Source organism: Anolis carolinensis, chromosome 4 (assembly GCF_035594765.1).
Source record: "Anolis carolinensis isolate JA03-04 chromosome 4, rAnoCar3.1.pri, whole genome shotgun sequence".
Lineage (NCBI taxonomy): Eukaryota > Metazoa > Chordata > Lepidosauria > Squamata > Dactyloidae > Anolis > Anolis carolinensis.
The window spans coordinates 69,706,282-69,762,993 of NC_085844.1; the positions used below are offsets into that span (position 1 = coordinate 69,706,282).

Consider the following 56,712-nt stretch of genomic DNA (forward strand, 5'->3'; position numbering starts at 1 on the left):
GAATCGCTACCCACCCCCACCTCCTGGCATGTCATTTCAATGCACTAGGAGGTCTGAAGGAGAGGTGTCATGCCAGCCTTTTGGGAGGGTTTGGGTGGCCCCATGCCATCCCGGAAGTTAGCGGGATGGCATAGGGACACCCAACCGGGAAAGCTCAGCTTTTTAGAAAGGGCGTGGGGACTTAAACCTATGACAAAGCGGATTTCTTAAACCCACATCATCATGGGTTTAAGCCCTGTCTGGAAGTGCCCAGTGGGTATCCATGAGCAAGCAGGAATTGAAATGTTGGTCTCCAGATTTTTGTGCTGCTGTTTTAGTTCACTGTATTTTATATTTTATTACTTTATCTGACAGACACATGTGTGGAAGGCTTTGTCTTGGGAAGCAGCATACACACGTTTGGAAGTCTTTGTCTTGGGAAGCAGCATGTTTCAAATGAGCTCTCTTCAATGATATATTGCTTTGTGGCCCTTAAAACCTACAGGGGTCACGGGCATTTTGAGATCTTGAGGCTTTCTGTATTTTATATATCAAAGAAATGCAGTGGTGTAGCTTTTCCTCATAAAATGGAATGTCATGCATTTATGATTTCAAGGGAGGAAAACAGCCAGCAGATGAGGATAAAGCAGTTCATCCTTCTCCAAATACCATTATTTCTTCGCTTGGGGTAAGGCAGGCAACCTTAATTTCATGCCCCTTTTGAGGCCACATCTGGGTCCTGCCAAATTTTGGCAGCTATTAAAGGCTTCCTTTGCTCCTAGATATATGCTGTGCCAAATAAACTAAGCAGTTGCAAGAAACAATCCCTTGTCTGGTGGAAAGTGTGACAAACACTTGATGAGAGGCACCAGTCAAGTCTTCCCCACAGCTGCCTGAAGTTACTTGCTATATTTTCTAACAGATCTCAGATAGGTTTTCTGAGCCAGAAGTTGTAGGATTGTAAAGACCACTTCTTCAAAAATTGAAGTGTGCACGGCTTTAAAAAAATATCCATAAAATTTGAAAGCAGAAGGCTTCACCTGGGTTTTTTTTATGAAAGCTTTTCTTTTTTGATCCCAAAGACAGCCTTGCTGCTCAGATTTTAACTATAATGTAAGCCTAGAATCATACATTAAAAGCAGGCTGGGTCAATACATATGACTACCTTGGATGGATATGCCTTCAGTGGGCTGAAAAGCAAAGGGTAGGAAAGACATTCTCAGTTCTCTTAATGGCAGTCCTAATATATGGAAAATATCAGAACCCCCTACAAAAGGGAAGTATCAACAAGCTTGAGAGAACCAAGATTATTCACATGCATCTCTTCCCAAAAGAATGAAGAAAAAAACCTTAAAGTAGGATACCAAAAAGACATGGGAGGTGCTCAATAGGCACAGAACATATATGTTATAGCTTGGAAGAGAGACGGATTAAAACACCAAAACTCAGCTATAGTGAAAACCAGGAATGGGGGGGAGCCATGACTGAATGGAGCCATCCTGTGCTGCAACATTTGTCAGTTTTTACTCCAAGGACAAGGATTTTTCTCTTGTCCTTGTGTTCAGAGTGAAAATATTTCAATGCCTGGACCTCACTACTGCTTCTTAGCAGCGGCGATGGCACCCTTGTGCCGTCTGAACTGCTGACATGAAAGTTGGATAGCTGATCTGAAGGTTGCCGGTTCAAATCCGCAAGATGGGATGAGCTCCCATCTGTCAGCTCTAGCTTGCAGGGACATGAGATAAGCCTTCCAGCTAACACATCCGGGTGTCCCCTAGGCAACATCTCTGTAGACGGTGAATTCTCTCATACCAGAAGCAACTTGCAGTATGTTCTCAAGTCACTTCTGACACAATTTTTAAAAAAACTACTGCTTCTTAGCTGTGAGAAGTGAGAGAAGTGAGGAGTGCTAATTCAGACTAGGAAGATTTAGATTCTCTGAACATCCAAGAAAAATTCTCTCCATTTGAGAGTGAGAGTATTTTCAGCCTCAACGCTTGAGATCATTGCCTTCCGCATGGTGGGAATTACTTGTCCTGTTCTTTGACAACAATAGAGAATCTATGTGGAGGTAGAACTGTGTGTGCAGTGGTATGTGTAGGATCTCAGGCATATGTCATTTAAGTAATTGAGTAAAATCACATGATTTTACTTCTCGCTTTACTAAAGTAGCAGAATTTACAATGGGCTCACAATATGAAAATTTCCACATTGCCATCTCTTATTTATCGTGTCAGAAGCAAACCGAGGATACAAGTTGTAATGTATTTGAAAAGAGAAACAAAGTAAAAAAAAAACTTGGCATTATACTAGATGTCCTTCGACCAATAGCTGGCCACTTGGAGTGCCTCTGGTGTTACTGTAAGAAGGTCCTCCATTGTGCATGTGGCAGGGCTCAGACTGCATTGTAGTAGGTGGTCTGTGGACTCTTCTCCACACTTGCATGCTGTGGACTCCACTTTGTTGCCCCATTTCTTAAGGTTGGCTCTGCATCTCGTGGTGACAGAGCACAGTCTGTTCAGCACCTTCCAAGTTGCTCAGTCTTCTATGTGTCCAGGAGGGAATTTCTCATCTGGCGTCAGCCACTGATTGAGATTCCAGGTTTTAGCCTGCCACTTTTAGACTCCCGCTTGCTGGGGTGTTCCTGCGAGAATCTCTGTAGATCTTAGACAACTATATCTTGATTAGAGACGTTGGCATGCTGGCTGATACCTGAACAGGGGGTGGGCCGGAGATGTCAATGCCTTGGTCCTTTCATTGCTGACTGCAACTTCCCGGCAAATGTCAGGTGGTGCAATACTGGCACCAGTATAATTTCTCCAGATATAAATTAATAAATAAAATTAAAATGCATTTTAAAACACCCAATCTACCCCAGAATTCCACTCATAACCTCCCCAACAGCATTCCCCTTGTCCTTTTGGAAATGCCTGCTGACAGAGAAAGGTCTTTACCTGCTGGCAGAAGGCATCCTGGTCTCTCTTGGGAGCAGATTCCACTGTCTGGGAGCAGCCACTAAAAAGGCCCTCTCCCATGTTCCCAGAAACACTTGAATGAATAGTGGGACAGAGAAAAGGCCCTCCTCAGTTGACTGTAGATGTCTACCAGTCTCATAAAAAGTGATACGGTTCTTCAGATAACCTGGACAGGAGCTGTTTAGGGCTTTGAGGTCAAAGCCAGCACTTTGAATTGTGTCTGGAAACCAGTGGAGCTGTTGCAACAGAAGAGTTGTGTCCACCTTGTAGCCAGCCCTAGTTTGTTGCTCTTTGAACCAAATGAAGTTTCTGAGCTCTTTTCAAAGGCAGCCACACGTAAGGTGCATTAGAGTAGTCCAATTGGATGTAACTAAGCCATATACCACAGATCTAACTTCTTTAGGAATGAATAGATCACACAGTGCCCCAATCACCTTATTCCAGCTTGTGATTCATTCCCTCTTCAGAAACCTGCCCTCCACGTAAGGAGAAAAATGGCCACACAAGAGGAGAACTACATTGGGCTATTGTGACATAAGGTGTAATAAAAAAAATGTTGCAAAATACTGGTATTTTGTCTGCATTTGTGCATGCAAAACTATGGGTGGTCTGGAGTCTTAGGACATGTCTTGGGGAGTTCCAGGGGCAATAAAAAGGGGCTGGGGCTGCATGTGGCCCACACTTTGCAGACCGTGATCTATGCCACTGCCCTATTTTTTTTAAAAAAAAAACAGAAACCTGGCAGAATGGGGAAGTGGGCTCCGTTTCCCAATTTGATAGCTGTGATTTTGATTCTGACTAGAGTCGCACATGCGCATACACAATTGTGGTTTTAAAACAGCCTCGCAAAATGCTAAAATGCATTCAATTTAGCATGCAGTTTATACCTAATCTCAGCATGTTTCTTCTCTAACCAGATCTTATTGGCCTTGGAGCTATATATAGCTACAGAGCTTTCCTAGGGTCTCCTGTGTCTATCTGTCAACAAGGTGAAGCATATCCAAGTCCATTACCAGGGAATTCCAATCTGTTCTTTCAGATACATGCACATAATTAATTTGCTTTGTGGTTGCTGTGAATTTTCAAAGGAGTGAGGGCTATTTTTGACCAGAAGGCAAGGGCTTGGATAGAAGGAGCATATAACACACACCATCTCTTCTTGTAACTGAATAAAACGGTAGCCTTAAACAAATTGGTGCGTGAACTTTTTAGTCCACCATCTTGTGAAGAAGCAGTTCACTTACAACTTCAGGATACAGAACACCTTTGCCAGTTTTATTTATCAAGACTTGTCAAGACCAAGTGATCTCACAAGAAACTAAAGATTTACACCAAACCCTAAGGTCCTTTTATTTATTTATTTTAATGGCTCTATAACATCTTTTCAGACAATAACAAAAAACACGACAACAGTACCTTTTTAGGCTACAGTATATTGAAATGTAACTTTTTACACAATAATCCAGTGTCCATTTATATTTATATCCAATCACTAATAAAGATCAAAATTAACTTCAAATATGCTTAGAATTGTGCTTTTGTAGGTTTGGCAAGGGCAAATTTTAAACATGAAACACACTGATTTCACTCCTCTGCACACAAAGCTTACAAATGTTCTTTTTGAGGAACTACAACTCCCTAAAGCCTGTAGCCAACATGATGAGCAGTCAAATTGACCCGGGAACTTTGAGAGAATTAGCCCACATTTCCAAGTCTCTGAGAATTCCACATTCAGTTCAAACACAAGAGTTTCCTCTGCTCTCCATGTGGAATATTGTACAGATAACTCCAACTAAGGATCTATAGTAGGGATATTTTTTTTTTCGTGTCAGGAGCAACCGGAGTTGCTTCTGGAGTGAGAGAATTTGCCGTCTGCAAGGACGTTGCCCAGGGACGCCCGGATGTTTTGATGTTTTTACCATCCTTGTGGGAGGCTTCTCTCATGTCCCCGCATGGAGCTGGAGCTGATAGAGGGAGCTCATCCACGTTCTCCCCGGGTGGGATTCGAACCTGGCAGCCTTCAGGTCAGCAACCCAACCTTCAAGTCACAAGGCTTTTATCCCCTTGGCCATCGGAGGCTCCAGTAGGGATATGAAATCTTTGAAATGTGTTTTGTTGTTGTTATCTATTATCTTACTGTGATGGTGTTTGAAGGGCTAACTTTTTACTGAGAGAGAAGGTGTGTATGTGCCTTCAAGTCGCCTGCCTCTTTATGATGACTCCATACATTTAATACATTTTAAGGTAAGTTATATCCAGATATGGTTTTGCCAATTTCTTCCTCTGCAATATAGCTCACAGAACCTGGTAGTCATCAAGAGTCTCTCATCCAAGCAGTTCCAAGCTTAGGCAGGATCTGGTGCCTTCAAGAAAGTAGTCAGGAACAACAAAATATTTGTTTAGATTTTGTTTTTGTTTTAAAAAATGAGAACCAAAACAACAAATCACTCACTCTACCGACACCTTTCTCCCCACATCCCTTCCCCAGGATATGCCCTTTGTTTAGGTGATAAAACAAATGCAATCAGGACAAGACTTCAAGTCATGTCTAAGATACCTCTTGGTCCTGAATTCCAAGTCCTTCTACAAGAGTGGATTTTCTTAGTCTATACTGAGTTGCAGCATCATTAAAACACGATTTTTCAAGCTGTAACTTCCACAATGGCTACACTAGCTGGAAAAGTCCAAGAGCTGCCGTAAAAAAAAAATTAACTTTTCCATAATCTCTATGGAACTTTAAAAAAACAGATCCCATGACCTACTCAATGGTTTGTGTTCTTCTTCACTTCCACCACTGAAAGTAGTACTAAAAGAGGCTTAGCCTGAGCTTTTTGAGTTGTAGTTACAGAGAGCCAGCAAAGATACAACATGGACAAACTTCTTGGACAATTGTCCTTCATTCAAATATAAACTCAGGCCCCATCTACACTGACCATATAATCCACCTTCTGAATGCAGATTATCTGCATTAAACTGGATTATGTGACAGAGTAGATGGGGCTTAACTTTATTACTGTTCATTGGGAATTATGTAGAATAATTGACTAACACCCATTTAGTTGTTCACCTCATGCCCTTATTTCAAAGACAGAATTAATCCTCAAAGCAGTTTTTTCCCTCACCTCCAAAGCACATTTGAAATTTCAATGTTTTCCCGTCCTTGGGTCAAGTATTAACTTAAGCAGGTTCTGCTGATACTTGCTGGATGAACAATATAATGCAAAATATCAACAGAGGAAACAGCATGTGTTCGGGAGCAAAGCAAAAATGGAGTCCAAGGAAAACGATTTCACATTTCAGAGAGTATAAATAATAAACACACTGTATTTTCAATCATGATTTCCAAAGCCCAGTAAAAAGCCAATAAGTAGAAATTAATTGAATTTAAGGAGCACCCAGTGGCACAGTGGGTTAAACCCTTGTGCTGGCAGGACTGAGGACTTGAAGGCTGGGTCGCTGACCTGAAGGTTGCTGGTTCGAATCCAACCTGAGGAGAGTGCAAGTGAGCTCCCTCTATCAGCTCCAGCTCCATGCGGGGACATGAGAAAAGCCTTCCATAGGGATGGTAAAAACATCAAAAACATCCGGGCATCCCCTGGGCAATGTCCTTGTAGATGGCCAATTCTCTCACCCCAGAAGCAACTTGGAATTTCTGAAGTCGCTCCTGACACGAAAAAAAATTATTAAAAGGGAGCAAAAGTGAAAGTTATTTTTCACCAAATAACTGTAAGTCATGGGTGGATTTGATGAAGTGGCTGCCATCTTCCTCAAGTTCCTTTTGGCTGGCTTGAAGCAACTGGTATAACTGGGAAAGGGAATCTGGAGATCGGCTCTGGAGATACTCAATGTCCATAGTCCTTGATTTGGCACATTCGTGCACTGCTTTCTGTAACTGTAGCTGCAAAGGGAAGGAAAGGGCAGATCCCCCGAGGTTTAGTGAAAACCAGGGCCGAAATATTTTATCGCAGATAACCTGTAGAAATAAAGAGGTGGGGAGAAAAATATCATTAGGAAGCAATGATCTGCATATGAGCAGCTCCAACACTCTTTAAGGCTGGATCTACACTGCCCCATAATCCCATTTCAGAATGTGGATTGACTGTATTGATTTGGATTGAAGGGTAGTGTAGGCTGATATAATCCAATTCAATCCAGTTAATCCGCATTCTGAAATGGGATTATAGGGCAGTGCAAATGGGGCCTAAGGCAGGGGTGGAAACTGTGTGGTTCTCCAGATGTTGGATGCAATTTCCAGCATCACCAATGGTGAAGAAGGCAATAGTTGGAGGTCTACACAATTGCCAGAACTGCTTTCAAGGAAGATATAACCACAATAATTGTTATTATAACCGACTGCTCTACAAGATGCTTGATCAGATTTATTGTCCTCCAATAAGCATATTTTAGATGTGTAGGACTACAACTCTTATCTTTCTCAAGTTTGCTAGGGCAGGAGTGATGGAAGCTATAATCTTGCCAATTTGAAGACCTTCATGGGAGTCAGGCAAGGGCTGCACTTATCAGCTAAATTATTAGCAGAGTAGAACAGAAAACAGAGTCTTCCAAGAGAGCAAGAAGACACAATGGCAATATGCATTGTTTCTCTGTAATGTAACCAAAGGAAGGCTCCAGATGCATATGTAGTAGCAGATTATATACTAAACCTATTATAAGTTCCAATTGGAGTAGACCCAAGGAATCAAAAGCAACTTGGTACATTGCATACCTTCCAGCATTTTACAGATGCAAATTGAAGAACATCAGAGGATGGGCAAGAAAACGAAAGTTATTAATAAAGAAAATATACAAACTGGGAGAGGCTGCAACAATTTATTTTTGCTTCAGTCTACAAGGAAGCCCCCTGCCCTCCTCTCCTCTCTGCTCTGCTAAGTTAACTGAGTGCAGTACATGTGAAAAGGATCTTGGAGTCCTTGTGGACAACAAGTTAATCATGAGCCTACAATGTGAGGAGGCGGCGAAAAAAGCCAATGGGATTTTGGTCTGCATAAATAGGAGTATAGTGTCTAGATCCAGGGAAGTCATGCTCCCCCTCTATTCTGCCTTGGTCAGACCACACCTGGAATACTGTGTCCAATTCTGTTAACAGGCTGGAATGTGTCCAGAGAAGGGCAACTAAAATGATCAAGGGTCTGGAGAAGAAGCTCCATGAGGAGCAGCTTAAAGAGCTGGGTATGTTTAGCCTGCAGAAGAGAAGGCTGAGAGGAGACATGATAGCCAATAGCCATGTATAAATATGTGAAGGGAAATCATAGGGAGGAGGGAACAGGCTTGTTTTCTGCTGCTCTGGAGACTAGAACGCGGAACAATAGCTTCAAACTATAGGAAAGGAGATTCCACCTGAACATTAGGAAGAACTTCCTCACTGTGAGAGCTGTTCAGCAGTGGAACTCTCTTCCCCCAGACCGTGGTGGTAGCTCCTTCTTTGGAGGCTTTTAAACAGAGGTTGGATGGCCATCTGTTGGGGATGCTCTGAATGCGATTTTCCTGCTTCTTGGCAGGGGGTTGGACTGGATGGCCCACGAAGTCTCTTCCAACTCTATGATTCTATGAGTGCAAAATACTTTTGCATTTTGAACTCAATTTGCAGCAAATGACATAAGCTAGGGGAAAGGGAGGAAGAGGGAGAGAAACTGGGACATTTTAAAAGAAGCAGAAAACATGAGATAACAAAAAATGTACCTGTCAAACTGGGATCAATTGGAAGATAAGCTGTTGATTCAATGGGCCTACTCTTGGATTAAAATCTTAAAGTATAAATGCTAGCTGGTGTTGACAACAAACAGAATGCTTTCATTCACACTTCTCAACCCTTGACTCACAGCTGGTCTGCATATTACATCTGCTGTAGAAATGCCACATACCATAAAAATAAGACTTTGGCTATGCCAACTCCAAGTTTGAGTGTTGGTTTAGAATTGTGAAAGACCAGGGTTGCTTCCCCACTCAGCTATAGAAACCTGTAGGGCAGTCCTGTACAATCTGTGACTCTCCAGGTGTTTGGGATGCCAACTCTCAAAAGTCCTAACCAGCTTGCCAAATGGTCAGGAATTCTAGGAGTTAAAGTTCAAAACACTTGGAGGGCCACAGGTTATGCAGGTTTCCCATAGGATGACCTTAAGAAGTCATATTCTTGAACAAAGAGGAAGCCAAGTCAGAGGTGACTTGCAGGCCACATAACAACAAATACTTGTACCCAACCAGCTGTTATTGAACTACAAAGTTGTATTTAGCCACCATAGTTGATGGTGAGGAGTGATAAGTTTTCATTCAACAATATCTGGAAGTCCACAGGTTATTGCACCTGGCCCGTACATACTTGCTAAGGGATGCACTCTCATTGTATGAAGACATTTCTTACTTTCTTTTCAACAACACCAATCACCACAGGAACAGCTGGGTAATGTAACAAAGCCCTGAGACTTCATGAACTTTACTCTATGCTATAACAAGGAACAAATCTTATTATGTGTGTCTGAATAGAGAAATATTTGTTAATATCTTGCTGCTGAGATTTACCATTGAACCCACCTCTTTAGATTCTGCTTGTCTTCACAGAACAGCATTTTGCTTGATTTGAAATTCTGTCTAACCATTAGATTTGTGGCAGCTTATTCATATAGGAAAGCCGCCACATCGAGTGACGTGCAAGAAGATGTGAAGAAGCCCTTAATGACCGTCACACATCCATTTATTCTCATCTGTGCAATAATGAGTATTTTAAAGGAGAGACATGCACTGAGTAATAGAGAAATAATCCCTCGGCCACTCACTTGAAGGTTATTATTGGCTCTCTCTGCTCCGCATTTTCTGCTCCTCAGGTCGCACTTCGAAAAGCAATCAAAAAAATTACAGTCTTGGTCTCCGGTGCAGTTCTGTTCAAGGATGTCTCTCATTTTGGGTTCAAAAAAAGCCATATCTACATCAATAGCAACCACCTGCAACCACAATAAGATGTTCAAGGTTACATACTCTTGAGACAAACCATCACACAAATTGCCACTTTCTGTTCTCTTTGTTTCCAAATCCTGTGACTGCTGATCCAAGCATTCTCAGATAAATGCAAGAGAAAATTAGAAATTATAAGCGGAAGAGCTTTTGCTGATGAGCTCTACAATGACAGAGCTGGAAACCAAATTGAAAGTATTATGGTTGATAGTTGTGTGACAGCAAAGAGCAATATTGTGTGGGAGATGGTTGAGAAAAATGACTTTTCTCCTTGATAAGGAGAAAGCTTCCAGTGATGGTATGAATTCTGATTCTTTTAGTCTAATCAGATTTACGTTTAAACATATCTCCAAAACCCAAGGGCATGATAGCAGTGGACTCACAAATTATCACTTGCCATAGCTTAATGGCAGAGCAGGCTGGGCGGTGGCGCAAGCTGGTTAGCAGCCAGCTGCAACAAATCACTCTGACCAAGAGGTCATGAGTTCAAGGCCAGCCCGTGCCTGTGTCTGTCTCTGTTCTATGTTACAGCATTGAATGTTTGCCTTATATGTGTGCAATGTGATTCGCCCTGAGTCCCCTTCGGGGTGAGAAGGGCGGAATATAAATACTGTAAATAAATAAATAAATAAATAAACAATCTCCAGACTCAGAATGCATCTAAACTAGCAAATTAATTCAGTTTGATACCGCTTTACCTGCCACGACGCAATGCTGTGGAATCCTGGGAGTTGTAGTTTGGTGAGGCATCTGCATTTTTTGGCAGACTAGACTAAAGACCTTGCAAAACTACAGCCTGTGAATCAGCGCAAGCTGAGGTTCACTATGCTTGGTCTACATTGACAAATGTTGGCTTCAAAACCTCTGAATCTAACCAAATGGGCTCTGATGTACAGAGAGGCACTTAAAATCAGAACAGAACATAATCCACAGTTCATTTAGGATAAGAGAGTGCAAAGCAAGACTGTGGGTTGTACAGAATCTCCATATTATTGGACCCCAACAAGGCTGGCCAGTGCTGAGGGATAATAGAAGTAGTAGTTCATCAACATCTGAAAGTCCAAAGGCTGTCTGTAGTTGATGTTGAACACCGGGCAAGACTAGGAACCTGAAATATGTTTTTTGGCAGAGGTTCATTACAGACTGTGAGTTTCAAACAATGTCTCTTTATCTCTGGTGTCTGGTGACGTTCCAGCCCAACAGTAGTGGCTGGAGCTTCACCAGATAGTTGCCAAGTACAATTGGCAGGTTGCAACTCATTTTGATGGTGTAACATTAAATCCCTCATCGGAAGCCAGGCACTTGGTACCTGCTTCTTCTTCCCCTAGCCCCTACACCCTGGTGATTTCATCTGACCACTAACTATGTAACACACTAAGCAATTGACGTGCAAGCATTAATGATTTAATTCCATGCTGGTTTTATTTTTATCCCTCTTTTTGCTGCCCTATCAGGTGCTGATATTGCTCCTGGTGTTTGATTCCTATGTTCCTCAAGCATATTTGAGGTGCTCTGCTGCTTTATATATCATGATAAAAGCACTACTGGCATTCCACCAAGACAGTTGAGCTTCTGCCTAGTCCTATATCCCAGGGGCAGAAAGACTTGAGGTGTGAGGAATATGCTTTTCCAAAAAGCTATGGAACAGAGATCCAGCAATCAAAGTCTGACACAGATTACAAATACTATTAATAAAAGCTTTCTGAGCTCAGGAATTTCTTGTGAGTGCCAGAACTGAACAGAGCTTGCAGTCCTTATGCATACACCCCACCACTTCAACTCCCCCCTTCTTTCTGGACAATATAATGAATGAAGAAGGATTCGTTTTATGGCTGTGAGTCACAACTGTGATGTCATAAGAAGTGTTCTCATCACTTCTTTCTGGTTACATAGGCACCACATTCTGACATTAGGAGATGAGACTACATCTGCTAGATGCTTGCATAGAGCTCCATGGCCAGCATGAAGCATCATCCTTTTTTCTGTGCTGAGCAGCATAGTGAAAGAGTGATGGCATGACAGCGTGATGTCCATCTGGACCAGTGCTTCCCAACCTTTTGTCCCCCAGATGTTCTGGGCTTCAGCTCCCTCAATTCCTAATGGCTGGTAAGATGGCTGGGATTTCTGGAAGTTGAAGTCCAAAACAACTGGAGGCAGGTCAAAGGTAGGGAACCATTGATCTGGACAGTGGATTGGGTTGAATCAACACCAATCCAGCCATTCAAACTACCACAAATCCCTGGGATGCCCTGCAGTATTCCCAGACTTTGCCTAAAGTGGGAGCAAAGTTGGATTAATGGGGACAAATCTTGGGAAATTCACCAGAAGTCCCTGTGCATCTCGAGACAGACTGTAATGGATTTGAAGTGAGTACTGTTTTTTTTGTTAATGTTGACTTTCCCAAGGAGTACTCACTCCCTACCACTACACAAAGGGAGTTGAGGCTTCTGTCGATGATATTGCCCTGTCAAATTCATGTTCACTCTATGAGATGTATGAGCTGATAATTCTAGTTTCTCACCTGTCAGGACAACCATTTATTTTGTGACCACACATTTCACTTGAAAAATAACAAAACTGGAGGGAAGGCAGTTTGCACGCCACAGCAATATGTCTAAAGAAGTCTATCACTCCATGGATTTCTTCTTGAAAAGCTGACATGCCCTAAAGCCTTCCACAAGTTCATGCAAGCTGTATCAGAAACATATCTGCCATGCACAGTAACTTCTTAAGAGTGTGTTTTCTTAAAAGAGGTGCAACTGAAGAAAAATAATCCTGCTATTGGGTGCTGTTGTTGATAAGTCTGACAAGAATGCACCAAAGTGGGTCAGATTTTAATTGTGTCCCAACTGTTGTGATGTATATGTAAAACGCTGCACCCATGATTTCCCAGAAAAGTCAAAATAAATAAATAAATAGAATTAGAAGAATTCTATCTGTTCTGGCTATTTTATTAGTTCACACACTGAAGAACAATAATTGGTATATATGGCTCATTGTAGGATGATCTTAGGGGCAAGTTATGTTCCAAAATATAATAAACAATGAGTTCCTCAGTAGTTTTGCATTAGTTCCAGTATGAGCATCCACAAATTAGGAATGACCTCCATCCGTTTGCCCACCAATTGAAACTTAATTAATGCAAAGGATGAGACAAATGCATTCATGTGATAGATGTATTTCCCAGTTTGTGCCAATACTATGAAGTAGCGGAGTAAAAACTGAAAAAAGAGTTTTAAGTTAGTATGTCTTTGGGTTTGGTAGCAAAATGAATCACTTTTCTTTTCTAGTAGTCCCAATTCTCTGCATTAGTTCTACTGAAATTGATGGACTTGATGCCAATCTTTGAGTCATTGGCTGCTGGACCAGAGAGAGTTCCCAGGACGTTTTAGTCAATGGTCAAAATATTTTATCAACTGAAAGAAAGAAAAATGCTGGTTTCACACATCAGATAAATTGAGAAATGTTACCCTTCAGGATTAACCTCACTGCTATCCGTTTCATCAGAATGCTGCTCATGTACTACAATAATGTATTTTTAAAGTAAGTGACATGCTTGGATGTTCTATGCGTTTCTTCCCAGTTGAGCAGTTCAGTTGCTTTAACCACAAACCATCAACACATGTTGTTCAGATGAAGCATGATGAGATATCTGTACGTTTCTATGGTTGGATCTACAATGCCATATAATCCAGTTTAAACCAGATAGTCTGGATTTTATATTGCAGTGTAGAATGGGCCTAAGAACCATGTAGCCATGGTACTGTCAGTCTTACATATGCAGGATTCTGATGTCTTATCGGGTAAAAATGCATTCAAATGTGCCAAAAGTTGTTCTATAGCAACCCTACTAGATCTGATACAACATATGAGAAGCAAGGCAGATGCAGGAAATTTTTCCTGCAGTTAATGCCAAATCTTATTAACTGCGATTTTTTCTCTCTTTCCCACTTATTCCCTTAGTTCTAATTATCCACCTGAATAAATATAAAATTAAATTGGAGAGTAAAAGCAAGCCTACGCCTTTAAGTGACTACATGCTTAAACTTTGCAGAGCACTTTCAAGTCAGAAGTTCTTTGTGCATACTTAATAAATACTGAGGCTGTTGGCAGCCTCACTAATGAATGGATTCGGCTTTTCCTCTGCAGGAAGAAATTAATTTGCACTAAGTTAAACTGAAAATATGATTTGAAGACCCTTCTATGGAAGTCTTTTCTTACCAAAACTCCAGCTGAGATCTACATTTAGTTGGATTTCTATTCTTCCTGAACTTCAAAGACTCAACAGGTGTGGAATGAATAGCAACATTTCTGAAAACGTAACTTACTTTCAAAAATATACTCATCTCTTACCGTTATCTTGAAATTTAACAAAAATAAAAGCCATACTAACTTTCTCTGTTGACAAAAGATAAGCTTAAGTGCTGCAACCAAGTCTGTTATTTATATTCTCAAGGAATACATATCTGTAAATCATCATTCTCATCACCACTGTTGCCAACACGAATTCCATTTTCACTGCTGAGTTGCGAGTGCTATTGTGTACTGTATGTTGACCAAAATTAGAGGTCCTTTCATACAACACAATCACAACTTTATGATTCCATTTCAATGGCCATCGTTCTATCTTATAGAGTCATGAGATTTATAGTCTTCTAAAGCACTAGAATTCTCTGGCTGGTGGTTCTAAATACCTTACCTAAACTGCAAAACCCAGAATTTCAGAGGATGTTTATTTATTTATTAATTTATTATTTACAGTATTTATATTCCGCCCTTCTCACCCCAAGGGGACTCAGGGCGGATCACATTACACATATAAGGCAAACATTCGATGCTTTAACATAGAACAAAGACAGAGACAAATGCAGGCTCCGAGCTGGCCTCGAACTCATGACCTCTTGGTCAGAGTGATTTGTTGCAGCTGGCTGCAGCTGGCTGCCAAGGAAGTTAAAATACAACCATAGTGATATAACTGGGTAGTGTGAAAAGGGACCCAGAACTTGGAAAAGTTACTTTTGGAGAAAGGATTACTCTTGGTGCTGCACTTTGGTGCTGCACAATTTAACATCACTGACACACAAGAGAAGATGTCAGTAAGCTTGTAGGTAACTCATAGTTCTCAGAAAAATGGATGGTCTTTGTGGGGAAAACCTAAAGTTCAACACAGACTAAACCTGCTCTGTAGCTATAGAATGCTTACTAACCATGGTACGAACATGACTATTATACTTTTCAATAACTTTTCAATACTTTTCAATAACTTATTGGAAATCTTTTATACTCCAATTTCCAACTCAGTTCTGGATGCCAAATCTCACATGGTCAAACAACACTAGTCAAGGGAAAGAGATATCTGGGCTTGGAGGAATGTCAAGATATAGAGCACAAAATAATCCTTAAGGGAATAATCTAAGGAGAAAATGTCTCCCAAAAGGGAAATGATGAGTTAATTTATTGAGTGACCCTAAGGAGGCTCTACTGGGGAGCTAGAACAAAATACTAGGGGAGATAAAATGGAATGGACTATCCTAGAAAAGGCCATCCTCCACAGGAGCACTACATAATAAGTTGTTGCAGGAGCCACTTGTTCAGAATAACAACATTAATTGAGTTTGGCTGTTGCTTGAATGTTCACAAAATATTTTGCCGCAATCAAAGTGTAATGCTGAAAAAGAAAATAGATAACATCTCATTTAAGACTTTGAAATAAGTGATTTGGATCACAAAGTATGCTAGGAAATAGGCCAATTTGAAACACATTTGGCACACAGCATTTTGCACATGTCTTATCAATGAAGAAGAAGAAGACCTTTTAGAATGCCAGTTGTACTCACACCTTTATTTATATGAATGAAAATGAATGATAAATTTCATCATCAAGACCATGGTCCTTACTTACCGTCAGGTCATTTCGGATGGCAAAATTTTCTGGTTTGATGTCGCAGAGATGAAGCCGATGGGAAAAATCATTGTCAAAATGTTTCACCATATCCAGAAAGCTGATTGCAATTTCAGTGATGGCCTTGGCACTATTTCCAATCCCAGAGAAGGAGGCACCAAGGGCATCTTCAACTGAAAACAACGTTTTGTGCCAGGCATGTCCTGCAGTCAGATATTCCACAGCATAGAAGTGGCCGCAAGAGCCAATGACCCTCAGGACATGTTTACTGAAGTCCTGCAATACACTGAAGTAAATATATTCTTCTTGTTGGAGTAAGGACCACATACTTGCTAGCTGTGCTTTCCAGTGCGGACCTTTCCTCTTAGTCCACAAAGGCCCCATTGTGTTATTAGGAAGGTCTAAGCCCAGAACGTTCTTGATTTCCAAAGCAACCATCAGAAGCAATTCGGCCTCTGGGACACCTTGTGATTCCAGTTCCTCCAGAAAGCCAAGGTGGTGGTAGCTTGAGAATATTTCATTTTTGGATTTCAGAATCACAGGGCGGCCTCTCCAGTTAGCCTGGATGACTTTCTTACCTCTTTCATAATAAAGGCAGCGTGTATATATCAATTTCTGTGCCACACACAGGTCTTCACAAAGATCTCCAGTCAAGGCCCCTTTCCTGTAGTCGAGACACTGGAGAAATGTGAGAAGAAACAATTGATAACAGAAAGGCACTATTTCCCGCCACTCTGAGAACTGGGGAGAGGAAGAATCATTTTAGGACCTTTTATGTCTAAAAACAGATTTTTCAGCTCCCTCTGATTCATACAAAAGAAACACATACAAAAGGTGACAGGTCCAAAATGAGAAAGCTTAAGAAACAATTTTTATTTCCTACAGAAGTGATAAGTTGTAAGAGTCCAATAAACTGTGACTCAGGCCTGGGGTTAAGGACATGTCAAGATTTGCCCAAAATGATAAAGGCCTTACACTTTTTGCTCTAAAGCAAAATGCGTTCTACAACCAGCTTTTATGTCAACACTGAAAGATCTTTCAGCAAGAAGAGAGAGGATTACGTTCCACAAAGCAGAACAGTGTAATCTCTATAGTCTCCTCTCCCAACCCATTCTGTTTCTCTCTTCTACACAGCCATAGAGTGGTTGGTGTTAGAGTAGAAGCTCACTGAGGTCTGCCTATGTGACTACGGTCAGATGCACAACAATGGCATCATCCTCCAGAATGTCCAACGGAAACTTGACGGGTCCTATAGGATGCCACATCATTGTGAGCCAGGCTGTAAGCACACAACAAGATGTCCATGTTCTCCACCACTCAATATATAGCTGTTCATGAGGAAGTATTATTAAAATATTTAGTTTTCAGGGGATGTTGATGGCTAGCACTGGTGACAAGATGCTCATCGCCATTTCAGGTTTCAATCAGCAAATGAAACCACAATTTTTAAAAACAAAAATGCCCTTTATCAGATACCCATCTGTTCTGTTTAACAGAAGTCCAACCTATTTGGCAGTATTCTTTGTTTCAGTACTTTTTTGGACTACCTGAAGCAGAGTATTGGCATTTCCCTGACCCAAATGTGCCAGGGATTCACATTTTTGCTCATTGCCTTCACTGTTGCTTTCTTTTCTGGAAACTCTCCATGGCCTGGCACCTAATGGCCTAGCACTGCTCTATTTCAGTGGTTCTCAACATGTGGATCCCCAGGTGTTTTGGCCTACAAATCCCAGAAATCCCAGCCAGTTTACCAGCTGTTAGGATTTCAGCAGTGGGCTTGAAGTTGACCATACACACATGGTCTATATGAAGATTAGAACTGAGCACGGTCAGAGGTCACCTGATTGCAGTCTTCTCCATAATGGTGAGATGTTTTGGATTTCTATTTAAATTGTTGTAATTATTTCTCAGTTTTGTAATATACATACATACATACATACATACATACATACATATACACCTTGCATACACATCTGCATCCTATTTTGTCCTAATAAAGCATTCCCAAATTTCTGATAAAGCATAAGCTAGCCCTCTTTATTTCTTTGGCACTCATAAAACTATCCAGCAGAAATGATATAGCCCAATACTCTGTTGAAAAGCAATGGGAAAGATAAACATTACAAGTGGGAGTGAGGGGTTAGTGACAGCCCAGTTAGCTAGGGAAAATAATTGCTAAACCACTCTGTTCCACCAACTAAAAAAGAAATTTGTGGTCAGAGGACAAACTCCTGTGGGTTTAACTAATTCATGGCAGAAGTTTTGCAAAAAAGAAAAATAAATGGGACCTAGTCTGCCTCTTTGTTCATTCTACGAGAAAGCAGCAGTAGATCATTTGTTCTCTACCAAGCTGAAACTCTGCAGCATTTTGAAATGAAGAAAAAGAACAACAAACTCATACTTTTCTGCAATTATAGATGTTCTCTTCATTATGTTGTTTAATCATCTCACATCCTTGAATAAAAAATATCAAAAGTACACATCAGATATGTATGAATATTTCTAGACGGCTTGTACAATTCAAACTGAGAAACCTAAGCATGAGATTGGTACACTGTAGTTATCTGGTCATCTCAAATGCGTGAAAGCAAAAAACAGGATTTCTCCCATCAATCCCTTCCTCCACCCATAATTGTTTCCATCCCTCCATCTATGGGTGTGTAGGCAGTCTCTATAACTGCTTACATTCAGACCTTCCAGATGTGCAGCTGTGAAGTGTATTCTGGGAAGATCTCTGGAGGGGATGATGATCACGGACAGGGAGCAAGGCTGGAAGATGCAGAAAACTCCACAGACAGATATGTTGGCCTGGTAACAACGTTCACTTCAATTCTCCCAGCTTCCCGCTCACTTTATTCCAGCTAATTATTTCCCACAGTGGGCTCCTTGAGAAATACTGGACTTAGGAAAGTACAAGCCCCATGGGTCCCTTGCATATCTCTCCAGGCTGCTTACCCATTCCCAGGCCTTTGCCATTGCTTGCCAAAAAGCTCTCCATGAGAGGAAAGAAGAGAACGAAATTACAGTACATCAGTTTCAATTTGCCCAGTTATGAATGGCATATTAAAGTTTTACCATTAAAGTGTGGAGGTATGGATGTTCTGCTTCAGGCATCAGTGTCTTGGATCATATCTGCAGACCCTCCATCATATCACAGAGAAAGCTGGCATATGTAACTGAGGAACATTAGAAGCCAAGTGATTAATGAGGAATAATACACAAGCTAGGAAAGGCTGCAGCAGAATTTCACCTACTCTGCCCCTCTTATCCATCTGAATTACCTGAGGGCAAACTATGGTATATATACATTTTGAATTTTCAGTTTGTAGCCACTGGAGTGGGGTAATGCCAATGGGTGGAAGGAGCAGAGAGCAAATGGGACATTTGAAAACAGCTGAAAAAGAATGATGACAGAAGATTAATTAGAACTATCCATGTCAAAACAGGATGGTTGGAAGGAATGTCTCTGGCAACCATGATTGAGTATCATATTGTTGCTCCTTTGCAAAGGAGCATTTTGATTAGGAGTGTGGAAGGCGTCTTCTGTCTTGAGAAGCAACTGTGCAAGAGCAGTGGTTCTCAACCTAGAAATCCCAGCCAGTTTACCAGCTATTAGGATTTCTGGGAGTTGAAGGCCAAAACATCTGGGGACCCACAGATTGAGAACCACAGTGCAAGAGCCACCAGAAAATCTGAACTGCTCCAGAGAGGAAACATTACTGTCGTCTTCCCACTGCTTCTTGCCCCTATGCTTTAGAAATATCCTGAAAGACCAGGGGAGAGCAAGCCGTGTGTCTTCTTCCTAGGTTTTTCAACCATTAGGAAGTGCTCCAGGATAGCCAATAAGCCAGTCGGCAATATCTTTAGAAGCCTAGCATCATCACCTCCACATCACCAGATGGGTTCTCATAACCTCCAACTGTCCGGATTTGGCAAAAAATTATCCCAGTTATTCCTTTGTCACTTTTTCAGCTGCCTTTGAAATGTTCTAGTTCCTTTCCTCTTGTACCACTTTCCTTTTGTCCTCCTTACTTCAGTTGCTGTAAATAGAGTTTAAAGTGCACTCAACAGCAGAGAGGGAAATCTTGTCTTTCCTTAGGGGTGCAGGACAAAGCCAAGTGCTGTGGCCATTCCTAGCTCGTTTTTAAGGTAAAGGTTTCCCCTGACGTTAAGTCCAGTCGTGACTGACTCTGGGGGTTGGTGCTCATCTCCATTTCTAAGCCGAAGAGCTCGCGTTGTCCATAGACACCTCCAAGGTCATGTGGACGGCATGACTGCATGGAGCACCGTTACTTTCCCGCTGGAGCGGTACCTATTGATCTACTCACATTTGCATGTTTTCGAACTGCTAGGTTGGCAGTTTTTACTTAATATCTCATGTCCACTTGATAGCACTCTGATGTTTCTTGGTCACATATTTTATAGCAAAGAGGTATTTGATTCCTGGTCTCCCAGAATCCTAGCCCTGCACTCAGACCATTTCCTCATTCCTTCATAGGATTGTGACAAGTCAAATTTCATATGATAACAATGGACAAGTGTTGAGGAGAGGAGTTTTTCAGAGTGCCTCTCTTGAGCAGCTCTGACCATGTCACATTCTATATATATCAATCAAAGATAAGGAATGTCAAATGTTACTGAAATGTTCCCAATTATGAAACATGGCTCCAAATATATATTTCCTCCCAGGAATTAATTTGCATACCTTACCAGTCTCTAGAGTCCTGAAGGTCTCTTAAGGTCATGAAAGCCTACAGCTAAACTAAAGAATATGAGCAATAGAATGCCTAAAATAGTAAAAGCCTTTTCTAGTTATGCCTCTGCAAAACTCTGTGTATGGATACACAAAAACTGGATTGAAATAATAGCAGTGGTTATGCCTGAAGCTGTTCACTGATGCAAGTAGCCCAGCATGAAGCATTTGAGTAAATATATATTTGAGTAAATGCCTGAACATCTGTTTTAGACCCAATTTCTAAAGCAAGTCATTTTCCATTGTTATAATTGTTTACATTTTCTTTGTATTTTGTAACCACCCAGCGCTTCTTTGACGTAAATTTTAAAAGCAGTAAATACTTCTGTAAGGCTAAATAAAAACCCGATCAACTATTGAGCAAAAGAGCCTGGCTGAAGTTACAAATGACTCCAATGTTCATTTTGAAAAAAAATCAGGCTCAAAGCGTTTAATTTGCTTAACAATTTATGGAACAGGCCTGCAAACACCCTGTATAATTCTGCTATGGATTCATCCCAAACCCCTCCAACTGGTCTCTTTAAAGCAAAGGCTGTTTAATTCTTATAGGACTGAACTGGCTTAAATGAAAAAGTACTCTGGCTTATCTGGTTTATGGATAAAGCTGTAAACAGCTTTTCCACTTCTGGAATTCAAGTTAGGACATGAGCCAAAGAAAATAATGTGAGTGTGATTCTCAAAGCTACGTCAGATACATCAGAATTATTCTGGACTTCCAGCTTTGCTCTGGAGGAAGTGGAAAATATTCCCTATTTCTGAGGTATCCAAGCTTCACAGCTGCCTGTCAGAAGAAAAGAATTCAGTCCCCTTACGCTTTCCAAGAAGTTGGCAAGGCTGCTACACTGCTGCACATAATTTGTCTTCGTTTATTATGCAGAACGCAGGGAAATTTATAGTCATCAATAGCTTGCTGCAGTAATAGATTATTTAATTTCCATTAAGCTCCCTTTCCCATTTAACAAAAGCCATTTAAAAAAGAAAATAATTCAGCTTGTTATTTTAACCCTTTCTGTTCCCTCTAGAAAGTAAAAATATCTCTCAGAGTACATTCAATCTCACCATTGTGAAGGAGCCACGGTGGCACAATGGGTTAAACCAGTGGTTCCCGCCCCTTTTTTGATCAGGTTCCACTTGAATGGGGAGCACTTTGACCAGGGACCACTCTCCAACATTAGTACCAAAAGGGTTATGAATCAGATTTTGGTCAAATTTAGATTTGGATTGGTTATCTGGGGTGCTGATTCAGAAAACTGCATTATATAGACCACATCAACTCTAGTTATTGATACAGAACATATGTCATCCAGTAGTCGCCATGTGCTCGCCCACAGAAAACCATATTTAATAATCCAGAGCTGATATGGTCTATCCAATGCAATGGTCAGCTCTGCGGAAAGGAGCGGAAATAAAATAAAATAAAAATAAATAAAGAGGAAGGAGGTTCGTGGACCAGATTTCTGTTCTCGCAGCCCACTGCTGGTGACAGCCCACATGTTGAGAACCCTTGTGCCGGTTGAACTGCTGACCTGAAGATTGATGATTCAAATCCTCAAGACAGAGTGTGTTCCCGTCTGTCAGCCATTGCTTCCCATGTGGGGTCATGAGAGAAGCCGCCCGCAGGATGGTAACACATCTGGGCATCCCCTAGGCAACATCTTTGAAGATGACCGATCCTCTCATGCCAGAAGCGACTTGCCTCAATTCACTTCTGACACAATAGAAAACCATTGTAGCCTGAAAATGTTCATAGGTCATTTCTCAAATGACAACCATATCATTCAAATATTCCACTTTTCATTTTTATGTATACTGAATACACGATCTATGCCTTTTGACCCAAAGGAACATTGCATAATAAAGGATTTCTAGAAAGACAGTATTACGGTGTTCCCTCACTACTTCGCGGTTCGCTTTTTGTGGATTCGCTGTTTCGTGGTTTTTCAATGAACTCTAAAATAATATTATAAATCATGAAAAAGGAGGAAGGAGAAGCCGAAGGAAGAGAAAAGGAGCTCAAGTGGCAATGAGAGGAGAAGGAGGCAATTTATCAATACTCAATTGTTTGATAAAGACTTAAAATAGTGTATAACAACTAAAATAATGTATAAATATATAGCATCCCTACTTCACGGATTTTCACTTATTGTGAGTGGTCCTGGAACCTAACCCCCATGATAAGTGAGGCAACACTGTATTTATTAATATTATGTTTTTATTTGTTATATGTTTGTGGGTCATCGAAAATATTGAAATCAAATGTTGGTTTATCTTAGAATCATAGAATTACAGAACTGGAAGAGACCACAAGGGCCATCCAGTCTAGGCCCCTTTCATACAGAAAATCACAATCAAAGCATTCCCAACAGATCGTAAATTTAGTTCAAGATGAGATTCTGTGTGCAAAAACACATTCACAAGTGTTATATCTCAGTGGATCACAATTAATACAGAACAACTCTTTCACCGACTAATCTAAAATGGAAATTCATCCTTTTCTCAAATCAGTAGAGTTGGATATGGATTACAGTTGTTCTAGCTGACCAGTCTAACATCTCTGTCCACTGGGAAACAGAAAGTCTTCATTGCCATCTGCCTCTAGAATATTTATCTCTCACACTCAGCAGCAGGATGCTCTGTCTTATATAATTGACAGTAACTGCTGCCTAAAAGGTATAAAACGCAGTCACGGTGGCAAATGCTTTGCAAGCAGCATATTATTTTCCTTAATCAGCAGTTTGACTTCTTTTGTTCTTCCTCCCACACCTCGAGCAAAGGCAAAACTCCATCCGTGTGGAGAACCTGTCTCCCAGCGTCTTCCATCTCAAAGCATTCACATCCTTCCCATTCACAATCTCAGGCATTTATGGCTCTCATAAGGTTCCAAACAAAAGACTGGTTGCTTATCGTGTATCGGTCACAATTCAGCAAGGGCTGGAAGAAGGCAACATGGTATAGTGGTCTGAACATTGGATTATGACTCTGGAGACCAGAGTTTGAATCCCCACTCAGTCATGGATGCCCCAAAGTCACTCTCTTTCAGCCTTCGGTAAAGGTTTTCCCTTGACATTAAGTCTAGTTGTGTCCAACTCTGGGGATTGTTGCTCATCTCCATTTCTAAACCGGAGAGCCAGCTTTGTCTGTAGACACCTCCAAGGTCATGTGGCCAACATGAGTGCATGGAGTGCCGTTATCTTCCCGCAGAAGCGGTACCTATTGATCTATCCACATTTGCATGTTTTCAAACTGCTAGGTTGTCGGAAGCTGGGACCAACAGCAGGAGCTCACCCCGCTCCCCGTATTCGAACCACCAACCTTTCGGTCAACAAGTTCAGCAGCTCAGTGGTTTAACACGCTGTGCCACCGGGGACTCCAGCCTTAAAGGAAGACAAAAACAAACTCTCTCTGGATAAATCTTGGCAAGAAAACTCTATGATAGAGTTGTGAGAAGTCAGAAGCAACCTAAAGACACATAACAGAACAACAACAACACAGCAGTAGAACAAAACAAATGACACAGAAAGGCACATGTCAAAAATGGGGTTAGTATATTGCCATGCCAGTTGTTGGCTGAACATTAAGGCACTGTTTTCTGTTGCATTCTAGCAGCAAGCAATGAAAATCCATCATCATTTCCCAAGGCAGTGCATTCCTACCCTCTTCTGTCAGAATGTGACCACACTACATAATTGCATCCCTTTGATACCATTTTAATGATCCTGGCTCCATTCTAGACAATTCAGCAGTCTGATGAAATGCTTTGAATTCTCTCCTGAACAGGTCTTGTGCCTTCACCCAAACTGCAGCACAGAATTCTAAGTAACTCACAAAACTAAACATTCCTGGATTCCAAATAGGATGGAACCGTGATTAAAGCAGTGTCAAAGTGCTATAATTGTGCAGTATTGATATACCCTAGGACTGAAGCACACATCTCTCCTGATTTTTTTTAAAAGAAACGAGGACTATGGGTTGCAGCTATTTGTTAGAGCAAGGTTATCTTACAAGTGATCGATTATCTTCTATCCATTGTGCAGGGGTAAGACATTATAATTATTTATAGCCAACCCAAAAAAAGTGGGATAATCCAGTCGAAATGAAGGATATGTTCAGTAAAAATTTTAAAGCTTTGGTCTAAATTACTTGCTACAGCCAGGGGAGGCTTATGGCTTCCATATCAACAGGACAGTAAACCTTTACTTTGAACTGTAGAGGAACTATCCAAGGTTTTGAGCACTAGGCTCAAATTAGGTGTAGCACCCTGGTTAACTCATTTGAAGTTTACAATAAACAGTGGGCGCTCATTCCGCTCCCGGGATTTGAACCTGGGACCTTTTGGTCCGCAAGTTCAGCAGCTCAGTACTTGAACACACTGTGCCACCAGGGCCCCCATGATGTGGATTAGAATCATGATAACGGGGGGGGGGGGGGGGCGCTATATTTTTTCTTCCTGTTGTAATCCTATTGAAAACTGCCACAAGGTCTGAGAATTTACCATGGATAAAGGGTTAATCCCATACCGTGCATTCCATAGTCACAATCCTTATATCCTCTAAAGAGGAAAGACTGAAGCGAAACCCTCAGTTATTAATCTGAATACACTGCAACTCTATGGTTTCTCCAAGGAACGTAAAATGGAGGCATGACTCTTTCTGCTCTCACTTCTCTCCTCACATCAATCCCATGTGACAGATTAGGCTGAGAGGTAGTCTAGGCTCATGGTTACTCAGGAAAGTCTACATCTGAATACAGATTTCAACCCAGGTATCCCAATCCTAATTGGACATTCTGAACACTACACTATGATGGTCTATGTGCATTTTGCTCTCTTTTTTTTTTGCTTTTAAAAATATGGTTTGAAGTTACCAGCAAAGATCATTAAATAAATAATTTGTCCACATTTGGCTTTTTATCTCTCCCATAAGACATCTTGTTATGAGGCTTTCTGGTAAGTGTACAAAAATATATCTTTTTGATTGGGAAAAGGATATGGCTGCAGAAGGTCTGACTAAGAATAGTTTAACTGGATCAGAGCAAAAGCACTTCAGTGCCCTGCCTCCTGTGAGCAATCCACAAGCAAGGCAAAAGGCAATGGCCCTTCCTCGTTCTTGTCTCCTTCAAGCAACTGGCATATAGTAGGGCATTTTCTATGCAGTTAGCATTACTGAGTTAGAAAGTTTCCTAGAAATCATCTAGTCCAGTTGTTCTCAACCTGTGGGTCTCCCGATGTTTTGGCCTTCAATTCCCAGAAATCCTAGCTGGTAAACTGGTTGGGATATTTGGGAGTTGTTGGCCAAAACACCTGGGGACCCACAGGTTGAGAACCACTGATCTAGTCCAATTGTCTTGGAAAGCAATCTTTCCACTACAAGATGCAACCACAACATCTCTGGCAGGTGGTCATTCAGCTTCTCCTAAAATGTCACCAGTGAAGGAGAGCCCACCATACCCTGAGGCAGTTTTTCCTCACTGCTCAACATCTCTCACAATTGGGATGTTTCAACCCAAAATCTTGCATTTCATAAACCTTGCATGCTGGTTGTTCTGCCCTCTGGGGCAATGGAGCACAAATCTGGAGTCTTGTCCAGTGTCCATACTCAGCATGTTCCCATGTGCTTTCAGTGAGAGCCATTTCAAAAGGCACAGGTTGAGAATACTTTATCCGAATTTCCAAAATCCAAAATACTCCAAAGTCTACATTTGTACACATGTGTGGCTGAAATAGTGGCATTTTACATTCTGATGTTCAATGTACACAGACTTTGTTTCATGCACAAAATTATTTAAAATACTGTGTACAAAATTAACTCAGACTGTATGTACAATATAAAGTATGCCATATAAGAAACAGAGGTGAACATTATGTCAAGAATTGCATTCCATCTCCGAGACATGCAAATACAGGTCTTGTGTTCCCTCACTACTTCGTGGTTCACTTTCACGGATTCGCTGTTTTGCGGTTTTTCAATAAACTCTAAAAGACTATTATAAATCATAAAAAATTACAATTTGCAGCCTAAGGAAGAAGGAGAAGCCAAAGGGAGAGGAAAGGAGCCCAAGCGGCAACGGGAGGAGAAGGAGGCGATTTATCAACACACGATTGGTTGATAAAGACTTAAAATAGTGTATAACTACTAAAATAATGTATAGATATAAAAATAAAAATAGCGTCCCCACTTTGCGGATTTTCACTTATTGTGGGTGGCCCTGGAACCTAACCCCAGCGATAAGTGAGGGAACACTGTATTCCAAAATTTGAAAAAATTCAATATCCAAAACAAAATCCTCTGAATCTCCAGGATAAAAACAGGTGAGAACTTGGTTTTCAACTCTTTGTCATCCTTAATTCTGTTCTCTGGATCTGCCAGAATGTGTCAATGTCCTTCCTACAAAGTGATACCCAGAACTCCAACTACAGTTTGATTCAGAACAGAGCAAAACTATTGTATCTTATGATTCTACTATGAAGACAGCCCTCATTTGCCTCCTTTTTCAGGAATTGCATCTATTACATTTAGCCAAGAACTGCTGATAGATCCATCTTCTTAGTTTGTGCACATTCTCCCCTAGCCTCTGTCACATCTTGTAGTAATGAATGCCATATTTCAGTCATGGAAACAAATACTCCTTTTTCTCCATCCTGAATCTGCCATCAATCAAATTCATTGTGTGACCCTGAGTTGCAATATATTTATTTACTTAGTAAATCCTGAGTTCCTGTAAAAATACATAAATAAATATTCAAGGTTACTTCCAAATAGAACCATAAGCTATACATTTTTTTAAAAAAAATCTTAAAATGCATAAATAAAATACTTGGATCATCTAACCAACAAAGCAACCTTCAATTTTTTAAAAAGTAGACAATTATTATTGTGTGCCTTGAAGTCCTTTCCAACTTATGGTGACTTTAAGACCATTGTGGCAACATTTGTTCAAAGAGAGCTTGCCTTTACCTTCCTCTGAGGCTGAGAGAATATGACTTACTCAAGTGGATTTCCATGGCTGAGCTGGGATTCGAACTCTGGTTTCTAGAGTTATAGGGTACATCCACACACAGGACTGTAGCGAGGGGGTGGTTTTAGGGGTTCAACCCCCCCCCCCCGAAATTTTTCAAGTTATAAAAAAAATCTCGTTTACTCATGAATTTTAACTGGTTAACCAAATCCCCATGCTAAGTCTATGAGATGCAAAACATTAAGAGTCCCTCCAGGCACTATCTCAAGCAGATATTGACAGGTTTGTAGCGGGGAGGGGTATGTGCTAGGGGTTCAACCCCCCCCCCCGAAATTTTCAAAACCCCTCCCGAAATTTTTTTCTGGCTACGGCCCTGTCCACACAGTAGAATTAATGCAGTCTGACACTGCTTTAACTGCCTTGGCTCAATGCTATGGAATTATAGGAGTTGTAGTTTGGCAAAGAAGACCTTGTAAAACTACATGTCTCATGATTCTATGGTATTCAGCCATGGCATTGGCTCTCCACCAAAATTTCTACGTCCTTTGGAAGTTGTGCTCAACATACTAACTTTGAGAGATATTGGGAATAGTAGGCAGTACTCCAATGGTGGGTAGTGTTTCCAACGTTATTGAGGTAGTACATCCAGTCTGGGATTTAGTCTGAACCTTAAAAGAGCTAGGTAAACAATTTGGCAGCTAGGTTTCAGGACCTTAAATAGCTCCTTTAAAGTTCATAATTTAAGCCAGAGCAGATTCACTGCCCTTCCAAAAGCACCACCAGTTGCACTGGTGGTGCTTTTGGCAATAGTAAGATTAATATCTTAATATCACTAAGATATTAATCTCAGCAATGTTTCATCTGGTAACCATTAAGGTTCTCTTCTCGCTGAGTTTCTCCTCAAGTGTTTAATACTTAATAGATAGTTTTTAGTATGTACTGGTGAATGTCAACAATAAGATGAACACAAAAAGCACTGCAATACATATCTATTCAGAATTAAATTATTTTGTATCTAAGGGGGCTTACTTCCAGATACATTAATATAGGATTGTAGTCTAAGTCGGCAAATCTATGGACACTTAATTGGGAGGAAGTACCACTAAATTCAGTTATTAAGTGCCACTTACTTCCAAGGGAACATAACCTAAGAAATTACTGTTAGTATTTTAATATTTTATTAGCTGCATTCATTAGATTTAAATACCTTAGTGCTTCTTTATTCAGACTGTGATAGTTTTGTGTTCCTGCTCCTGCCTAAATAACCTAAAGGCATCAGATTCGGTCTTGATCTTAGAAGCTAAACAGGACCATCCCTGTTTAGTACTTGGATAGTAGGCGTCCAACGAATACCAGGTACAATAAGTTATATTTCAAAAACAGCCTATGAAATTCACGGGAATATCATAAATGGACACACAGATGGGCAGCATTTTTAGTATGCTCTTATGTCTGGCTCTTATATACAGCCTAGCATTTCTAGACTTCTCAGTACATGTACAGATGCCTTTTCAGTCACCACTATATTTAGCATGCAAAAAATATGGGGAAGCATCAAACAACTCTTGTTTTACAGACTTAATATTGAAATACAATCCTTAGTGACAAAAATCGTGTGATCAAAATTCTTGCAAGAACATTGCTTCTTATTTGTCTTTATAAGAAGTTCATCCTCATTCAAAGATTTGTCATATATCCGCATTTCCTCTTTGCTCTTCCTTCCTCTCCTGTTAGATTGAAACTTCCAGCTTGCTGCTATGCATGCTCATTGAATAATCATTGTAATATACTCAGTGACCTTTATTCTCAAGTAACTATGTGTGAAAGTATAGCTTACTCCCACAAGAACTCATTTAGCAGTTTCACAGCATAATGCTGGAGCTGCAACCCTGTGCATGCTTATAGCAGAACAAAACATAACCTAAACCCATAGGAGATTTTGTCTCAAGGAAACATGCCTAGGATTGAGCTGTTGGTTTGATTCTGAGATTGACAAACTTCAACATTTTCTGTTGGACTGCAATTACTATAAGCAGCAGAAAATGAATGTGGGTTTTGTGGTTAGCATGTCAAACTAAGATTGGAGAAAAGCCCAGCAGTATCTATTAGTACCTGCCGGGTCTGAGGGGCAGCAAACATCTCCCAAAATTAGGGTGCACTTACACTGCAAAATGAATGCAGTTCGACTCCACTTTAACTGCCATGGCTCAAAGCTATGCAGTCATAGGGGCTGTAGTTTTACTAGGTCTTTAAACTTCTCTGTCAAAGAGTGTTAGTGCCTCACCACACTGCAAACCCCAGAATCCCATAGCATTGAGCCATGTATTAAAGAGGTGTCAGACTGAATTAATTCTACATTGTAGATGCATCCTACCTCTAGCCTACAAAAGTGCTCTCCAAGGTGCCAATCCTATGTTGAGGCTAGAGTTCAGCATTCTGGATAGCTTTTTAAAAGTCTGGACTAAAACTCAAGAACAGATACACCACCTCAGACACATGAAACACCACTGAACCCCAGTTTAAATTCCTCTTTCACCACTTAGTCTACTGGGGCCAGTCATGGACTGTGAGCCCAAGAGTCTCCACAAGCTTGGGGCAATGATAAAACGGACAGCCTCGTATTCATTGCAGAAAAGATGGAAAAGAGAAATGTGAACAAACTTATCATATGAGGAACCGACCATCTGCTTCCTCAAGTGGAGCAGTAAGTGGTGCAAATCTTCCTGATATCAAGGTCTGATACTCAAGCCTGGGACAGCTATTTTGGCCTTGGAGACCAAAAACGGTACAAGTGCTTCTTCCATTCCTGAACAGTGAAACAATAACAGCACCTACTGAAATAACTAACAATATGACACTCAAACTGACTTGCCTGTGGTGGCAGCTGGCTCATTCACCCACAGGTAGGACTGGACCCATGAAAAGTAGAGCCCTGTCTCCATTAAAACTAAGATAATCACTATGAATTTTTTTCTGTTCCTGGTTCAGAAGTGTTATTTCCTGTTTAATTGTGTGGTACTTACTTTGAAAGCAGTTGTTATACTCCAGAAACTTTGTTTTTGTGGCTGCCATAAGCTATGTTGAATCAGTTGAGATTCTATGAGATTTTCATTGAATAATAGCAAAATGTGCTGAGGGTGTCTCACAAATACAATAGTTTTGCAGTTTAATAAATTTTGTCTATGTTTTTATGATGAAACCAATTGGGAAATGATGTTTATAACCCAGGAACAAAAAATGTGTTATGCGGTAGCCCCAAGGTAGATAAGGAGGACATGGACCCCTATTTACAACTAATAATTACTTTCAGATGGTAGATATTGTCCCAACCAACACTACATAGTCAACCCTTGTACATTGGGAAGAGTGGAGGGGTGCCATCTTCACTTCTGGTAGAAAGCCACCTTTGGAACCTGGAGTCAAACATCCAGAGACAATTCAAGGAGGAAACCCTAATCAGAGTTTTCCAAACATTTCATCTTGGTGACACACTTTTTAGACATGTATCATTTCGTGATACAATAATTCAGTTTTACTAGCAAACCAGAGATTAACCAACCCCTTAGAAGAGATACAGACACAAGATACCATCCATCCATCTTGCCCTTGGTCGGTCCTTTTTCCTTTTTCCTTCCATTTTCCCCAGATTATTATCTTTTCCAAGCTTTCCTGTCTTCTCATGATGTGGCCAAAGTACTTCATTTTTGCCTCTAATATCCTTCCCTCCCATGAGCAGTTGGGCATTATTTCCTGGAGGATGGACTGGTTGGATCTTCTTGAGGTTCTACTGCTGTGTTGTTATTGTTCTGTTATGTGTCTTTAGGTTGCTTCTGACTTCTTACAACTCTATCATAGAGTTTTCTTGGCAAGATTTGTCCAGAGAGGGTTTGTCTTTGTCTTCCTCTAAGACTTGAGCCCCCAGTGGCACAGCATGTTGAACCACTGAGCTGCTGAATTTGCTGACTGAAAGGTTGGTGGTTTGAATCCGGGGAGCGGAGTGAGCTCCCGCTATTAGCCCTAGCTTCAATAGGTACCACTTCTGTGGTAAGGTAATGGCACTCCATGCAGTCATGCGGCTACATGATCTTGGAGGCGTCTACGGACAACGCCGGCTCTTTGACTTAGAAATGGAGATGAGCACCAACTCCCAGAGTTGGACACAACTGGACTTAATGTCAGGGGAAAACCTTTACCTTTACTATTGGAAATTTAGTCTCTTGTTCCTCCACCTTTTTGAAACTTATCAAAAGCAAAGATCCTGGAGTATAACAACTTTCAAAGTAACTTTCAAAATAAACAGGGAAAAAAACACTTTCAAACCAGGAAGAGATTTTTTTTTCAAATTTTGTTACCTAGTATAATTGGATTTTGGAAAATGTGGCTTGTCGTGGAAACAGGGACCAGTGATAAATCTTCAGCGGAGACACCTTTTCCTATGATAACTCTGCTGAGAGTGACTTCCCCTTCCGAGGGGTAGATTTCTCTCACTTCCTGTTGTCTCACCCCTGTTCTTAATAATAATAATAATAATAATAATAATAATAATAATAATAATAATACTTTATTTTTGTATCCCGCCACCATCTCCTCGGAGGAACTCGGGGCGGCTAACATGGGGCCAAGCCCAGAAAAGACAAAGTGTATGCAAGTTAAAATATAAAACAAACAATAAAATAACAAGCAGTAAATTCAAGCACAATTATATATAAATACATAAGACAAGGTAAAAAGTTTTAAAACAATCTCAATTTCAACCACCAAAAGGACAAAATAAAGGGGGGTCAGAGCAAAGTGCATGATAACTAGGCATTCCATAAAGTGCCTGGCCAAGTGTTCCAAGGTTACCTAAGATGGCGTTAGGGGTAGGATAGGGTGGGACCAGAGGTAAAGTGCAAAAATAGCAGCATAGTTGCCAAGGGATCCGTAGTGTCTGTTTAATCGAAAGCACAGTGAAAGAACCATGTCTTAAGTTGTTTAATAAAAGCAGGCAGGGTTGGGGCCAGCCTAATCTCCCTGGGGAGGGAGTTCCAGAGCCGAGGGGCCACCACAGAGAAGGCTTTCTCCCTTGTCCCCACCAACCGAACCTGTGATGTTGGAGGGAATGAGAGGAGAGCCTCCCCAGAAGATCGAAGAGATCGTGCGGGCTCATAGGGGGAAAGGCGGTCACGAAGGTAGGCGGGTCCCGAACTGTGCAGGGCTTTGTAAGTGATGGGAAGCCCTGGCCCTTGAGCACACTAACTGGAGGTCAGCTGTGAACAGCAGTGCTGCGGAGTTCAAAGAGACACGAATGGAGGGCTTAAGGGAGAAACGTGCCAAGAGGAAGGAGAGTCTAGCCAACCCTGATTGGGACCGCTGTCCACCTGGAAACTGATGTCCTCATTGCGGGAGAACATGCAGATCGAGAATAGGTCTCTTCAGCCATCTACGAACCCACCCCCAAGACACCAGAAACGGAGGACCATCATCCTCGGCCTACGAGGGATCGCCTAAGTAAGTAAGTGTAAATGATGACCTGCACCTTGAATTGGGACCGGAAGGTGAACGGCAGCCAATGAAGCTCCCTAAACAAGGGAGTAGACCTCTCCCTGTAGGTTGCTCCAGTTAGTAATCTGGCTGCCGATTGTTGGACTACCCTGTTTCCCCGAAAATAAGACATCCCCTAAAAATAAGACCTAGTAGAGGTTTTGCTGAATTGCTAAATATAAGACCTCCCCTGAAAGTAAGACCTAGCAAAGTTTTTATTTGGAAGCATGCCCAAGGAACAGAACACCAGAGCATGCAGGAACAGTAAATGTACGTACCATAGATTGTTGTACATGGAAATAATGGTAGTAACAAGAAATTCTTGATAGGATTCAGTTTGTCTGGTTATGCTGGTTTGTGATGACAACTATTGTACCATATACAATAAATGTTAATTTTTGTTCAACAATAAATGTGAATTCTTCTTTATGGAGAAATAAGACATCCCCTGAAAATAGGACCTAGTGCATCTTTGGGAGCAAAAATTAATACAGTAGAGTCTCACTTATCCAACACTTGCTTATCCAATGTTCTGGATTATCCAACACATTTTTGTAGTCAATGTTTTCAATACATCGTGATATTTTGGTGCTAAATTCGTAAATACAGTAATTACTACATAGCATTACTGCGTATTGAACTACTTTTTCTGTCAAATTTGTTGTATAACATGATGTTTTGGTGCTTAATTTGTAAAATCATAACCTAATTTGATGTTTAATAGGCTTTTCTTTAGTGCCTCCTTATTATCCAACATATTCGCTTATCCAACATTCTGCCGGCCCGTTTATGTTGGATAAGTGAGACTCTACTGTATAAGACACTGTCTTATTTTTGGGAAAACAGGGTAGTTGTAATTTCCGGGCCATCTTCAAGGGCAGCCCCACGTAGAGTGCATTGCAGTAATCCATTCTGGAGGTAACTAAGGCGTGGACCACTGTGGCCAAGTCAGACTTCACGAGGTACTATGAGTTGTTTCTAAGTTGGATGTTTGTAACTCGAGGACTTGTGAAACTCAAAGAATGAGAGTAGATATAAATTAAATTAAAAATAAATTATAAATATAAATTAGTTATGCGACGGAGCCCCCAGATGGCGTAGTGGACTAAGTGACTTGAAGGTTGGGTCGCTGACCTGAAAGCTGCCAGGTTCGAATCCCCCTCAGAGAGTGTGCGGATGAGCTCCCTCTATCAGCTCCAGCTCCAGCTCCATGCAGGGACATGAGAGAAGCCTCCCACAAGGATGGTAAAAACATCAAAACATCCGGGCGTCCCCTGGGCAACGTCCTTGCAGACGGCCAATTCTCTCACTCCAGAAGCGACCCAAGTTGCTCCTGACACGAAAAAATAAATAAATTATAAAATAACTTTTTCTGTCTACGCCGGAGAGCCAACTTGGATAATGAACTACGATGGAGAGATCAGACCAAAGCCAAGTTGAGACCCTCCCAGCTGCCTTTCCTTTGCTACGCCAGACTCTAAAGCAGGGGTCCCCAAACTAAGGCCCGGGGGCCGGATGCGGCCCTCCAAGGTCATTTACCTGGCCCCCGCCCTCAGTTTTATAATATAATATAATATTTTATATCATTTTAAATAATATAATATATTGTATATACATATAATATTGATAATAATATTATGTTATACAATATATTACTAATAATAATAATACCATATAATAATATTAATTATATGTTATATATTACGTATTATATAATAGTATAGTGGTACAGTTCAATATAGAATTATATAGTGCTAATATTGTGCTATGCTAATAATATAATATATTGTATGTACATATAGCTGCTCTGAGTCCCCTTCAGGGTGAGAAGGGTGGGATATAAATGTAGTAAATAAATGCAGTAAATAAATAATTAATTTTAGACTTAGACTCGGCCAAAGTCTGAAATGACTTGAAGTCACACAACAACAACAACCCTAATTAACTTGACTATCTCATTGGCCAGTAGCAGGCCCACACTTTCCATTGAAATCCTGATAGGTTTATGTTGGTTACAATTGTTTTCATTTTTAAATATTGTATTGTTCTTGTGGACCGAAAGGTGCCAAGTTCAAATCCCAGGAGCGGAATGAGTGCCCGATGTTAGCCCCAGCTCCTGCCAACCTAGCAGTTCGAAAACATGCCAATGTGAGTAGATTAATAGGTACCGCTCCGGCGGGAAGATAACGGTGCTCCATGCAGTCATGACCTTGGAGGTGTCTACGGACAACGCTGGCTCTTTGGCTTAGAAATGGAGATGAGCACCAACCCCCAGAGTCAGACATGACTGGACTTAACGTCAGGGGAAACCTTTACTTTTACCTTTTTTATTGTTCTTTCACTGTTGTTGTTGTTGTTTTGCACTACAAATAAGACATGTGCAGTGTGCACAGGAATTTGTTCGGGTTTATTTTTCTTTTTCAAATGATAATTTGGCCCCTCCACAGCCCTCTGCTTTAAAAGTTTGAGGACCCCTGCTCTAAAGGGTTCAAGAGGGGTCCTGTCCCTTCCCAGGGCTCCATGTCTCCCTCCCCTTCCCAGGCTTCACCTACCAGCCTGGCCAGGATGCGCTGGCTCTGTGCGTCGGTGCAGCGCCCCGAGAAGAGCCCTCCGCGGGCCAGGAAGGCGAGCACGAAGGCGCCCCCTGCCGCCCAGCAGGCGCAGAGGAGGAGGCAGGCGGCCAGCGAGCAGCGCCTGAGAGCCAGCCTCCCTCTCCGGAGGCGCTGCCAGGCGGGCATCCTTCGGGCAGGAGGAGCCCCTCAGTCAGTCTCTCACTCAGTCCATCAGTCCGGGCGAGGGAGAAAGCAGCGGGCGGGCTCCACCCAGGAAGGCAGCCTCCAGCCTGAGCGCATCTTCGGAGAGGGAAGGAACGCCGCGCCGCTTCTGCTGCTTCTTGCCTGGACGCGCGCGGATGGAAAGCGGACTTGTCAGGGCTTTCTGTTGGTTTCTCTGCCTTGTCAAGAGCAAAGCCGCCTCCTTCCGCCGTCTTTTGTCTCTCTCGCTCCCTGAAAAGCTCCCAAGCTTTGCCCCGGCGAACTTTCTCCCGCGGGCAGAGCGAGAGAAAGAGATGCCTCTGCCTCCCTCCCTGCCTGCCTCCCCGCCTCTCTCTCTAATCGGTCTCTCCAGGATCGAGAGGACCGCTTGACACTTTTAAAGAGGCCGCTCCCCAATGACCCCTCGGGACTCCTGCAACTCCTGCAAGAAAAGGCACATCTTGGGCTCTATCCAAAGATTGGTGCCCTAGGTGTATCTACAGGAGCTCCGGTGGCGAAGTGCGTTAAAGCGCTGAGCTGCTGAACTTGCAGACCGAAAGGTCCCAGGTTCAAATCCCGGGACGGCTTGAGCGCCCACTGTTAGCTCCAGCTCCTGCCAACCTAGCAGTTCAAAAACATGCAAATGTGAGTAGATCAATAGGCACCGCTCCGGCGGGAAGGTAACGCGCTCCATGCAGTCATGCTGGCCACATGACCTTGGAGGTGTCTACGGACAACGCCGGCTCTTCGGCTTAGAAATGGAGATAAGCACCAACCCCCAGAGTCAGACATGACTGGACTTAACGTCAGGGAAAACGTTTACCTTTACCTGTAGGCGTATCTACAACATTCATTGCAATGTTCACACTTGTCTCCAACAGACAAGACAAATGATTTCCCCCGGCCAGGACATGAAGATTGCAAGGCCATTTAATGCTAATCAAGGTGATTAATTACAATATTCACACTTGCCTCCAACAGACAAAAGAGTTCTTTCTCCCACCCTGGATCTTCCACAGATATATAAACCTTCCTTGATTAAGGTTGTTGTGTGTTTTCCGGGCTGTATGGCCATGTTCCAGAAATATTCTCACTTGACGTTTCGTCCACATCTATGGCAGGCATCCTGAGAGGTTGTGAGGTATATGGAGAAACTAAGCAAGGAAGGTTTATATATCTGTGGAAGGTCCAGGGTGGGGGAAAGAACTCTTTTGTCTGTTGGAGGCAAGTGTGAATATTGTAATTAATCACCTTGATTAGCATTAAATGGCCTTGCAATCTTCATGTCCTGGCCTGGGGAAATCCTTTGTTCAGCATCCTTAGCTTGTGTGGAATTCCTCTGTTTTCAGAGAGTTGTTCCTTATTTACTGTTGATTTTGGAGTTTTTTTAATACTGGCAGCCAGATTTTGTTCATTTTCATGGTTTCCTCCTTTCTGTTGAAATTGTCCACATGTTTGTGGATTTCAACGGCTTCTCTGCTTAGTTTTCCCAATATACCTCACAACCGCTGAGGATGCCTGCCATAGATGTGGGCAAAATGTCAGGAGAGAATACTTCTGGAACATGGCCATACAGCCCGGAAAACACACAACAACCCTGTGATTTCAGCCGTGAAAGCCTTCGACAACACATCTTCCTTGCTTAGTTTTCCCAATATACCTCACAACCTCTGAGGATGCCTGCCATAGATGTGGGAAAAATGTCAGGAGAGAATACTTCTGGAACATGGCCATACATCCCAGAAAACACACAACAACCCTGTGATTCTGGCCATGAAAGCCTTCAATAAGACATTGGAGTAGTAGGAGTAGTTTTGCAATGTGTTTCGCTTTCTCTATGCAAGAAGGATGGCTTCCTCAACAAAATACAACTCCTGGGACATCGTAGCATCGAGCCCTGACAGTTAAATGGCATTAACTCTACAGCCAAGCATGGGCAAACTTCGACCCTCCAGGTGTTTTGAACTCCAACTCCTACAATTCCTATGTTAACAGCTAGTGCCTGCTTTACAATCATGGGCAAACTTACCATCAGCTGCCAGTCGATGGAGATTTTCCAGGAAAGAATAAAACTGGAACCAATGCACAGAGATATAGTTCTGGATCATTATGTAGTGAGGGAAAATAACTGCTTAACACCTTTCATCAGAAAATCTAAGATTCACTGCTTTATCTAGCCAATTCCTTTCAGAAATCACAGTTTAAATCAATAGGCTGTTAGGAATTGTGGGAGTTGGAGTCCAAATCACCTGGAGGGCCAAAGTGTGCCCATGCCTGGCTATAGAGTTAATGCCGTTTAACTGCCAGGGCTCGATGCTACGATGTCCCAGGAGTTGTAGTTTGGTGGGGACGCCACCCTTCTTGCACAGAGAAAGCGACAGACTTTGCAAAACGACTACAACTCCCTTCATTCCACAGCAGAGCCATTCAAGTGCTTCCCTTACTCATAAATGATGCAAGCGCAGATGCAGCAAAAGGTCAATCTTGTGGCAATTTAAAGGCTCACTAGTTTTATCTTTTGTAGTCTTGGATCAGATAAAGTGAATCACCAATGCTTACGTTCATTTACAGCCGTGGTTCTCAGCCTTCCTAATGCCACAGCCCCTTAATACAATTCCTCATTTTGTGATGACCCCCAACCATAAAATCTTTTTTTTTTTGCTACCTCATCACTGTAATTTTGCTACTGTTATGAATCGTAATGTAAATATCTGATATGCAGGATGTATTTTCAGTCACTGGACCAAATTTGGCACAAATACCTGATACACCCAAATTTGAATACTGGTGGAGTTCGGGGGGAAATGATTTTGTCATTTGGGAGTTGTAGTTGTTGGGATTTATAGTTAACCTACAATCAAAGAGCACTCTGAACCCAGCCCACAATGGATCAATATCAAACCTGACACGCTATCTACATGGTCAACATTGAATAGTGGTGGGGTTGGGGGGGGGGGGGTGATGGAACTAGTAAAGTGGCCACACATAGTCAACATGCCAAACTTGGCATGCAGACCCAACATGGCGAACTGTGAATACTGGTGGGATTTGGGGAGGATTGACTCACAATTGCAGTTCCCAAACTACGTGAGGATAACAACTACTTTCAAACTTAGTACCGTACAGTTAAACAGGAAATAACACTTTCAAACTCGGGACAAAAAAAAAATCAATTTTTTGTTACATAGTGTAACTCAAGTAAATAGCCTTTAAAGTAGGACCACTAATCTGATTCTATGGGAACGATTGCCAGTAAACTTTAATTCAGTGTGTGTATGTGTGTGTGTGTATACACACATACACACATACACACACATATACACCCTTAACTATTTGTTATTCAGCTATTTTGTTTTTACAGTATATGTGTGTGTGTGTTGGTAATGACAACCTTCTTCAAGACTTTTCTTGTAATATTTTTCTATTATACTGTTGCTTACTGTTTCCTTATGTATTTTCTGGTATGCAGCTTCCTTTGCTCTATGGTTCCTGAGAAGTTATAAAAAGGACTGCAGACCACATGATCATTGTAGACTACTGCAGACCTCAGATCACACACTTGCTGTTTTCCTGTAAGAGATGTCCTGGCCGGATGGCACAGAAAATTATCTCAAACATCTGAAACTGGACTGATAAGTTTTATACCTGTGTATGGTGAACACATGAAGGTTGTGAGTAAACCAAATATGTTATTTTTATCAAACTCTACTTCATTTTTGTCTCTTGAGTGCATGATATAAAACAAGTTGTTTTATGGGAGAGTATATATATATATTGGGCACTGAAAAAGCAGTTCTGAAGCACTGCTTTTTTTAATGCACTGGCAAAATCTCTGTTTTCTTAACAGATCAGAAATAACAGGTTATTCAGTCTAACAACTAAAACAATTGCCTAGCATAATCTGGTTGTATACCACAAGAGAAGATTATACTCTAAAGAGTTTTTGGTTCTTCTCTGAAAAATTATGCTTTTCTTAAAAATTTATGATCACCATAACGTGTTTTCCAAAAATAATAACCTCCTTAATAAGATTAAAGATTCCAATAGTACAAAAAGGTCACAAATTTACAAGAGAAACTTTCAGTGAGGTTTGCAACTCTGTGCTTTGACCATGCGAGCAGTGCATTGCTGCACAGGCATGACCATTTGTAATCTAAACACTTCACATAAAATTGTGATTCAAGGTGGAATTTGTGACTCTGATTAAATCATTATCATGACATATATTCTTTAATATACATGTATTAGATCAGCCTTCAAATCATCCCCATAGCTATTATTAGCTAATAAAGGGTGTACATTTTTGGCAGACACCTTTTTTATATATAAAAATAATGTGAGGCATTCTCAGGCTATGGCGCCATAGCCTGAGAATGGGATTATAGCAGATGAGAACATGAATTCTTTCTCAGCCATGGAAACATACTGGATGACCTTGGACAAGACATACTCTCAGAGGGAGCCACAGCAAATCTAATTTGAATAAATCTTGCCAGGAAAACCCTACAATAGGGTTGGCACAAGTCTGGGGCACAGAATATACAGCATTATAACATTACAACGAATATATCTCAGTGTGTGTGTGTAAATAATAATAATAATAATAATAATAATAATAATAATAATAATAATAATAATAATAATAATAATGGAGCAAGCCATCAGAACAAATGCAATTAAGGCCAAGATCAAAAAATCAGCTGATGACCCAAAATGCAGACTGTGCAAGGAAACCGACAAAACCATTGATCATATCCTCAGCTGCTATAAGAAAATTGCACAGACAGACTACAAACAGAGGCACAACTATGTGGCCCAAATGATTCATTGGAACTTATGCCTCAAGTACCACCTCCCTGCAGTAAAGAACTGGTGGGAACACAAACCTGCCAAGGTTGTGGAAAATGAACACGCAAAGATACTGTGGGACTTCCGAATCCAGACTGACAAAGTTCTGGAACACAACACACCAGACATCACAGTTGTGGAAAAGAAAAAGATTTGGATCATTTGGGCACTACTCAGGAAAATAGATTCTACACAATGGCTAGACTAAAACTCAGAGTTGATTCGCCAATCTCATTAAGAAAGAGCTATGAGCTTTCATTCTCTGATCACCTTTTCCACCTCTAATTTACAAACACAGTCATAGAGATCCCTACATGATTACCGTAGTAGCCAATATTGGATATGGTTCAATAGCTGTTATTCCACCGACAGAATTTCTTCCACTGGTAAAAATGGGAAGAAGACATTCCTCTTCTCCTCTTTGCCTACCTCCATGTGCCTTATTGCAGAGGTTATAGGAGAATATCTATACCAGTATAGAAAAACAAGGGCTGGAGATGAATAATAACTGCAAGTTCACATTTAGCAATTCAGTCAAATGACCCCTTTTTCCATTAAAAAGATAGCCTTAGATCAATACTGATTATCTCCTCTTTCTTTTTTTTTTACACTGGCATCAAAAGTCCTTTGCTTACAAAGATGAAAGAGACTAGAATCAACATTATGCTCTCAAGCACTCTAGCCTTAACCAGATACAGAAGCTGGAGGGATGTCATGCTGGCTTTTCAAAGGCATGACATGATAGCAGGAATGAGTGGGGAGGTGTAAAAAAAAAAGAGCTACAGTTTTTAACACATAGGCTGAACTCTAAAACTGGGGCATTTGGTTATTAGAAGATGGAGCAGGGCATAGAAGAAAAGAGAATCCGCCTTAACATTAGGAAGAACTTCCTGGTGGTAACAGTTGTTTGACTAACAAAATGAATTTCAACAAGGACAAACGTATGATACTACACTTAGGCAGAAAAAATGAAACGCAAAGATACAGGATGGGTGATGCCTGACTCGACAACAGTCCATGAGAGAAAGATCTTGGAGTCTTTGTGGACAAGTTGAACATGAGCCAAAAGTGCGATGCAGCAGCTTAAAAAAGCCAATGGGATTTTGGGCAGCATCAAAAGGAATATAGTGTTTAGATTGAGAGAAGTCATGGTGCCTCTCAATTCTGCTTTGGTTAGACCTCCCCTGGAATGCTGTGTCCAATTCTGGACACCACAGTTCAAAAGAGATATTGACAAGCTGGAAGGTGTCCAGAGGAGGGCGACAAAAATGTCCAAAGGTCTGGAGACCATGCCCTATGAGGAGCATCTTCAAGAACTGGGTATGTTTAGCCTGCAGAAGAGAAGGGTGGGAGGAGGCATGATAGCCATGAATAAATATATGGAAAAGTGTCATAAGGAAAAGGGAGCAGGCTTGTTTTCTGCTGCCATTGAAACTAGGACTTGTAGCAATGGGTTCAAATTACAGGAAAGGAAATTTCCCCTAAGCCCGGGCTGTGGCGCAGGCTGGAGAGCAAGCCAGTGCAATTAACTGCAATGAATCACTCTGACCAGGACGTCATGAGTTTGAGCCCCGCTCGGAGCCTATGTTTGTTTGTCTTTGTTCTATGTTAAAAGGCATTGAATGTTTGCCTATATGTGTAATGTGATCCGCCCTGAGTCCCCTTCGGGGTGAGAAGGGCGGAATATAAATGCTGTAAATAAATAATAAATAAATAAGCATTAGGAAGAACTTCCTAATCGTACGAGCTGTTTAACAGTGGAACTCTCTGCCTCAGAGTTTGGTGGAAGCTCCTTTCTTGGAAACTTTTAAACAGAGGCTGAATGGCCTATGTCAGGGATACTTTGATTTTTTTTTTCCTGCATGGCAGGGGGTTGGACTAGATGGCCCATGAGGTCTCTTCCAACTCTATGATTTTACAATTCTATGAATACATTGGCCTGGAGTGTGGTGGTGTCTCCTTCTTTGGAGGCTGGGTGCTCATATGCCAGGAGTGCTTTGTGTATTCCTGCTTGGGGGAGGGTTGGACTGGTTGGCCCTTGTGGTCTCTTCCAACTCTATGATTCTATGGATCGATGAACAGGCTACCTTTTGCTGAAATGCATCATTTCTTTCCTTCATGACCTGACTTCTTCCAGTTGTGAAATATTCCATGGATAATGTTTCATGGTGTGACTATCCCTTAGAGAACAGTGGAAAGTGTGTATGTGTTGAGATGACACGACTCGTCTTTTGGAGATGTGCAATGACAGTACAACCATCATACCTACGGGACTGGTATTGCAGTATCACCTACCCACATTTGATTAAAAAAAATGTCTCTAGAATTTTTTGAGGTCCTCCAGTGCGGCTGTGCGGTAATTTCTGGCAGAGGCCATTCATTTGATTGTATTCAGTATTATCCATGGTTTCCCGTTTCCATGGTAAGTGGATGTGAGAGTTGTACTACACATTCTTGCTATGTTTCTGCTTGTAAGGATGATAAAAGACCACTGAAATGAAAAAGCATGGAAGGTATTGATAGTTAATTTTAGAAGATTTAAAAGAAGTCCTACACATGGTGCATAGGGCTTAAAGCAGCTGGAAATGCAGCTGGAAAAGTGGGACAGCATAAGATTGAGCTGCACTGTCCCTGCCAAATTGGGAAAGTTGAAGAGCATGTCGTAATGGCAGCAAAAATTTAGTAATGGTATGCCTCATCATACTTTGAAAGGGTAAAAACTATTCTGAGGACATGAAGTTACCAGCCTATACCTTGGACACACTTTTGCTCACTGTTTCAACAGCCTTTAAGTCCAAACTCTCATGCTTAGTTCCAATCCCCTGCACGCTAGAGATTCATCTGTTTTGAAAGAACTAGTAAGCTGTCAGTTCCAAACCCCAAATTATCTTGGGATTCTTTTGCTTCCTTTCAGCTGGTGTTATTCACAGTCAGACAAAACAGATGCTTTTGGCTATAGACATCATGGGTTCTATCTACTTAATCCATGCCTTCTACTATAATAGTTCAAAACTGCAAGGATTCTCAGAACTGGAGAAAAGAGACCAAATTCTTTTCTCTTTGTGACAGATTTTTGTTGTCTATCTTCAAGTTATTTCCAATCATGGAGTTTTATCAGCTAGATTTTTTCAGATGGAGAATACCTTTGTTATCCTCAGATGCTGAGTAAGCGTGACTGCCCAAGGTTACCAACTCAATAGACATCCATAGCTGAGTGAGGAATCAACCCCTGCTGTCCGAAGTCATAGTTTAGCTTTCTAATTGCTATGCCATTCGGCCACCATCTGTGATAGATAATTTTTTACAAAACTGGGAAAATATAACAAAGACTACTGCTTCAGAAGATTTGCATTAATAAGGCAAAGGTGGAAGAAAGCTCAAAGAGCAGCTTGCCTGGAGAAAACAAGCATCTTCCTCTCTTCTCTGAATCTCCACAGCTGGACTCCCACATTTGGAAATGTTAACCAGGGATTCATCTTATCTCTCATTGTCCTGAAGAAAGAACTTGAGGGAAATCAGAAAGAACTATATTAGGACATCCAGCAGGACAGAGGATACTTTTGGGTAATGGCTTGGCTGAACCAAGGCTACAGTTGTAATGTTTTTAAAACACAAAGTTAAAAAACTTGGCATTATATTAAAAGTCCTTTGACCAGTAGCTGGCCACTTGGAGTGCTTCTGGTGTTGCTATAAGAAGGCCCTCCATTGTGCATGTGGGAGGGCTCAGACTGCATTGTAATAGGTGGTCTGTGGTTCGCTCTTCTCCACACTCACATTTCGTGGACTCCATTTTGTGGCCCCATTTCTTAAGCTTGGCTCTGCATCTCATAGTGCCAGAGCACAGTCTGTTCAGCGCCTTTCAAGTCACCCAGTTTTTTGTGTGCCCAGGAGGAAGTCTTTCATTCGGTATCAGCTATGGCTTGAAGTTGCTGAGATGTTCCTGCGAGAATCTGTAGATCTTAGAAAACTATTTCTTGATTTAAGTCACTGGCGTGCTGGCTGATATCCGAACAGGGGATGGGCCGGAGATGTCACTGCCTTGGTCTTTTCATTCTTGGCTGCTACTTCTCAGCGGATGTCAGGTGGTGCAAACAGTATAATTTCTCCAGTGGTGTGGGGTGCAGACATCCTGTGATAACATGGCATGCCGCATTAAGAGCCACATCCACTATTTTAGTGTCGTGTGATGTGTTCCACACTGAACATGTGCATTCAGTAGCAGAGTAGCAAAGCACAAGGGCAGATGTTTTCACTGTGTCTGGTTGTGATCCCCAGGTTGTGCCAGTCAGCTTTCATATGATATTATTTCTAGTGCCCACTTTTGCTTGATAGTCAAACAGTACCTTTTGTAAGTCAGAGCATGGTCCAGGGTGATTCCCAAGTATTTTGGTGTGCTTCCCAGTAATCCTCAGAGCTTGAAATGCTTTTCTATTCTTAAGGTGAAAAGGACACATCTTGTTTTAGATGGATTAGGAATCAGCTGGTTTTACCTGTAATAGACAGTAATATCACCTAAAGCTTCAGAGAGCTTCTGTTCAACCATTTCAAAGCTCCCTGCTTAGCGGTGATGGCCCGATCATCAGAATAGATTAAACTCTCTGCCCCTTCTGGCAGTGGCTGATCATTTGTGTAAATGTTAAACATTGATGGAGCAAGCACACTCCCCTGAGGCAGGCTGTTCTGTTTTCACCACCTGATTTCTCTGGCCCTGGAATTCAACAGAAAAGTTCCTGTTTTGTAGCAGTTTTCCTATAAAGCGGGTGAGGTGGTAGTCCTTCGTGATATTATAAGCTATACCTGATGGGAGCCACAGTCAAATAGTATCTATTCTACTTTAAAGATATTCCTCTGCTGCTCATTACACCAACTTCTTTCATCTGGCAATGAAGAGATCATCTTTGCCACTCTTTCATGCAAATATTCACCCAAAGTGTCTGAAGTCTATAATTTGATGAAATAATTTGGTCCTGTTTTTGTGATTTAGATGGACACAGTCAAAGGACCATCCAACAATAACTGAAACAATCAGTGAAAGTAGACTGGTAGTATATGTGATGTATATTCATCGGACTCCTTTCAAAAACGTAATACTGAAGAATATCTTTTCATCTTGTCTCTCTCTGTTTTCAAGTGTGAGGTTGCTTTGTTCTATGTCTGCTGAGTTGTTAAGATGTTCTTTTGACTCATCCCATGAAATTTTCAGTATTTTGCAGTCTCATTGGGCTCTAAAGATCTTTTCAAGCAAAGGGGGAAAAAAGCAGCATGAACTCAGGAACTAAGGGATATGCTCTCTCAACCTACTATGAGCAACTGCATTGGTCTATTGATCTCATCACTTACTATGCTTTAAGTCTCATTAGTCATAAAGCTACAGAGATGGCCTTTGAAACTGTGGTCTCTCTCCCCTCGTATTTGCATTCAGAACAAATGGATCACTTGTTTATGTAGAAAGTACATGAAATTTTCAAAAACCCACTGGGAGGAGGTTTTCAAAAAACACATTTTAGCATATAAATATTTCTTTCTGATATCTCGAAGCCAAGCTGAAACATCACAAGGTTCGGCAGATGTTTGAACGTGTCGGTTGAGCAGTGAAATCCATATATATATGTGTGTGTGTGTGTGTGTGTGTGTGTGTGTGTGTGTGTGTGTGTGAGCAAACCATTAAAATACCAAATGCATCTTCCTCATTAAAGCCCCTATTGAGAAATAACATTTTTGTGAACTGTGCTGCATCTTAATGAACAGATTGTTTCATTAAGAAAGCAGAGGGAGAGAGGCAAATAAATAATGTGCAAAATAAAAAATGCATTTCTGGAGAGAGGAATGAACTGGCCTGCTTTCATTCATTCGCTGCCCGAATAAGAAGGAGAAATGAATTAAAAGGATGCATCTAATCCTCAGTCCCATATCAATGGTTCCAATTTCTTTCTTATTATGCCAGGTGCCATGTTTTAGAAGTAATGTGTTGTCAATAAATATATAAAGTTTTATTAAACTGAAACACTTGCAAATACATCCCTCCCAATTTTTGGATTCAGTGAACTAAATATTTTCCCAATGCATTTTAACTGTACCTTGCAAAGAAAAACACACACGTTTCAAGACATTGGAGAAACAAAAGCTGAAAGTAGATAGAAATAAACAGATGGACAGACAATGAGTAATATAATCACTCACATCTCCTATGTCTTTTGAACAGGGGACAAGTAGGTAGTGATATATAAGTTGATGAAAAACAAGTTTATGTACAAGATCAGAACGACACTTACAAGCTAAAATATGCAAAAAAAGAAGATTGTAAATAATGAGTTGAATGCTGAGTAGTGAATGGTGAAGGACGTTACTCTAGGCAACAGACATGGTCTTCTAAGCATTCAGGTTTTCTGAGTGTCCATCCTCATAGGCCTCTTTTATTTTTGGAGACTCGATTCTAGACTCCCAAATAAATAATCCATGTCACTTAGTTGATTTGAGTGTGTATTACATTACAGTGTACAGCTTGTAGATAAAATATGCTAATCTTATTGATTTCATCAATCAGATTCATTCAAATGTTCATGACTGATTGACACATATCAGAATCAGAGTTTAGGAAAAATGATTTTTTTTTTACTCAAAAATGCTGCAGGATTAATACGATTCTGGCAAAGGTAGTCCAAAAAGGCAGTGTCTATATTTTTCCCCATCAGAATGCAATGTCAGAATATATTATTTGAATAAACTTGGACATATTATTTGAGAACACAGAAATACTGGACCACTCAAACAACTATCATGTCATACTACACAGAGAAGCCACTGAAATTCACAAGCATGTGGACAATTTCAACAGAAAGGAAAAAACCATGAAAATGAACAAAATCGGGCTACCAGTATTAAAAACTCTAAAATCAGGACAGTAAATAAAGAACAACACTCAGAAAACAGGGGAATTCCAGACATGAATCCATTATCAAGGCTAGCTAACACCTCCCAACAAAGGATTCCCCCAGGCAGGAATCAGCCAGGCTTTGAAGCTGCAAGGTATTCAATGCTAATTAACCTGACCAACTGCAACATTCACACTTGCCTCAAGCAGACTGAGTTCTTTCTCCTACCCTGGACATTCCAAAAATATATAAACCCCATTTGCCTAGTTTCCAACAGACCTCACAACCTCTGAGGATGCCTGCCATAGATGTGAGCGAAATGTCTGGAACATGGCCATACAGCCCGGAAAACTCACAGCAACCCAGTTTGTTTTTATCAGCAGCAAAATGGAGCCCCGGCAGCACAATGGGTTAAATCCTTGAGCCAGCAGGACTGCTGACTTGAAGGTTAGGTTACTGATCTGAAGGTTGCCGGTTCAAATCTGGGGAGAATGCAGATGAGCTCCCTCTGTTAGCTCCAGCTCCCCATGCGGAGACATGAGAGAAGTCTCTCACAAGGATGGTAAAAACATCAAACATTTGGGCAACCCCTGGGCAACATCCTTGCAGACGGCCATTTCTCTCACAACAGAAGCAACCTGCAGTTTCTCAAGTCACTCCTGACCCAAAAAAAAGCAGTAAGATGAAACTTAAAATGTTAATATCTTATAAAATCATGTAGAGAATATGTACACATCCCACCTTTCTGTTAGACGGCCATACCTATATATTTTCTTTTGTAAAAAAAAAAGTTTATCTTCATGGTAAAAAGGTAAACTCAAAGAGGAGATTGCAAATCAGAATTAGTTTGGGTTCAATTTTCATTGCAGGCAAGAGATGCCACCTTGTGGACAGTTCTTATTATTTCATGCTGCAGATCTTTTTTTAAAAAGAAAGTACTTGACAAGATACTTACTGTGGGGTTCTACTTTGTAAATATTGCCGTTGATTGCTGCATTACATTATGATTTTACAAATTAAGCACCAAAACATCATGTTTTACAACAAACTAGCTGTGCCCGGCCACGCGTTGCTGTGGCTTATGTAGAGGGTGGATGGCCATCTGTCAAGAGTGCTTGGATTGTGTCCTGCATGGTAGAAGGGTTGGACTGGATGGCCCTTTGGGGTTTCTCCAAACTCTTGGATTGCATGGTTGTATTATGAGTATTATTGTTTTTATTATCTTTATGATAATTATCATTATTATGTAGAGGTTGGATGGCCATGTGTTAGGAGCGTTTGGATTGGTAGAAGGAAGTTGAACTGGATGATTCTTAGGGGTCTCTCCTCACCTTAGGATTCCATGATATTGTTATTATTATTGTTATTATTTACAGGCTGGATGGCCATCTGTTGGGTGTGCTTGGATTGTGTCCTCTATTGCAGAAATGGTTTGGGCTGGATGGGGTTTAGGGGTCTGTCCTAACTGTATGATTGTTTGATGGGATTATTGTTATTATTGTGGAGGTATTGGATGGGCATCTGCGAGGAGTGTTTGGATTGTGTCCTCCATGGGAGAAATGGGTTAGACTGGATGGTCTTTAGGGGTCTGTCGTAACTGTTTGATTCTGTGATGTGATGTTGATTATTATTATTGTTATCATCATTATTATTATTATTATTGACAGGCTGGATGGACATCTGTGCTGAGTGTTTGGATTGTGTCTTCTTGTATGGTTGAAGGAAGTTGAACTGGATGTTTCTGAGGGGTGTCTCCAAACCTTAGGATGTTATGATATTACAGAGGTTGGATGGACATCTGTGAGGAGTGTTTGGATTGTGTCGTTTTATGGTAGAAGGAAGTTGAAGTGGTTGTTGCTGAGGGGTCTCTATGAACCCTCAGATTTTATGATAGTACAGCGGTTGGATGGCCATCTGTCTGGACTGTTAGAATTGTGTCCTGTTTTATGGTAGGAAGAACTTGAGCAGGAAAAGAAGCGGGTGGGTGTTCTGGCGGCGGCACAGCGTTTTAAAATCTCTGTCATTCCCCTTTGGGGGTGAGCTTAGGAGTGTGCCAGGAAGTTGTGAGATAGCAAGTGGCGGTGTGCCGGGGCTGGTAGCCAAGATGGCGGTGGTCATGGTAGCCGGCGAGGGAGCGTGGAGGAGGGGGTGGAGTGGGTGAGTTTCGAAAGCTGGGCCTGTCCCGCGCAAGCACACATGGTTTTTGTGGGTTTTTGGATTTGTGATGGCCACAGATGTTGATGTAAATTGTGGCTTAGTCGTCTAAAACCCAGGTGCAAGGGCGTTGTGTTGTGTTCTTAAGTTTCATGGTTCTGGGTGTTGTAGTTTCTTTGTTTAGATTAAGATAAAAACGGACAGACCATTTTTATATATATAGATCAATCAACAGAAAAAGCAGTTCAATACATGGTAATGTTATGTAGGAATTACTATATTTGCAAATTTAGCGCCAAACATTGAACTGGGATATAGGGCAGTGTGGACTCAGATAACCCAGTTCAAAGCAGATATTGTGGGTTATTCTGTCTTGATATTCTGGGTGATATGGCTGTGTGGAAGAGCACTGAGGATCCTTCCACACAGCCATATAACCCAGAATATCAAAGCAGATAATCCACATTATCTGCTTTGAACTGGATTATATAGAAGTGTGGACTCAGATAACCCAGATCAAGGTAGATATTGTGGGTTATTCTGCTTTGATATTCTGGGTTATATGGCTGTGTGGAAGAGTCCTGAGGGTCCTTAGGAATCCATAGGAATTAAAAGGCCTACCGGCTGTTGGGAATTGTGGGAGTTAAAGTCCAAAATCCTTGGAGGGCCAGAGATGCCACCTTCCCTTTCCTGCTCCAGCACACAAAAGGCACTGCAGACTGATTTAGGCAGAGAAGTCAGCCATAGCAGAGCACCTGATGAACCAACCTGGACACAGTATATTATTTGAGAAGAAAGAAATGCTAGACCACTCTTAACCACCGTGTCAGACTAAACAGAGGAGCCACTGAAATCCACAAGCATGTGGACAATTTCAACAGAAAGGAGGAAACCATGAAAATGAACACAATCTGGCTACCAATATTTTTTTTTTAAAAAAACTCAAAAATCAGAACAGTAAATAAGAAACAACACTCTGAAAACAGAGGAATTCCAGACATGAGTCAGTCAGGGGCAGAGTACGCCTCCAAACAAAGCATTCCCCCAGGCAGGAAGAAGCCAGGACATGAGTTTGCAAGGCCATTAATGCTAATCAAGGTGATTAACAACATTCGCACCTGCCTCCAACAGACAAGAATTCTTTCTCCCACTCTGGAACTTCCACAGATGTTTAATATAAACCTTCCTTGCTTAGTTTTTTTCCAGTATACAGTAGAGTCTCACTTATCCAACAGAATGTTGGCAGAATGTTGGATAAGCGAATATGTTGGATAATAAGGAGGAATCAAGGAAAAGCCTATTAAACATCAAATTAGGCTATGATTTTACAAATTAAGCACCAAAACATAATGTTATACAACAAATTTGACAGAAAAAGTAATTCAATACACAGTAATGCTATGTAGTAATTACTGTATTTACGAATTTAGCACCAAAATATCACAATGCATTGAAAACATTGACTACAAAAATGCGTTGGATAATCCAGAATGTTGGATAAGCGAATGTTGGATAAGTGAGATTCTAATGTACCTCACAACCTCTGAGGATGCCTGCCATAGATGTGAGTGAAATGTCAGGGGAGAATATCTCTGGATTCTGGTCCTGCAGGCTGGGAAACACACAGCAACCCTCAATCAGAGAAGAGTCAGTAAGAATATAACACAGAGTCAGGTTGTCATAAAGGTGGCTTGGATGTTTCCTTCTACTTGCTCAAAACGGCTAGAACTGGCTGCTTTGAACTACAGTGTTCCGACAGTCGCAGATGCAACAGTGTTTCAGAAGCCCATCTCACAGGTGTGGGTAGGTCGGCTGTGATTGTGTCTGAGGGTGTGTTCTCTGGAGTCTTGCTGAAAGGGAGGGGAATTCAGCTGTGTCTCCTGGCAAAGGGCCAGAGAAGGGCTGTGTGCAAGTCTTCTGCTCCTTCAGGGGGAGGCAGGCTCTGCAGGGTGGGCAGGGGAGTATCCAATGAAGGAGAAGCTCAGTAGTAGCACTTGAAATGCAGAGTCATGACTTGTGGAAAGTAGTTATGCAAACATACCAGCAGAGAGAGAACCTCTTTTCCTGGTTGGAAAGGAAGTGGGTTTGGCAAATGGGAACTCTTGATTTAATTCAGTGTCCTGGCAAAGTGCAGCAAGGTGCACGGCTATCCGGAGGGTTCATTGCGTGAGCAAGACTGTAGATACACTGTAGAAGTAATACAGTTTGGCCCCACTTGTAACTGCATGGCTGAATGGTATGGATTCATGGAAGTTGCAGTCTTGCAAGGTTTTAGCCTTCTCTGGCCAAAAAAGGTGCTGGTGCAGCATCGAACTGCAGTTGCCATGATTCCCTAGGATTGAAGCATGGCAGTTAAAGTGGAGTAGTCTGCCATCCAAGTACTAAGGAGAGCTGACCCTGCCTAGGGTGTTTGTAAGGTATTTGGAAGTAATTCCTAAACAAACAGGGAACTTTGTTTGGGGAACCTAGCCAGCAGGGAGACCCTGACACATGTGCATGGCTACTAAAGAATATGTAGCTTTCATTCCCAGATAGGTGCATGCCAACAGAGACAGGAGTATAACTATAGCAGAAATGTTGGATAATAAGGAGGGATTAAAGAGAAGCCTATTAAACATCAAATTACATTATGATTTTACAAATTAAGCACCAAAACATCATGTTTTACAATAAATAATTAAGCACCGAAACATGGACTTCACCAGATGGTCAACACCAAAATCATATTGACTACATCCTTTGCAGCCAAAGATGGCAGACATCCATCCAGTCGGTGAAAGCAAGACCTGGAGCTGACTGTAGTTCAGATCACGAACTTCTTATTGCAAAATTTAGAATCAGACTAAAGAGAATGGGGAAAATACACAGACCAATTAGATATGATCTCACAAATATTCCTAGTGAATATGCAGTGGAGGTGAAGAATAGATTTCAGGGACTAGATTCAATAAATAGAGTCCCAGAAGAACTATGGACATAAGTCCACAGCATTGTTCAGGAGGCAGCAACAAAATACGTCCCAAAGAAAAAGAAAACCAAGAAAGCAAGATGGTTGTCTGCTGAGACACTGGAAGTAGCCCAAGAAAGAAGGAAGGCGAAAGGAAACAGCGATAGGGGGAGATACGCCCAATTAAATGCACAATTCCAGAGGCTAGCCAGGAGAGACAAACTATTTTTAAACAAGCAATGCATGGAAGTGGAAGAAGACAACAGAATAGGAAGGACAAGAGACCTCTTCCAGAAAATCAGAAACATCGAAGGCAAATTTCAGGCAAAAATGGGCATGACCAAAAACAAAGATGGCAGGGACCTAACAGAAGCTGAAGAGATCAAGAAAAGGTGGCAAGAATATGCAGAAGATCTGTATAGGAAGGATAATAATATAGAGGATAGCTTTGACGGTGTGGTGAGTGAATTAGAACCAGACATCCTGAAGAGTGAGGTTGAATGGGCCTTAAGAAGCATTGCTAATAACAAGGCAGCAGGAGACGATGGGATCCCAGCTGAGTTGTTTAAAATCTTGGAAGGTGATGTTGTCAAGGTGATGCATGCCATATGCCAGCAAATATGGAAAACACAAGATTGGCCATCAGATTGGAAAAAAAAATCCATTTATATCCCCATACCAAAAATGGGAAACGCTAAAGAATGCTCAAACTTCCGTACAGTGGCACTTATTTCCCATGCCAGTAAGGTAATGCTCAAGATCCTGCAAGGCAGACTTCAGCAATACATGGAGCAAGAGCTGCCAGATGTCCAAACTGAGTTCAGAAAAGGCAGAGAAATGAGAGACCAAATTGCCAACATCCGAGGAAACCAGGGAGTTTCAGAAAAACATCTACTTCTGCTTTATTGACTATTCTAAAGCCTTCGACTGTGTGGATCATAATAAACTGTGGCATGTTCTTGGTGGTATGGGGATACCAAGTCACCTTGTCTGTCTCCTGAGAAAACTGTATAAAGACCAAGTAGCCACAGTAAGAACAGATCACGGAACAACAGACTGGTTCAAGATTGGGAAAGGAGCGCGGCAGGGCTGCATACTTTCACCCTACCTATTCAACTTGTACGCAGAACACATCATGCGACATGCGGGGCTGGACGATTCCAAGGCCGGAGTTAAAATTGCTGGAAGAAACATTCACAACCTTAGGTATGCGGATGATACCACTCTGATGGCTGAAAGTGAGGAAGAACTGAGGAGCCTTATCACCAAGGTGAAAGAAGAAAGTGCAAAAGCTGGGTTGCAGTTAAATGTCAAGAAAACCAAGATCATGGCAACTACACCTATTGATAACTGGCAAATAGAAGGAGAAAACGTGGAGGCAGGGACAGACTTTATATTTCTAGGCGCGAAGATTACTGCAGATGCAGACTGCAGCCAGGAAATCAGAAGACGTTTACTTCTTGGGAGGAGAACAATGGCCAACCTTGATAAAATAGTGAAGAGCAGAGACATCACACTGGCAACAAAGGCCCGCATAGTCAAAGCAATGGTATTCCCCATAGTAACCTATGGATGCGAGAGCTGGACCATAAGGAGGGCTGAGCGAAGGAAGATAAACGCTTTTGAACTCTGGTGCTGGAGGAAAATCCTGAGAGTGCCTTGGACCGCAAGAAGATCCAACCAGTCCATCCTCCAGGAAATAATGCCCGGCTGCTCACTGGAGGGAAGGATACTAGAGGCAAAGTTGAAGTATTTTGGCCACATCATGAGAAGACAGGAAATCTTGGAAAAGATTATGATGCTGGGGAAAATGGAAGGAAAAAGGAAGAGAGGCCGGCCAAGGGCGAGATGGATGGACGGTATCCTTGAAGTGACTGGTTTGACCTTGAAGGAACTGGAGGCAGCGACAGCCGACAGGGAGCTCTGGCATGGACTGGTCCATGCAGTCACAAAGAATCGGAAACAACTACGTGACTGAGCAGCAGCACCACCAAAACATAATGTTATACAACAAATTTAACAGAAAAAGTAGTTCAATACGTAGTAATGCTATGTAGTAATTATTGTATTTACGAATTTAGCACCAAAATATCACAATATATTGAAAATATTGACTACAAAAACATTGACTGCTGCGTTGGATAATCCAGAACATTGGATAAGCAAATGTTGGATAAGTGAGACTCTACTGTAGTTGTTATACCCCCAAAACTAGCTTGTTTTCTGCTGCTCCAGAGAACAGGACATGCAGCAATTGTTTTAAATTACAGGAAAGGAGTTTTCACTTAAACTTTAGGAAGAACTTCCTGATAGCAAACCCTTTGCTTCAACTGTGGCTTATGTTGCCTTGGAAAGTGGTGGAGTTTCCTTCTCTGAAACTTTATAAACAGAAGCTGGATGGCCATCTGTTAGGGCTGCTTTTATTGTGCATTCATAGCAGAATGGGGTTGGGGTGGATGGTCCTTGTGGTCTCTCCCAACTCTACAATCCTAAGTAAAGAAGCAACCTTTTTTTAAAAAATGTTCCTATTTTCTGCTAGATTTATGGGTTAACCCGTTTACAAAGATATGAAAGGTGAGGAAAAAGTGGCCTTCTATGCTTTCTTTAGACTATTCACGTCTTTAAAAAATAGTTATCACGTTCTTCTTATTCACTTTTTCTAAACTAAGTTGTTGTAACATTTCATCTAAGGCAGTGGTTCTCATATGTTTTGGCCTTCAACTCCAAGAAATCCTAACAGCTGGTATACTGGCTGGGATTTCTGGGAGTTGTAGGCCAAAACACCTGGCTAGTTCAGTCCATACGTGATAGTAAAGGTAAAGGTTTTCCCCTGGTATTACGTCTATTCATGTTCGACTCTGGGGATTGGTGCCCATCTCAATTTCTAAGCCAAAGAGCCGGCGTTGTCCATAGACAACTCCAAGGACATGTGGTTGGCATGACTGCATGGAGTGCAGTTACCTTCCCACCGAAACAGTACCTATTGATCTACTCACATTTGCATGTGTTTGAACTGCTAGGTTGGCAGAAACTGGTGCTAACAGCAGGAGCTCATCCTGCTCCCCAGATTCGAACCACCAACCTTTCAGTCAGAAAGTTCAGCAGCTCAGCAGTTTAACCCACTGCACCACCAGGGGCTCCATAGGTGATATAAATATATGTTTGCACTATCGTCTATAACAGTGGTACTCAACCAGATGTTTTGGCTTTCAACTCCCAGAAATCCTAACAGCTGGCAAACTGGCTGGGATTTCTGGGAGCTGTAGGCCAAAACATCTGGGGACCCACAGGTTGAGAACCACTGGTCTATACTAACTTCTGTACATAAAATAGCATTTGTTATTTCTTCCCATTTCCCTAGCTCAGAGAAAGACTTTTGGATTGCCGACTGCTCAAAACAATCTTAATTCCCCCATATAATGCTGATCAACAAACTTCACCTTCACTACTAAATTACTTATAAACAAGTTTTAAAGACTCAAGACAAACGCAGATCCTCACGGGCATTCATTGCGAGAACTTATTTATTGTTTTGTGTTGCTTCCTCTTCTTCATCTATTTATCAGTCTAACAACAATCCTCTTATATCATGACTGTTCCATTTTGATAAAAGACTCTCCAAACGTTCTCGGCCTTTCAAGCATAAAAAATGTCTATTGAATCAGCCCCTATGCATTTCAGAGTTTTTGACAATATTTACGAGACAGAGCTTCACATTGGCAAAGCTATACTGATTCTAATTCTTCGTAAGGAGACATATTTTATATGCTACATATCTTTTATCTTTAAAAATATTTTTAAACAGCAGCCTAGTACACAAGAGAGGTTAGCTCCCTGGGAACAAGTCCTTTATAAATACCAGCATGACATTGCTCCTTTCTCAATCCTTTTATACAGAGAATACATTATTTGCTAATAACAGAAAACCAGACATTTCAGCTTTGAGTCTTTTACAAAATCTAACATAGATGCTACCCACATTTGATTTCTTTGTCTTTCATGTATATGTTCATCCTATGAATTCATCTTATATTAATTATATTAGGGGGAGATGGGGGATGGTGGTGGGGGAAGAGAAGGGATCTA

General features: G+C 41.3%; 1 protein-coding gene across 4 annotated transcripts; it reads right to left on the reverse strand.

Moving 5' to 3' along the window:
• Nucleotides 1-4,298: 4,298 nt before the first annotated feature.
• Nucleotides 4,299-36,155, reverse strand: dipk1c (divergent protein kinase domain 1C). 4 transcript variants are annotated; one of them, XM_008108738.2, is made up of 5 exons: nucleotides 35,605-35,741; nucleotides 18,898-18,998; nucleotides 15,823-16,500; nucleotides 9,746-9,910; nucleotides 4,299-6,927 (listed from the first exon to the last, which is right to left on the reverse strand). In XM_008108738.2, exons 2-5 carry the CDS (start codon nucleotides 18,934-18,936, stop codon nucleotides 6,661-6,663), a joined length of 1,149 nt encoding a protein of 382 aa, XP_008106945.1. In that variant the 5' UTR covers nucleotides 18,937-18,998; nucleotides 35,605-35,741; the 3' UTR covers nucleotides 4,299-6,660. The 4 variants fall into 4 exon arrangements, with proteins under 4 accessions (XP_008106945.1, XP_062836665.1, XP_003219755.1 ...); XM_062980595.1 differs by lacking the exon at nucleotides 35,605-35,741 and adding an exon at nucleotides 18,224-18,276 and having other exon boundaries at nucleotides 18,898-18,962; XM_003219707.3 differs by lacking the exon at nucleotides 18,898-18,998 and having other exon boundaries at nucleotides 35,605-36,155.
• Between the last annotated feature and the right edge of the window lie 20,557 nt (nucleotides 36,156-56,712).

Excerpts from the sequence above, each read along its gene's own strand:
- dipk1c (XM_003219707.3), bottom strand. The coding sequence starts at position 35,790 with ATGCCCGCCTGGCAGCGCCTCCGGAGAGGGAGGCTGGCTCTCAGGCGC. Across the intron at positions 16,501-35,604 it reads AGCGCATCCTGGCCAGGCTG|TGTCTCGACTACAGGAAAGG; the intron begins GTAGGTGAAGCC and ends ACATTTCTCCAG. Across the intron at positions 6,928-9,745 it reads GAGCCAATAATAACCTTCAA|GTTATCTGCGATAAAATATT; the intron begins GTGAGTGGCCGA and ends TTATTTCTACAG.